Raw genomic sequence first — 72,089 nt, 5'->3', positions numbered from 1 at the left:
TAATTATAAAATTTTGAAGATAAGAGACTTATCATTGAGCAACATGTCATGAATTACAGCTTTGTCATTCTTTCAGGGAGTTTGCAAGGAAAACCCAAACTAGTTAGAATCCTAATTCATCGCAGCTAACTTTAGTTTGTTGGTTGGGAGCTTTGGTTATCAACAAAGAGGTCTTGAGTTCGAGTCTTACATATGTGATGTGTGTGTAAGTTTGTCTTATTTAGCATAAAACTTTGTTTGGGGAAGCTTTCTTAATGTTTTCTAAAGCAGCTTTCTAGTATAAAAATTTTTAGTTCAAAATTTTTTATGTACTGGAAAGCTGATTTAGAAAGCAGTAAAATAGTCATCAAATGAAACCTAAATTTTTATTTTTTTTAACTTATGCCATACATCTTTGTAATCACTTTATTTCATATATAAAAATAATTATAACTTTGGTGTTAGTTGATTAAATTGGAATAGCATACATGATTGATTTCATGAATAACATTGTGCTTAACTAGCCATAGACTCACTCACTTGCTTCATTATTTAATCAACAATTAAGTTCACTTTTGTGGGTTGTTTTTATTTGTAATTTTAAATTGGTAATATGTTTAGCTTTCAATGACATTATTTATGAAAGTTTAAATTACTTTAAGAAAATAAAAAAAAAATCAATTCAACACTCTTTACATGCCATTTAATTATCATTATTAGTACTAAAAAATTATAGTAATGGCGAGGGAGTATAATATATTAGTTATGTATAAAAATCTAGCATACGCAAATAGAAATTATAAAAGATACCACAAATTTTTATCTAAAAAATTCAATATGCAGAAAAAATGGTAGAATCTAGCCCTAATTTCATTAGTTGTTCTTCTACGCAATTAAAGAAGATGGAGTTAAAGAATTGAAAATAATCATCATTTTTCATTGTAAGGATTACAAAAGGTGTAATTGAATATGAAGATGATTATAAAATGTCAATTAATCAATGACAATGTAATAAATGTTGAGTGTCCATAGTCGGATAGTTGATGAGAAATGTTGTGGTTTGATGTCATTAGTTAGGTGGCGGTGATTATGGTTGCTTAAGATCTCCGACGATACGATAGAGTTCTTAAGATATCCCGTCTCTCCAACCTCCAAGTAAAAAAAATGAAGTCTTACTTATAGGTTTTTTTAGAAGTGTATTTTGATAAAATGACCATAAATCAAAAATACTCTATTGAATGGCTCGCATTTATTCCATTGATCATAGATCATTATTCTGCATGTGACTACCTTAAAATTTGTGCTAATTAAGTTGATTTTTTGGGACATACCAATTGTTATAGACTTTGAGAATGTATTTGTTCTAAGACACTTAATCATTTATGTTTGATACATCATCAATATTCGCCTTGATCAAACAAGAATCTTAAGACATATTCAAGTTGAAAACTTCCAAAATTAAATTTGAGACCATCCAAACTCAAATTACAGCAAGCATATAGTCAAATTGAATGTCCGGACAAGATGAACCGAAAAACATCAAATTTGGTCGAATTCGGGCCCAAATCACTAGGTTGAAGCATATTTAAAAGCTCCAAAGTATTAATTGAATGACCAAATGATATTCAAATATAGCATGCTAATATTTGAATCGAGTGACTTGAAGAAATAAATCTAAAAAACCCAAGACGAAACGAATCCAAAATCCCAATATTGCTTAATTCTAACATCAATAAGGAACTAAAACGTTGAATGAACGCTCTATGATCAAAGGAATCAATATGGATAATCTGATGGGACAATTCAATTTTTTCCTGGATCTTCTTCATATTTATGGAGCATATTAATCTCAATATCTATAAATAAACCCTCACTATCAACATAAAGGAGGCATTTGGAGGCTTAGACCCTGAGCTAGATAATTAAGAGAGCTCTGAAACTCAAAGAACCTTAGAGCTTCGCTGTCGGTGTATCCTCGCCGCTTGGCCATCGCTACTGGACATCCACCCAACTATCACCATCGAACCTCCATCATCTGTCAACTACAATCCCTCTAACCTCAATTTCTAGACTACGGTCCCTCCGATTTTCGTCCCCTGACTACGATCCCTCCAACCTTTGTCTCCCGACTACTGTCCCTCTGATCATAGTCTCCATCTAACTATAGTCCCTCCGACCTCCGTCGCTCAACAATAGTCCCTCCAATTTATGTCAATCGACAATTGTCCCCTCGACCTGCCACCTGACCGCAATACATCTGATCTCTGTTGCCCGACTATGATCCTTCCGACCTCTATCACTCGTTGACTAACAACCATTCAACCTTTATCACCTGCTGACTACGGTCACTCCAATCTCTATCACCCGACAAAGGTCCCTTTGACCCAAGCACCCAACTACCGTCCCTTCGGCTTCCGCTGCTTGACTATGATCCCTCCAACCTCTATTACCCAACAACGGTCCCCTCGATCTTAGTGGCTCGACTATGGTCCCTCTAACTTTCATCGCCTATGGTCCCTCTAACCTCAATCACCCGTCCTTTCGATCTCAATCACCCAACTATGATCCCTCTAACCTTCGTTGCCACCCGACTATGGTCCCTTCGACCACAAACACCCGCCGTCTAAGGTCCAATCGATCTCAGCCGCCCAGCAATAGTCCATCCAACCTCTATTAACCAACAATGTTCTCTTTGGCCTCTTTTTCCCTTCGACCCCTATTGCCTGACTATGACTCCTCTGACATCTGTTGCCTAACTACGGTCCATCCGGCCAAAATCGTCCGACCACAAAGATGAACATAACAACGTTCTCTTGAGAGCAATTCTCATGTCATGGGATTCTTTCAACTCCAACAATGTAACATGCTCTACATGATATATATTTACATGTTGTGTCAACACCTTCCCCTGAAGAAGAGCATCCTTCGTAACTAATAACAAAAACTAGCGGAATCATTTTAACTAGGCGATGCTCTGTAGTTTTCCACTTTTCATGATTTCCACGTAAAAAATTTAGTCTCTTATGACTCTTACAGTTCTCTCTCTCTTATATGTATGTGTGATAAATCTTCGTACAAAATTAGAATGTTAAATCATATATCTCTCTACCGCCGTGAATGTTATGACATGTTGAAAATATTATTTTCCTTGTCTAAACATTTTTCTTATTTATTGCCCATTATTCTCAAAATTGTCATTTATAATTTTATATATATCTTATAAAATGAAATGTCATTAAGTTACTCAAGGTGCTGGAGACCTTGGTCGAATTATTCACTCAAGGTTTATTCAACTCTATGCCTCTATGATAATTCCATCTGCCTTCTCCTTCACGGCTAATAATTTCTCTTGCTCTCCATGTCCCCTGTTCTACCCTCTCCTTCTCCCGCCGCCACCTTCCCGCCAGCGGATCATGGCGGCGGCTGATTCCGACTGCGCTTGCACAGACGCAACAATAACCGGCGGCTACCCGAGCCCAATATCCCCACCGTATCCGGAACTGTCGAAGGAGGTGGAGCTCCACCGCGCAATGTCGGCGGAAACTAGGTCCGGGGCATACGCTATTTCCTCAAAAGATATCATCTTTGAGGACGAATGGCTCGTGGTCGTCAACAAACCCTCGGGGATCTATTGCGAAACGCTGCTCTCCTCTCTTTCATCTTGTTCAAGTAAGTGGATTTTTTTCCCCCGATCTGCAATATCCCTTTATTTCCCTCCTTGAAATGCTATTTACGTCCTTAATTCGATGTGGAGGTGTGCTTAAACTTTTAAAGTGTTATGGTGTTGCTTCCGAATTTCCATCTTGCAAATTCTGAAGGCTAGAATTGGTGGAGAGGAATGACCTTTTGTTTGTATTCCTTGAAGAGGGTGATAGATGCGTGAAATCGAGCTTATTCAAACTAAGATTTGTCTGAAAAATATGTAGTGTGTTGGGTTTGAGAAGTATATTACTTTTACTGAAAGCTCGATGATGTAGAAACTCTGATCATCACCATAGACCATCAACATCATAGCATCATCACTCAGCTGGAGTGAATGGAGAGAACAAGCATTCATAAAATTGATCCCAAATAGTGGGTTAGTGCCAATGATGCCGTTGATGTTGATGAAGAAAAGTATAGCTCATTGGTGACTTAATATAGTGCTTTGTGCACTACGACTCTTCTGACCTCTGCCATATAGATTCTTGGTGCACCTAGCGTATGTTCTCAAGATCTCGAGAAATAATTCAATGTGGACGCGAATGCCATTAGGAGACCAAACTAGAATGTGAGTCGGTAACGCGGCTCGGTACTGCTCGGAACCGCTTTGTATCACAGCTCGCGCTCGATATTGTTGACGTGGCTCATTCTGATTGGTCTTGAATGTAGAGCCGCGCTCGGCATCCACACAAAATAATTTCTCCAGGATCTCAGGATTACTAGAGATTTGGTCGAAACAAGAGTCTCTTAACGGTGGAGGTCCAAGGAAGAAGACCGTTTGCGTAACTATGTTGCTATAAATGTGAAAAATATGGGATAGAGAAGCAAGAAGCAGAGCAATAAATTTTGTAACAATGGAAGGAGTGAGAAAAGAGGGCCAACCTGAATAGGCAAGCTGCTACTTTGGCAGGCTTTTTACTATCGACAAGCAATTACAAAGGCAGGGATTCTATTGTTAGGAACTGATCGGTGCTTAACTTTAACATAATGAAATAACACTGTTTGCTGATCTCTATTGCTATAAAAGAAGTGGTCTGTGCTCTAATGATATTCTTATTCTTAAGTATTTTGGTCGACTTTATTAATCTTCATTTTTAATCATTCATTTTTGTTGATGGTTTGATGATGTATTAAATCTATTTTTCGTAAGTCTTTTTAACAATTTATATCCATATTACCTTAGTCTACTTGATTTCATCTACCATTAGATTAAACATTGGCAACTTAATTGATCCATGATAAAATTTATCTTTAAACCTTTATATGATATCAGTAGAAAATCATATCTTATCTGTCAGGAGTTTCTCACCAAAGAGATCTGTCTGCTTGCATTTAGTAGGAGTAATTTGCTAACCTTCTTATACTTTCTTGCAGGAACATCAGCCTTGCAATCAAATCTTCATCTAGCTAACAGATTGGACAGAGATACCAGTGGACTAATGGTTATAACCAAATCAAACAAAGTTGCTGCTAAGTTGGTAAAAGCATTCACTGATCACAAGGTGAAGAAAACATACCTTGCATTTTGTGTTGGAAATGCTCCAGTTTGGGAGAAGATCAAGGTAAGTTCAGGTCATGGAAGGTCCAAATTTGGAGCTTGGCGAGTTTACTCTGCATCAGATGTTGGTAAAGTCCTTCCAGGAGGATCTCTTGTGAAATCCATGGCCACTTCCTTTGAAGTCCTCTCTATAAACAGACAAGGAAAGTTTAGAGGGCCAAACAAGCACAATATGGATGAATTGAAATCTGTAATAGTTCAGGAGAATGGAATTGAGGGCAATGAGACTGATGAAATTTTAGTCAGAGCTTATCCTGAGAGTGGGAGAACTCATCAGATTCGCTTGCATTGCCAGCATCTTGGTTTTTCAATAAGAGGTGATGTGAAGTATGGAGGTGTTCATGAGTGGAAAGGGATGGATTGTGACTTCCATGCTTTGCATGCAGAGAGTCTTTCATTTGAACATCCTATTACTGGTTTGCTTGTCTTTCTTGTTGCCCCTTGTCCTTCATGGGTTAGTGAAGCTTGTTTTACAACATCGGATGGTTATGAATGAGTTTAGCTTTATATGAACTATTTTATACTTGGTTTATGATTTGTTGTCTTTCATTTGTTTCTATTGAGGCTTAAAATGATTTTTAATAAATTATAAGGCAGTTTAATTATTTATAAATTAGTATTTAGATTGTGTTGAATGATGACTTGTTGAAACTGGATGTCATTTCTTGCAAAATCTTCTAAATTATTTTGCAAAACATTCGTAAATATTTTTTGATGTATTTGCACATAGAACAGCTACCAGGTTGACATAATCATGTCTGCAAACCAGAAATTTTTTTTATAAAATTATTATTTAGATTGTGCTGATGGTTGTCTCATCAAAACTGGAGGTGGTATCTTGCAAAATCTTCCATATCGGAAATATTTCTGTGTTTGCACATAGAACAGCTACCTTCAAACCAGAAAAAATTTCATGAAAATTTTAGTTTGATTTCAGAGGTTAAGGTTTCATTTGGGACCGTTTTTTTTTTCTGCTTTTTAAAGCAGCTTTTTAGTGCAAAAAAGAAAATTTTGTGCTAAAAAGTTGATTTGAAAAGCAATAAGAAAGCCGTCGTCCCAAACAAAGCCTAACTCTATGCCATGACATAATTATTGCAGGTGGTTGATATGGAAAGCTAGCTGAAGTGCAAAATTTTTTTATCAATTTGGGCTGCCACACCGGCAGCAGTTGCCATCTTGCTATTAGGCAAAAGATGGAACCCAAGGAGAGACCGTGGTTTTGTTTGGAATAGCTTTCTTATTATTTTTTAAAATAGTTTTTTAGTATAAAATTTTTTAATTCAAATTTTTTTTGTACTAAATAGCTGATTTAGAAAGTAGTAAGAAAATTGTCTCAAACAAAAATTGATTCATTTAGATAGACATGACGGTCCAACTCCATCTATTACTAAAATCTAAGTAGTTGATCTACTTCATTTTCTTATGGTACAACCCTCGTCATCTGATGTTTTTTTTCCGTCAGGTTACCTGATGTAGCTCTACGACAGATAGCCTATAATATATCGCCACATGCTCTTACTCTTTACCTTGCGGCCCGACGACCCGGCTCTGAATGTGTCATGCCCCAAGATCTAACTTGGAAAGAATGTCGATCAACCCAGCCATTTGCCAGAGTCATCTATAGTCTCCAATTAATAACAGTCTAATAAAAAGTCTATAAATTTAAAACATCCATATACAAGTCGATTCATATCTCAAAACATCATATACAATGAGCAATACGTATTGCTCGGTATTGGTCTTCACAGAATGGTATTTTTCTTTTTTGTCGAGCAAAATCGACCAATACCGAGCTACGCAAACTCCCGGGTCCATTTCGGGTCGGGTCGTCGGGCCGCGCGGTAAAGAGTAAGAGTACGTGGCGACATATTATAGGCTACCGGACGTAGAGCTACATCAGGTAACATGACGGATCGATGAACGACAAAAAAAATATAGGATTGATGCTAACAATTCATCACAGAAGAGAAAGACTCATTGAGCCAAAATCAATAACTTGTATAAAAATTAAGATTATAAGACTAATACAACTAAGCTAATTAGAAATAACTCTATTAATTAGATAATTGGAGTATTTAACAATTAGAATATAATAATATACAATTGTAAGGATACATAGAAAAGAGCATATTTTTTATATACATCTGTTGCTATTGTGGTGTTTATGTTATCAATTGGATCATATAGTTTTCAACACAAAATAAGTCATCGAAAGGATCTCCAGTGGCTAACCGAACACAATAGCCAGGATTGAGCTTACATTGATTTACCATTCAATTGTTATGTAATACACAACATAGTTTGAAGATAAGTTAAATTCAGAGAATTAGAGAGGAAAAAGGTTTAATTTTGTTATATAAAATTATTCCTATTTATAGATCTATACAATATGTCTTAATAAATAAATAAATAACCATAGAATCATACATAATTACCTTAATATCATGGGTGTCAATATTTGACCCGATCCGAATCCTCCACGAAAATTTTGGGTTCGGATTAGGGATTTCGACCCGTTTGTAAAATCGGGTAGGATTCAGGTTGACCCGGAAACCCGAAATCAACCCGGTTTGACCCTTTTTAATTAATTTAGGAGGATTTTAAATAATTTTTATGAAAATTGTAAATGATATTTCAAAAATTTATAAACATTGTTTCCCAAATTAAATTAATCTTGATTTATTTAAAATTAATTGAAATAAATCTTACCTTAATTTGATTTAGATTTAAATAAAAAAATTTAAGAAAATATACTCGAAGCGGGTCGGGTTCGGGTTTGAAAAACTGACCCGTTTGCAAAAAAGGGTCAGGTTGAACATGGTCGGGTCAATTTCGTGTTGGACCTGAACCTGACCCATGAACCGATTTTGACAGCCCTACTTAATATAATCCTTCCTAAATTAGCCACCCAAATATGGAAGGAGATCGGCATGATCCTGGGCCTCCCAAAGATTCTTATCCTGCTCGTGGGATCAAGGTTTAATGGACAAATGGGATTTAACATAGATCGACGTGATTTAGATGAGCCTCCCACGGATTTCTATCATGGCCGTGGGATTAAGTGTCAAGAGATGGCTAAGATTTTAACACTCCACCTCAAGCTGGAGAATACATATATGTCATTCCCAGCTTGGTAATTAGGTAAAAAAAGTAGAGTTATCAAGTCCCTTGGTGCACCATAGAGCCCTCCATTTGGTCAAAACTTTGGGAGAAATTAACTTCAAACATTGCAGTGGCAAAGGGTAACAATGAAGGCTATATTAAGCAACGCACCAATAAAGACTGCATTGGTTATAAATACGATAACAACCACAAGAGAAGACCTACAATGAAGGCACGACAGTACGAAAAAACTGTATTTAGGGTTGTGGCAAGCTTCAAGGACATCAAAATAAAAACATCTCTCAAGCGGCTCAACACTTTCCTCACATCTCCTCCCATCTGATCGAGCCAGCCTTCAGCCCAATGCAAATTAGTCGTTTGACTCCACTTGAACACTCATGTTCGATCAATTTGGTATATGCGGACGCAAGGCCTCTGATCCATATAGTCTGATATGAGGAAGGAATATAGATCTCGCACTATTGCTTGTCCTAGCCCTAGACCCGCACAAGAGGGAACCCTTGGCTTTTTCTAGACATATGCAAGAGGAGCCCTCCAACTCGATCTTTCCTCGGTCTTGGATGCACAAAGGAAGCAAAAGGACCAATATTCCTCGTAATTTCAGCAATGAAGGTTGGTGGTGGGAACATTTATTCTTTAGAATTCCAGCAATGAAGGCTAGTGGTGGGAACTTATATTCCTCAAAATTTCAGCAATGAAGGTCACTGGTGAGAACCTGTATTCCTCATAATTTCTATAATGAAGGCTAGTTGTGGGAACTTGTATTCCTCATAATTCTGGCAATGAAAGCCGATGGGGGAAACCTGTATTCCTCATAATTCTAACAATGAATGTCAATGATGAGACAGCAGGAAAGCCGATTAATTATTATTATAAATCCGCAAAATCGAAAGAAAACACGTACTTAAGAGGCTCCCATGTATGTTCGGCTTGGTTAGATCGCATGTACAACAACTCTTCAACTGTTTGTTTCTTGCTCGGTTCATCTCTAGCACAAGAATGAGGGTTGGCCATTCCGGCTCAAGCACACACGCTGCACACCCATGCAATTCCTGGTCGCTCCCTTTCTTGATCATCTTCTTTACTCAGTCTGACCACTAGGTAGGCACACATGAGACGTGTGCCTTCTCTAGCCGCATGCAGAAGACCGAAAGGGGAGGCCTTCTCATTTGCTCAGTTGCTTTGGACGTACATGAATATGAAGCAGAATGCAAGGACCGGCTTGTACTTGATCACACGCAACAGTGAGCACAATCCCGCTCAATAAACTCCCAGGAACACGCGCAGACTCTTTTGGCCACACGCTTCTCTCATCCCATTTGGTCGCATGCATGTGAGAGGGGTTTACGAGACATTAGTCTCTCTTGATCAAACATAGAGACCATGGGGTCTTGTTCGATTCCTCTAAACGAGACGCACTAGAAGTTTGTCTCTCTTGATCAAACAAATAGACTGCGATATGAAACAATCTCTCCTCTCGGTTAGACGTACGCAGGAATAAACAAGCTGGAATATGATACCTTTTGTATCTAAAGTGGGCCTTCCCTTCAGAAAGTTCGACAGTAAAAAAAATTCAGAATTCTGACCAAGGCAATGAAAGCTCTTATATCATGTTAAATTCAGAGAATTGGAGAGAGAAAAAGTTTAATTTTATTATATAAAAGCATCCTTATTTATAGATCTATACAAGATGTCTTAATAAAGAAATAAATAATTACAGAATCATATATAATTGCCTTAATATAATCCTTACAAAATTAGCCACCGAAATATGGAAGGAGATTAGGGTGATCCTGGCGAGCCTCCCACAGATTCTCATCCTGATCGTGCGATCAAGTTTTAATGGATGAATGAGATTTAATAGAGATCGGCGTGATTCAGATGAGCCTCCCACAGATGCCCATCCTGGCTGTGGGTTCAGGTGTCAAGGGACGAGTGGGATTTTAACAATAACAACCTACTATGGAACAGAATTATGTAGCCTAGCCCAACATGAGTAGATTTTATCTGCTTTTTTTCTTTTTCTGGTTCTATTTTTTGTTAAATTAATGAAATAATATGATTATTTTAAAAATTTCACCCCTGCTTAAGGGCAAGTAATACAACTCCTCTATAGTTTATACTTTTTTAGTAATATATCTAATCCTTTGATGTTCATTTCTCTGTGATTTGTTATTTATGTAACAGGGAAAGTTTGATAGCTAACATGAAAAGAGCATAAGTACTTTACTATTTAAGAAATAACTAATTTCATTTTGTAAAGAATTTGATAAATTTGGTTCAGTTAGTATTAGCTTTGATCTGCAAAAGTTATGGTTTTTATTTTGATTTTTGTTCCAGTTAATGTTAAAATAAATCTTTTTTTGCACATTCTCTAATTGTAAATTTTAGTTCCACCATAACTATGCATCTCTCATCAATTGATAAAACCAGTAAAAAAAAATCATGAAATAACAGTTTCAAATATATGTGAAGCTTGAATTTATATGCCTCACTATACTGAAAATTAAAAATTAAAGAAATATACTTGTTATTTATTTTTTAATAGAAATATTCCTGAAAATTCATTTCAGACGAAAATACCTCCAATACAGGGCAAATTATTACGTCCAACACTGGACACCAATCCAAATGCGCCACGTCACCAAAATACACCAGGCCCCGATGCATTTGGGTGATGTGGCGTGTCCGGATTGAATGTCCTGACGTCCGGTTAATAATTCGCCCCAATAAAGGTCTTATATATTGAAGTCTATCATAAATGAGTTTAATTTGAACTCTATTTGAACATTTATTTGAACCTCATCTAAACCAGTTCATGTCTGTCCTGAACATTGGTTTAGCTCACGCAAACGTTACGGTAAGTTCGTGTTGTGCGAACGCTTCTTGTTCATGGAGAAGACGATTTCGTGAAAAGAGCTCGTTGAGGGCAACAATGGGAATGATGGCATATAGAGAAAAAAATTTCATGACTGGAGCTTGAGGAGAGTATCAACCTGAGCAGTGAGGAGTGAAGAAGAAAAGAGTTTCATAACTAGAGCTCACTGAGGGCATCAATGAGAGCAGAGACTTGTGAAGGAGAATAGACATTCAAACCAAGTTCGAACAAATGTTCAAAGTTTTTGTTCAAACTAAGGCTTTGTCTGGGACAGCTTTCTTACTGCTTCTCAAAAGTAATTTTTTAGTATAAAATTTTTAATTTTTAAACTAAAAAGTTTTTTTAAGAAGCAATAAAAAAAATTGTTCCAAACGAAGCCTATGTCTAAACATTTAACGGTTCAAATCAGGTTCAAACAAAAATTCAAACTCAAAACCAATTTAAACCAATTTCATTTGTGGCGGTCTTCAATAAACAATCCACATATAGAAGGGCAATAATTTCACCTAAAATGAACTTTCAGGAAAATTTCTCCAAAAAAAAAAAACTATGGATATATTTCTTCTATTCGAATATTATTAGGATGCAAAGCCAAATCTCTCTTATGCATGTCATTAAAATCCACAATATTCAAGAATATTATTATCTTAAATGTAAAAAGCAGCAATTAAAAAAATGGCTATGTCCCAATTTTCTGCAATTGCAAGCTTCCAAAGCTAACTATATTACAAAACATTACAGAGACATACAATCTTCTCTTCACAGTCATGTATTTGCTAAAAGCTTCACTAGGGTTCTTCCTGAATTCTATTGAAATTAAATCACTACAAAATTTGATAAATACCTAGAAGACGATCTCTTCTTCCTCATTTCCAATGGGCAATGCTCCCCTTTCTGCTGTGTCTCTGAGCATTGCAGCAGTAGAATCATTGATTCCCAAAAGATATTGCAATCTGTCAAGCTTCTCTCTCTTAGGAATGCTCTTCAGATATACACAATATAGGTCGGCAAGCTCCTCAGGTGAAGACCAAGACAAGGGCTCGGAAGCTACTGCAGAGTCGCAGGCTAACATGTCATTCAGTGAAGCAACCTGCAAAATTTTAGGGGAAAAAAAAAGTTCAAGATCTTGAATTTTCTTCTTTTTTATTGAAAAGCTGCTGCAACATAAACAAGCTGAAGTGCTGCACTGGATAGCAATTTAGGCCAATCTATAGAATCTTTAATGAGTAGGATTCATTTGATAATCATTTTGTCGCATATAATTACAAGCTGCTTATAATCGGCCTTGAAACAAAATGAAAAACGTTTTGAAACTATGAAAGCCAAGCATAATACTAAGTTAAGTGTGGTAGAGATGAGGATGCTCAGGTGGATGAGTGGCTTTATCCTTAGAGATAGGATACGAAATGAGCATATACGTGAAAGGTTGGAGTAGCTCCAGTTGAAGATAAAAATAGAGAGAGTCGTCTTAGATGGTTTGGTCACATAAAATGGGGGCCGTCCGATAACCCGGTTAGGAAAGTAGAGGTATTAGATTTGACTTATGTTAAGAAGGGTAGAGGCAGACCTAAAAAGACTTGGTTAGAAAATATTAGAAATGATCTTTCTTTATTAGATTTAAACGAGAATTTGACTTTTAATATGGCACAATGGAGAAAAAGGATTCATGTAGCCGACCCCACGTAGTGAGATAAAGACTTGATGTTGTTGTTGTTGTTGCTGCTGAAACTATGAAAGCCAATGGCAGTTAATTCATAAAAACCCAAAAATTACTCGTTTTGTGTCATTTTCTTCACTGTCCAATCCAAACAGATCTGTTGAGAAAGTGTGGAAAAGTTTTTCCAAGTAAAATGTTCATATAACCTAAAATTGCCTTTGAGAAACTAAGCAAGAGAAAAACTGCACAAAAGAAACCCAGTTTAATAACATAGAAGTATCAACAGGAACAATCCTTTGTCATGGAGAAATAATATAAGAGAATAATTTCATGAATCAAAAAAGCTCATACCACTCCATCTCGATTCCTTTGTCGAAGCAAAGACACAGCCTGAACCAGTGAATTTGATAGCCTATGCTTGGCGATATCCTGAACAACTCCTTTGGCTTTCTCAGCATCTATATTAAGATCAGCTGGGATTTTCAAATAAACTTCCTCCTCATCAAATAGGCCTGTACCAGACGAAAAGATTTCCTCCACTGTTTTCTTGAATAGATTCTCACGCAAGCGCTCTGAGATCATGCTATCTAAATCAACACTAGCTTCTTTCAATTCCCGAACCTGCTGTATTCCAATCCTTCCTTGACTAACAGCTGTCTCAATTGCAGCAGCCATTTTTGTTGTTGTGATGTTCTTAATTACTTTCTGTGCATATTCTGCAGGCAGTCCAACCTGCTTTTGCACCTCATTTAGCTGCTCAATCTTAGATTTAGTCAACTGCCCATCTGCAAGAATCACCTCAGCCTGCTTCATGAATGCCTGTTCAGCCAAATTTCTGTGGACTTCCACTATTTCTTTGCCAGTCAATCCAAGTATTCCACCAAGCTGATTTAATAAGAGATACTCCGAGTTATCCTTCTTTGTGGTGATTTGAGCCCCAAAAGGAACAACAGTCACTTCTCCAGAAAGACAGAAGAGAAGATATGTCCTATAGAGGTCAGTTCTATCCCTTTCTGAGAGGTCATCCTTCAGATTAATTTCTGTTTGGCCTCCCTTTCCAAGCTTTGCTTCAAGGTCTTTGTTGGGCCTCGACTTTCTCAATGTCTGCAGTGACTCCAACTCATCTTCTTCCTCTGTTGGCTTAATCTCCACTTCAATAGGCTCTGCAGTAACGGGCTCTCCTTTAATGTCAGATATTAATTCAGTGACAACCAAGGTATTAAATGCTATCATCTTCTTAAGCTCCTTTGCAGCTTCAATTCGATTGCCAGCCCCTCTTGAGCGTTGCACATAATTTAGAAACACCTTGCGCACCTGCAAAAAGAGGGCACGTCTTTTATGAGAGATGAAGCATGATCGAGCCTTAACTTCATATCCCAGGCTTAAAACTATCATAAAGATTTAGGTTTTGTTTGAGACGGCTTTCTTCCTACTTCTTAAAGCTGTTTTTTAGTACAAAAATTAAAATTTGTATACTAGAAAGCCGCTTTAAGAAGCAGTAAGAAAGCCGTCCCAAACAAAGCCTTACTTAAAAATCTCAAAAATCTCACAAAAGGCATACATAGCATGAAACTCAGCTCATTAAAATTGTTCCGGGTGTCAAAAAATACATACCGCCTTGCTAGCAATAGCTATGGAAGCTTCCTTTGTTAGACGTAAACCCTGAGAAGCTTTTCTCACGGATGCCCTGATGTCAGCATCATAACCATCAACTCCTGATGCAATCGCATCTTTAACAACCTGGGTCATATGATTCAGCATTGTAATTTGTATCCAGGATTTGTGAAATAGAAATTAAGAGTAAATCCAAAATTCATATATTCATGAGAAAAATTCATATTATTGGAAGCGCACAGCTAACAGACGCAAAAAGGTTCATAGTTTTGGGTGGGCTAAGAAAGCAAGTGGAAATTGGAAGCTTGGGTAGAAATGGCTTGCACGCAGGCAGAAGCAGTTCTGCAAACCAGACTAGTTATCAAGGCATTAATGCTTTGATAGGAAACATTTGAAGATCTCAAGTAATTCCTATCAATCTTTAGAAAAACAGCGAAAATCCTCCACAAAAATCCACACAAAACCAAAAAAAAAGTAGAAAATTTGTATTATTTGATGAAATAGAAACGGAAAATAGCAAGACACAGTTGATCCTCAATTCGAGAGAAGGATCGATCTCTTCCAAATCTCTAGACGCCGCTAGAGCCCAAAAGAAAACTAAAATCTAAGAGATCTCCAATTTCAGCCAAATTCAAGATGCCCTAACCCTAGGAAAACAAACTATTTAATGCATGCAAATCAAAAGGAAATCCCTAAACAGTCCCTACATTCAAATTCCCTCCAAAACTCCCTTCAAAAATCCTTCCAAAACTGCTATATTGGCGCTTGCGATGCGATCTGAGTACAGGAGAGGTGGACGCTTCTGCCTCGGTTCAGCCTGATCGGTCCCGTGTGGCCTAGCCGGACCGGTCTAACACCCTTTCATAGAATTCATATTTTGCAACTACGTCTGAAATGAGATTATTATGATTCTGGTAAATGCACAAGACTAGAGCTTGTTGGAGATTGGAACTAGAACTAAGAACTACAATAGCAAGTTAAAGGTCTCATTCAGGCTTAATTACAAACTTTTTTATTCCCAGACCACTAGAATCAAACTAATCCTTCAAATGTAAGAGTATTTTTCAGCAAGCATAAATCGCAATAGATATATCAGAAGTGATTCATATGCTACATGTCATTGATACAAATAAATTAAACATTCATATATATACCTTCTCAAATAAACGGCCACAGATATCAGCATGTGCAGCATCAACAGTTTCTTGAGGAATACAGAGGAGAACTCTAATACGAAGAAGAGAAGAAACTTCCTCCTCACTAAGCTCACCGTCAGCCACAGAATGCTGCAGCTTTTGCCTATAAATTTCTGCAAAGAACATAAGAAAAAGATTATCAATCCATGTTTAGGACAGCTGGGTCTACAGGTTAAAAGGACCATCTACTATGGGGTCTACAGGTTAAAAGGACCATCTACTATGGCCCCAACTGAACTCGCACAAAAACAAATAGATTCACATGTTAAGCCACCTAAGCTTGGCATATATTTGGAACCAATCCATGAATTTTGATTGAGTGGAGTAATCAGTTGGAAAAGCATACCAAATTTGATAGGCAAGATCAGGTATTGAGTAAAACCAGAGTCATCTATACAACAAGAAACTATGCAGACCAATAATAAATCTAATGATTATTGAACTTGTAAGGAAGAATTTTATCAGAAATCAACGAACAATATAAAATAACACCGCATCCAAAGTTTCTAATACTACAGTCATCTTAGTAAGAAAGTGGAGTTCTCATTTATTTTCTTTGTAAGCTGTCGGGACCTGTGAGAAAAACTTAAAAACACCAGCCCATTTACCAGCTAGAATGTCTTTTGAGCATAAAAAGCTTCGGGGCTACAGATGAGCAGCGTTTACAGGAAACCAATTCACCTGATTTGATGGTCCTGATTATGGCTAACAATGGGTCATTTCTCACCATCATCATTCTTGTTCGAGATCATCTTAAGCGCTCAGATTGTATTTGATCACCGTAGATAAAAACATGCATTTCAAAAGCCTTCTGTGAAAGCAGCATGTTGACTAGGCCAAGTCAAGAGGAGGAATCAAATGCAATGCAGCAACAAATTGATAGGAAACTGATGCGGACATCGGCCATAAGATCTGGCGCATCTATCACAGGAGGCGTCGTAAATCGACGGCTCTAATTTAAGTTGTCATTTATGAATTATTTTCTGCATTTTAGTTTCTATTTTATGTTATTTCCTGTTTTACCCTTAGGTTAATTTATTTTAGTGTTGTAGCCTAAGGGGCAATTTTGTAATTTTTTTTATTTTCTCATGTTGTGGCCTATATATAGGGCCTTTAGCTATTGTAATAGGATGGTGAATGAATATGAAAATTTTGTGTTTTTTCACACTTGTGTTCTTCTTGAGAGAGGACAAGAGTGAGATTCCTATGGGAAGGAATCGAAGTTGTCACCAGCTGCAGGATGGGTCCGGGCTAGTGATTTGAGATCCCTTGGAGAGGGAAATTGTATCACCCACCAACCTTGGAGACGGCAGGGTTCGTGGTTTTATTTTATTTTATTTTTTTAATTTTGTTATCTTTTCATCCTCTCCTTGTCAACAACCCCATCCTTCACCCAAGCCACCGGCCACCTCTTCACTATCCCGCCGACCACCTCTTCCCAACCTTCCGGCCACCTCCCTACATCATCCCCTTCTCCTAGGCCGGCCCCACTCCCTTTGATTCCCTTATTTTGTTTCCTAATTTAGGTTGGGATCAATTGGAAATAATTTGAAATTCAAATTCATTCAAATTTGAATTCAAAATGTTTCCTAAATGAGTTCATCTATTTTAGGAAAGTATTTGATTTAGATCTATTTTGAATTTTAAAATCAAGAGGATTTAAATTAAATCTTTCCTAAATCTAAAATCATAAATTAGGAATCCTGATTTGCTCTCATTAAATCTCCTTTTCATCCTTTCATGGCCGGCCCCCTATATGAGTCAATTAGGAGTTATTTCCTAATTGTTTCATAACCTCTTTTCCAAAAAAAAAAGTTACAGATTCAAATTCCAAAGGATTTTCCATTTTTAATTCCCTGGCATTAATTAGATCCCAAGCAGTTACTCACCCATAGCCCCACCCAATATTTCCCTCTCAATTTGTGTCCTAACTCTCATACCAAACTTAGGAAATAATTTGAAATCACTTTAATTCCTCTTGACCAAAATTCACCACACCTGGGTTGAATTAATTTATTGCCTAAGTGATAATTTCACTTTTGGAAATAAATTATTTCTTCCTTTTCTCTCCTCTGCATTGCCGCCCCCACCTCCTTCACACCCGTCTCCCTCTCTCACCCGTCCCCTCTTCTCTCTACCCAAATCCAATCTTTCTCCTGTATTCCCCACACAAGTCCCAAACGTTTTTTTTTTCCCACTGTTTGATATCTCCTAAGCACAAAATCTGAGAGAAATCTCAGATTTTGAAAAGAAAATCTGAGAATTCCCAAATTCTTCCATCTTCCCTAGCAAAACATTTTCGTTCTACATCAGTTTTAAATCTGAAATTTTTTCAGATTTCCTGATAGGAATATTTTCTTAATTTCTTTCCTAATCAACAGGCTTTGATTGGAGGAATTAAGTTCAAATTTTCCCTCCCAAATTCAAAAGAAAATCCTCACAATCCCAAATTTATTTCTTCAAAATCTGAACTATTTCTCTTTCCTTCACATAAAAATAGTTCAGATTTCCCGTTCTACATCAGAAACACTCGAAGATCTCAAGTGAAACCTAACAATCTTGACAAAAATAGCTAGAACGATCAACCAATCCAAAGGAAAAACCATAAAACAATAATTTTTATTGGAATAATCAAACTAACGGAAGGAAAATAACAAGATACAATTGATCTCATATTCGAGAGAATGATCCATCTCTTTCAAATCTCTAGACGCCGCTAGAGCCCAAAAGAAACCTAAGAGATCCCAAATTTTAGCCAAATTCAAGATGTCCTAACCCTAGGAAAACAAACTATTTAATGCATATAAATCAAAAGGAAATCCCTATACGGTCTCTACATTCAAATTTCCCTCCTAACTTCCCCAAAAATCCTTCCTAAATCGCTTCGTTGGCTTTAGCGGCTTGGTCGCGCGTACAGGAAGAGGCAGAACACTTCCGCATGTTCTGCCAGAGCTGGTCCCATGCGGAGCGGTTGGATCGATCTAACAATACTCCCCTCCCAAAGTGCCACCTTGTCCTCAAGGTGGAACGAACGAAACGGCTATTGAAGCACTTTACTAATAGCACTGGACTGAAAAATTGACACTGGGTCGAGCGATCCCTTCTTCTAGCATCTCCCTAATCAATCTCTCGATCTCATCCTCCTAGATTTAGGGATGACAATACAGTTGAATAATGATAAGTGAAACTACTTCAAGATGATAACATGCTCATATCCCCGCGGAGAAGGCAACCCTTGAGGCTGAGAAAGCTCACTTAACTGCTGAATCAATGGTTGTACTGAAAGAGGACTATCCCCCCCCCAATCTATGTAGTTCCATCAAATAACCTTCCCCTACCTCCTGTATGCTCATCACATTGGTTTTAAGTGATATCATGGCTTAAGTGAGCCATGTATCTCCACTGATCACTACCCTCCTTCCATCCACCATAAACTCCATTGTCAATGCTCCCAAGTTGACCTTGGTATCCCCCAAGGTCTATAGTCACTTCATTCTGAGGAGGATATCAGTGCTCCCTAACTCCAATAGGAGAAAATCCTCCATCACCTAAACCCCTTGCATGGTTAACACTACTTCCTTACATAACCCCTAACCGATCTCCACCTTCCCTATACCCATCACCACTTCATAACACCATGTATCCACCAATGTTACCCCCTATTGGTCCACGACTTGGTTGGAGATGAAATTATAGGTAGCCCCACTGTCAATCAACACCACCACCTTCATGTCTGTTATTTCCCCCTTCATCTTCATGGTATGATTCGGAGTGAATCCCATCATTGAATTCAGGGAGATCTCCATCACGTCTAGATGAAGCTTGTCCTCCATCTCTCCCTCCCATACTCTCACCTCCCTCAGTTTCCTCGTCATCACAGACGGTGATAATCTGAAGAGTTCGATCCCTACACTTGTGTCCTGGAGTATACTTCTCATCACATCTGAAGCATAGTCCATTCGCCCTCTTCTCCTGCATCTTCCTCTTCATCAATCTTTTGAAGCCCCCCCCCCCCACTTTCTCCTCCTGTTGGATTCTCCCCTGGGAGTCTCATTAATGTTATCTGATGCAGGTCCCTTGGGTGCTAGAAGAGTGGTCGTCATCTTTTAAGAGTCCCTAAATTGCTGTTCTTGGCTCCCCTCTCATGATCCCTCTAATTTTCCACCAATTGTACTAACTCCATGGCTTCTACCAAGTCACGAGGCCTCAATACTTTTACTGCAACGCTGATCTCTGATTTGAGCCCTTATAGAAAGTTCTCTAATGTCGTCTCCGAGAATCACTCCACTCTACTAGCCAGATGCTCAAACCGCTCTCAGTAATCTGCCACTGATTTGTCCTATACCAACGTAAAGAATTGCTCATATAAGTCTCCTCCCCTGTCGGTTTGGAAGCATTCTAAAAAACATTCCTTGAATTCTCTCCAACTCCGGACGGGTCTCCTATGGTCCCTCCACCGATACCACGATAGTGCCTTCCCCACCAAACATAAGCATGTCTCTATTTGGGGAGAAAAAAGCATAGAGAGAGAGAGTGTGTGTGTGAGTGTGTAGGGTTGTATTGATTTTGTTGGTTTAGAATAGATGTGCATCCAGGCTGGGTGGAGCTCGATCGAACCAGCTAGAGTTGCATGCAGAGGAAAGCAGGAGAAGCTCAATGTAGTAGAGAGTGGTGGTCATGCATGTGCGAGCAGGGTGAGCTAGGTGCAAGGTGGAGCTTGGAGGAGGGTGCTCAGGTCTACATAATGAATGGTTAGGGGGTCTCATTAGCAATAGTCGTAGTAGATGGGCCGGTAGGCTGGTTTCACCAGCGGGTCAAGCTACTATTGAGGGTGGCTGAGGGTGACTGAAGAGCTGTGGGAGGAGAAGAGGTGTAGATGTGCGGCTTGCTCTCAACAGGGAGGTGCAGTAGGATGGGTTAAAGTCGAGTTCAGTGCAGGTGTTGTGCGAACAAGAGAGGTTTGTGTTTGTATGAGTGGGGTGCGGAGGTGCAGTTGGAGAGGTTGGAGGGAAGCAATGTGGAGCGGCAGCTAGGAAGGTCGAATCAAGTTGATGGGAGGTTGGAACAAGACCAAGTATTTTGAGAGTTAGGCAAGAACACCGTGCAGGTCAATAGGTAAAGGTTTTGTGGTTGGAAACAAGTGAGTGGAAAAGTGGAAAGAACGGGCTGGCGAGGGTTTGAGGGTTGTTGTAGATCGAGTGCACATGCAAGGGAAGGGGCGAACGTATGGGAGTGTCAAGTTTAAAGGCGAGGCGTGCATTAGTAGTATGTGTGAGGGTATTTTTCTTCGGTTTATTTTATTGTCTTTTTAGCTAGACTTGGGATGAGACGAGATAGAATGCCGAATTCGCAGGAGCGGTGATTGGTAAGGGATAAGGGAAGGGGATTTAGTCAAGATTTTAAATTATATATAATTCATATATATTTTAAATTATACATATATATAATTATAGAATTTATTATTAGTAATTTTATTCATACAACATAATATATATATATATATATAAACAAATCAAATCCTTGCACAATTTTTTGTGATTTGTGCATCTCAATTTTCATACCGTCCCCTCGCACACGAGAAAATTTTGAGTTTTCAACTTGTGTGACTATCTATGCTAAATGGGGGTGTCAATTCAAGATGATGTCAATGTTCCAAAAGCAACAACAGTTTGTTTCATGAATGGGAGACATTTGGTTGATGTCAAGCAATGTTGCATCCATAATATATCATTTCCAATCGTGGTCGCTCAAATCATGTGTGAGACTGCGAGTTGTTCTCCTACAATATATTTAACCTTTTGGATACAACAATGCAACCCGTTTCCCCATCTGGCAAAGTTTGGATGATTTGGGCGGCATCGTGCTCTCTACCGCCATACGTGTCAGAGTTCTTCTCAAGAAACAAGTTCAAGAAGAAATAATGCATCTACTCAATCCTTAATAAAGTGGATAGGGCCTATGGACAAAATGCACAAAAGTGATGCAAGAACTGCACCCAAGCACCTTGACAATGATTTAATCCAGTCTAAGCCAGAGGTAGAAATTGTGTGAGTGTTTAAACATGAACCAACGCAAGTTTTATACGTTATTGCTTCACCTCAGCCACATCAAAATATGCCACAAGATAACAAAAAAGAGTAATTTACTGCCCTCTTATGAAAAAATGTTAAGATCAAGTTTGTGTTGCATCCAACCACTTAAATATGCGAATGGGAGATTCTGGCAGACACTCTCGATTATGAATAGCTTTCACAACTTGGGCATCTACTTCACCAACACCTCCATCTCACGCATGCGTTGGTGTCTGTCTTAGGGATTTCAAAGTACAACCCGAAAGAAGCATGAATCACTTCCACCTCCACCATCATGGTAGAGAAGCCATAATCTTAGATGATATAAAGAGCTCACCTTTTTTTAAGGATGAAATTTGAATGCTTAGTGATGTAGAAAATTGTACTCCCTAGCAGGCATCCACATGGATCTTAATCTTCATCTCTATTTTCTGTTCTTTTCCTCTTTTTTTTTTCCATTAGTTTCTATAACACATTAACATTGGTCTGTCTTGAGAAACTTTAGAATTTTTTTTACGAGACTTTCGGGTACATTTAGTCGGAAGAATACGATTTCTTGTGCCCCAAACGGGTAACACTTTTATGGATTTTAGTTAGTGGACTGATTCCCCACTTTTCTCTAGTGGATGTAAGATATGAGGGAACCACATAAAAATTGAAATTATTTTGTGAATGATATCTAGAAAATTTTACTTTTTTAAAATTGACACTAATCTTAGTCAATATTTTGATATCTATCTATCATTTGTCCTGACAAATTAGTATCAATGTCAATAGTTCAACTAGGGCTCATGAGATGTACAAAATTGGTTCTTCGCATAATTCATTTAGTTAAGTGACATGGTTAATAGTTATTAGCATCATTATTTTAGTTTTTTTCTCTCTTTTTCTTCTTCTTCTTTTTTTGTTTCATAGCCTTTTCTTTTTTAGTAATTACTTGTTTTCTTTTTTGCTTGTGGATTTCTTATAAATATCTAAGACTTATTTGGGGAGTTTCTTTTTTCTTTTCTTGTGAATTTGTTTCAGCTTATTATCCTGAGAATAGGATAGATTTCCTAGTTTTAGTCGTGGAAGGTACAAGGAAATCATCGTGGAGTCCAAGAGTTTGTCAAAATTGATTGCCAAGATCTCCTATCTCTCCCTCGTGGTTGTCCCTTCCCTTTTGAGGTAGAATTTCCCTGCGGCTATGTGGCTTCAAGCTGTTTCTTGAGAAAGCAGAGCATGGCCTACAGTGTTGGACTGAATTCCAACAGGAAGGTACAGGTTCCATTGGGTGCCATTCTACATTTGCCATCTGTCGCGGGTTCAATCCAACAGTTTCGCTGGCCGCGTCTTGAACAAACAAGGCTTGGCCTGCAATTTAGGACAGAATTCCAACAGGCCGCTTGACTGAAAATTTTCCTTTGCAAACTTCCTTGGGTCCTCCAGCAGCTTCTCCTAGCCACAGAGAAAATAGTTGTAATCCCAGCGATCATCCATACCAGGTCCTCTGTTCTCATTGTCAATTCCAGTGGTTTTCATTTCTGTAAACAGCAAACTACCTTGAGGCTTTCTTGTTATGTCTTGCAGGTGAGGTTTCTTAAAAAAAGAAAACATTCTTAAGATCAACCCTTGAATCTTAATGATCCCTATTGTAACCTATCAGCAGTTTTGCTGTGGAAACCTGACCGACATGTTCAGATGGCTGTAGCAGGGGTAAATCATCCTTCCCATTTCCGATCAGGACCTACACTAATTAAGGGCTGCAGCTGATTTGTGGGAATATTGTTAGATTTCTTTTGTTTTTTTGCACACAATAGTGAGTCGGTATATTGTTAAGAGTCTTCCTTTGTGTTTTAATTATTCCGTTATTTTAAGTTGGAGTTGTTGGTGATTACATCACAACCGAGCTGAGATGTTCTTCCTTTTGTATTTCAAATTTTGTAAAAGTGGTGATAGTTAAAGAAATTTGTCCAACGTTGTCAGATCCTTTTAGTTCGGTGTTATTAAAAACTTTGATAGTTGGCAACAAAAGCATGGAATTATGTAACTACATCTAATTTTTGAGGGGGAGCCATTGTGGAGTGAGCTTTCTAGTGCATCTCTTGTGTATATCACTCAGCTAGGATCTTTGGAGATCTTTGAGTTAAAAAAACGGGATTGATGTGGAAACCTCCCGCAGGGGAAGATTTTTAAATACACAAACACACCCATATTGGATATAGTGTTAGTTGTTGACATGTAAAACAGCCGTACACGACATTGAGCTTATACACTTCATTTATGTGATGCATTTGAACTATATATACCTGTAAAATAATTAAGGTGTTGATCCCCAAATATTGGATCAAAAGTGACAAAGAATCAACAATAGAAACTAATAAATGACACAAAAAGGATTATGGAAGTCTGAAAACCCAGAACAATGCGCAGATAGAACAAGTAACTAGTAGCAAAATAAGTTCTTACCAGACTGGCATCACTGTGCCAGAAATATGCAAGGGTGATGGGAAAGAGAAATATGAGAAATAACATCAGTTTCTTGCACCAAAACGGAGCTTATGTGAACAAAGTTGCATACAAAACTTCATTATAAATTTTAATTTTGCATTAAAACTTAGATAAATAATTTGAATGTCTCATTAATTCATCCACAAGGCATACAATGAAGAACTGGTAATAAGTTGAATTTGTGTAAGAAGTGTGTAGATATGTGATTTTCAGTACTATTCATTGAGCTGAAGGCAGAAAGCAGAGCAGAAGTTGTTATGAAAATATCGCAGGTACCTTCATGTATCTCGCTAGCCTTTTGGGGATCAAAATGAAGTTCTTCACAAAGATTTTGAAGAAAGGCCGCTTTGCTTGAAGCTGCTTCCAAATCACCACTAGAAACAGCTTGAGATAGCCGCTTACGATAGACCTTAACAGTGATATCAAGCAATATTGCATCTGCTTCACGATTTCCTAAACCAAATATGTTCTTCAATTGGTTCAAAGCCACAAGCTGCAAAAACATCAACATGAATTAAGAAAGTCAATAATTAAATGGTTAAAATGAATGAAACTTAAAAGCCGTAGCTACACAAAAGGTATGTACGAAATCAACCGTGAAAAAGAGTGCTGGGTGTTCCACCATCCCACATATTTTTGTTTTTCTCATTTATCTTTTAAATTCCCTATTGCTATCATTTCTCCTCCATAGACTCAGAATACACATACAGTTTACTAAGATTACATAAAAGAGATAGCAATAACCTAACCAAGGGCAATCACTCAACCTGATACCAACTGTAACGAAAATGCCAAACTCTATTTGCATATAGCACTAAAGTACATAAAAAACAAACAAAATATCACTGCTGATGACTTGACTCACTATAACTTTATGAATGCTAGAAAAAAAAATCTTAAAAATGATGGCACGCCAATGATTAGTGTGCCTTCCTGTAAGCATTCTATTAAACACACACATCAAACTTCAAAATGCATATCAGCCAGAAGGAAAGCATTTCTAGGGTTGCTACGTTTGACGATGTTACAGGACCTCACAACATGGCTTCTGACATGATTGAACTGGTTTGAAAAGATTGGAACAAGCAAACTGAAACAAAGATGAAGGAATTCATCATCGTCCTCCTATTTAGGCCCAGAAGTCTGGAGTTATTTTCTGTTTTCATTCTGTCCTCCTATTTGCCCATTATGCCACCACGATTAATTGGATGCTATATAAATGCTGGATTTCACGAAGTGATGGTGGCCACCAAATAATGTCAAATAAAAATAAAGATTAAATTCCAAAATGATCCCTCAACTATTCACATGTGACCAATTTAATCCTATAGTATCACAATTCATAAATTTAGTCCCTCAGCTATATAAAATTGATCTGAAATGGTCTATCAAGTAGAAATTGTGATGTAAAATTAATCCAAATTTAAACCCTCGACAGTGCAAAATTCATCCAATTTAATTTTTGAGAGATTATTTTGAATCAATTTAGCATAATTGATAGAATAAATTGGAAAAATGTGATACTTTGAGCCTAAATTAGCCACATGTGAATGGTCAGAGAACATTTTGATATTTAACCCATAAAAAGAATGATGAAAGATTGCCAAATGGCCACAATTGCAACTCATCGTTCAAATGTAGAACAAGGATTAAAGGTTACAGCAAAATATGAAAGTCCCTGATAATAACAGTTCTTAAGCACCTATAAAAATTGAGTCCTGAGCTAAATGATAATGCTTTCAGCTGTTGATAATAAAATAACATCGAATTTGATCCATTTTTACATGGTTCGGTATTTTCAAACAACTGCACACCATAAAAAACAGAATTATTCACAATGCAGCATACTTGTGCTTATAAGTTTGACTTGTTCAGTATGTGTTTGTATTACATATTTTTATCAGCTTATAAAGTTCATTAATGGAAAACAAACACATCATCACAGAATTTATATAAACAAATAAATTGTAATGCAAAACACATAATAGATTTATATATTACCTTCTGTTCCTCAAGGCGTCCATTTGGAAAACATTCAGAAGCATATGCTCTAAAAAGCAATTTCAGATCATCAATTTTTCTGTCACTGTCAAATTCTCCACCTGGCGGTGCAGTTTTACATGCAAGCAAAACGCAGAGATAAGAAATGGCCAACCATCAATGGAAACGGCGCTCAACAATGCTGCAAATGGATGACTTACCTAATAAGGAAATTGGACCAACGCCAGGGACAAATCTACTAGACTCAGGATGTTTACTAAAGCGTGAAAGTAAATCATTTAACGCCAAAACCTTTTCAATCTCTTCCACAACTTGAGTGGTTCTTCTGCAATGACATTTAAAAAAAAGGTCAAATATATTTTTTGGGGAATTGTAAGCGATAAATTGCAAAGTAAATGGCTATAACCCATGACCTTAGAGATACAACCATCTCCTTCAACCAATGGGTCACGAGTACTTTCACAAAAAGTCAATTTTATATTAATAAAAATTGTAAAACATCCATGACCACTGAGCATCACATTATGCTTTAGCACAATAACAAAAGGAGGACATGAATTTGATGCTTTATAGATCATTATGGCCTGACCCCACATAGTGGGATAAAAGGCTTGTTGTTGTTGTCATAGTCTATATCATTATAGCAAAAGCTGGAGGTATTTGGTTGAAAGTATGCTTGATAAAAAATTAAATGGGAGGAGTGGCAGATACTCACCGAAATCTCATCAGTTTTTTTTTTTTTGCTTTAATCAATGTAGAAGCTATACAGGATTTGAAGACCTGTACTGAAAGCACCACTGCGCCTACAACTTCAATTCCTGTGGCATAATAATGCAAGGCCTCTATGATGCACGTGAGAAATTTTTTAATAAGCTTCATGATTCAATGCTATCCTCTGTCTTCATTTTGCTTCAGTTCTTCCATTAGCAGTATAGTTTCTGTTTCTTTGGTTCGTAGATTGCTCGAAATCAGCAATCTTCAATAACTTCAACATATGTTTGAAAAACGCCTCTTTTTTCTATGATCTAAACCAAATCAATTCTCTTGATAATCAATCATATGTCATATGAAGAACATCATTCTGCTCTCAACCTTTCGTTAATTGGATTAGCATAAATCATATTTATAAAAAATATTTTTAGAATAGAAATGAATTAGTTGTCTGATATTGATATGATTTTCTAAGTTTGTGTTCTATTGCCTCTCCAACAACTACTTTGAATGTATAGATTTGATTTCCCTATACTTACACAAATTTTCTAAAATATTGATACCAAAATATTTCTTCTCTAAACATCCATTTAGTCATCAAAATTCCACTAAAAAGATTGGTTAGATAACTCCAAAAAATTTAATATGTATCTCATTATTGACATCCTTAAAGTTCCACAAGTACAATATTGTATATAGCAACAACTTCAGCTCAATTGACTTTATATATAGCCCCAAGAGATTGTCCAAGTTGGCATACTAAAAAATGGCCACCCATGTAAAAGTTTGCTCCAAGTTGTTCAAAAGGCCAAAAAATCAACCTACATGGACTTAAATTGAACCTAGAGGCATATAACTACGCATGCTCAGTGTAACAACTCCACACTCAATAGCAATGATCCATGGGTCACGACTATAAAGCATGATCATGCCAGCAAGATTCCATGACCTTAACAAGACTTGCCAAACGTCTTGGCATGCATGAGGGTTCTCAACACAATAATAGCTTATTGGTGTTATTGGCCTCTCGTAAACACCTATACGCACGCACATATATGTATATAATTTTTGGATTAAATAAATTCTCCTGAAGTTCTATTCATGTTACTATTACATGATTTAATTCATTGCAAATATATTTACTAGGGGGTTGTTTGATTGCCTACAAAATGGGTGTAAAGTATTCCAAATGTAGGGATTTGAGTATATTAGTGTTTTGTTTGAAGTAAAACAAATGTAGTATCACATTTTGGTACATTTAGACTTCACCCTCTAGTTCTTTTTTTGGCGTATTTGGAATTCCTCGGAGTAACTTCCAAATACACTGGAAATTCATTGCAATTGCCACCACCTGACTGCATGACTACCTCCGCCAACCACCACTACGGCCACTACTACCCGACAGCCTGCCGCCGTCATTCAGTCACACCGCTGCCAATGTAGGCCATCAACCAGTTTTAGTAGAAATTGTTGTTAGAGTTTTTGTATATATTTTCCTATAAAAATCCTGACTTTGAGTGTTGTTGTGCGAGAAATTCCACTAAAAATGACTAAATTTGTGAAAAAGAACATAGTGCAACGGCGCTATCTTATTAAGCGTTGCAACGCTCCATGCACCACTCAAGCACCGCAGCGCCAGTCCAGAGCACCACAGCTCCTATGTTCCCAGAATTTTTCCTATTTAATTCAACACCCCAACATCATGTCACCAAGTGTCGTGGCGCCAAAATCGAGTGCTACATCAAATATACTCTTGGAAAAATTTAAACATTATTTAGCACCCCAGCACCTACGAGCTCTGCAGTGCCAATTTAAATACATGTCACAACACCAGGGCAGGCTGGCAACGCTGCAATGCCAAATCGCCACGACGCCACTGCAGATAAGTTGGAACGGTTCCTTAGTGAAATGTTGTGTTGGGTCAAACCAGCGCCATAGCAGAGACATGCAAGCAGCACTGTAGCGCCAACTTTACTAGCACTATGGAGCAAGTGACAGTTTATGTACTTAGTATAAATATATATTTTTTGTCGAATTTGTTAGGATTGGCCATTTGTGATGTAGGGGGGGGTCAATTCTTCTTGTTCCTTCTTGTCTATGGGCTGCTTGTTGTTTTCATTTTGGAGATATTGCTGCTCTCGGGTGGGCCTTGGTTGCTTGGTGTTGAGCTCAAAAAGTTGGATTTCACTTGGTGTTAGTTCATAAATGTTTGAGCTGAAGTTTAGCTCAATGATTGGGGAATAAATGCACTTCCTAGCTCATTAAATCAAAATGGTATGCTATTATTTCAAGCTCATTATTGTGGAGTGGACTTGTGTCTCTTCCCTTCCCTTTGTCTTTTCGGTTTCTGTTGGTTGTTGCTGTTCCCATGGCCTCCCTCTCGGTTTTCCCCTCCTGGCTATTTTTCCTGTGAAATGCTGCTTTGTCTCCTGTACTGGCCCTTCGGGTCCCTTGCTGGCTGGGCTTCCCGTGGCTGCTGGTGGGGTTTTCCGTGGTTTGTTTCCCTGTTTTCTGTGCAGAAATTCTTCTGGCTATTATGTGTCTTTTGGCCTTTCATTTCCCCAATTCTAATTGGATTTGGTTGGAAGTGCTATGGCTATTTATCTACCTTCTTTTGCCTATAAAATAGAGTTGTTTTTGGGATGAAAATGGTGGTTGAAATTATGAGCAAAGACTCTACAAAAATCTGAGGGTTTCTTCTCTTGGAAAAGCTTGAGAGCTTGTTTGATGTAGGCAAGGGGGGTCAAAATAAGTTGAGTTAACATTTTTGTAAGTTCTACTAGAGTCAGCTCATTAATGAGCCTCTTCTTATTATTCAGCTCATAATTTGTGTATTTATTACCAAAATTAGATTCATTCCCCCTCCTTTACTCCCCTCTCTAAAGACTCTTTGGTTTCCCCACTCATGTCTCTTCCCCTTCTTGAGTCTCTTTGATTTCTTCCATAGAATTAAGACCTTGGGCTGCTTGCTGTTTTTGGTTTCTGCTGGCTGTTGCTGTTCTTGTGGTCCTCCCTCTCAGTTTTACCCCTCCTGGTTATTTTCCCGTGAAGCTCTGCTTTGTTTCCTGTGCTTGGTTCTTCGGGTCCCTTGCTGGCTGGGTTTCCCATGAATTCTGGCTGGGTTTTCCGTGGCTTCTCTATTTTCTGTGCAAAATTTCTGTTGTCCCATTGGCTTCTTTAACTGGTTCCTTGGAGGGTTTTTATCTGCTGTATTGGATGTATCTTGGTCTTCCATATTCCCTAATATAGTGGATATTTAGCTTCTTTCTTTTCTTATAAATAGGAGATGTTTTGTATGATAAAAGAGGATGTGAAGATGCAATTTTTGGAAGCCAAAACCTGCGGGTTTGTTGTTTGGAAAAGCTTGCGAGCTTTGCCCAACTTCTCTTCTTCTTCCTTCTAGGAAAGCTTGCGAGCTTCTCCTCCTTCGTCTCGGCTCCTTACCTCTTTCTTCTATCTGCAAGTGCCACCCCACCTGTATCCTTCTTCTCAAGGCAAAGCAAGTTTAGGTGTTTAAGGTGTCTTTATGTCAAACGTTTGTAAGCGTTGTTTGTAAGTCCTTTTATAATATAAAAGTTGTATTTTGTCAAGTTTTTTAGTATTTTATGTTTTTTTATATCCTATGAAGTTTAGCTTTTGCTCGCAAAAATTTGAAAAAAATTTGGGGCCCTTCCCAAATTTTTGCTTGCATCAATTTTTTCTTGAACACAACAATAAGTAAGAGTATGTGGAGTGTGTGGAGAGGGAGAGCTTACAGGAGAACGAACCAAAGTGTGAATTGTGTTTATAATACATAAAAGTGCTCCAAGTGACATCCCACACAACTCTTCAATTGTATCTTATTGTTATTGTATCAATGAATATTGCTTTTTGTATTTTCAATTCCATGGCTAGCTAAATTCTTTGTTTTGGACTTGTGATGCGTGAAAAAACATAGTTTACCCATGTAGACTCTAGTTTCTTGCAAAGTTTAAGCATTTTTTCAATTGCTCCCTATAAAGACCCGTATCAATGAATAAGGCTTTTTGTATTTTTAATTCATAAGCAATACAACCTTAAAACATTAAATTTTATCCTTTTATTTGAAGAGCCACTAACAAAATTTCTCAAATACTGAACATTTGTAAAGATCATAAATTACCTATTTTCAATGTTATGTCGTCTTCTATAGACGAACTATTCCCTTTCTGTCATTTCTAAATATCTGAAGACTTACCTGAAACATTTATTTAATGGAATGAGTTTACAAAGTAAACTCAGTAGGTAATTATTGACAATTATAAAACAATAAAAATAGATATATCGATATAATACATACAACTTTTTATTTTACTATCAATCGATACACATATATCTTTTATGCATTAACATAAGTCCTTTTTTTGGTATTCATTCATAACTATCCATTTCTATTTTAACATTTCTTTTAATAGGTTTGACATTCAATTCCTTAGTATATCCATTTCCCCATTTATATTTATAGGAGCACCATCTAAATGTAGCAATTGAGGTACAACCATTTCCATTTCATTTCATTTTCTTTTTCCTTTTCCTTTTCTATTTTAACGTGCACGGGTACGTTGCTTCCCCAGCTAGTACCATACATGACATGAGTAGGATAAATATAGTGACATGAGTAGACAGTACTAAGGTAATTCTACTTATTGATTTAGAGAAATCAAAGGCAAATAGAAGTTATTTTCAACTTAGTCACACATATTTTTACAAATCATATTTTATAAAATATAACTTAAATTTTTTAAATTAAAATAAATTTATTATTTTTTTTATTAAAGTAATGTTTAATAAATTTAAAAAAAAAATTATATTTACTTGAAAATTACATTAAATAAATATTTTATTAAAAAAATGACCAAAATACCCTTAAATTTAACACCATTAAATCCAACATTATATGTTAAGAAAAAAAATGTCCCATTTTTAAGAGTTAATTATATAGCCAAAAAATTTTGGGGACGAGCAAATCCCACATTTGTTCCATGAAATTATGAGACTATTTGAATTTATAAGATTTAAGGGCTTCCACTAACTCTATGTTCCAACTTCTTTCACAAACTCCTGCAAATATCAATCGCTATCTTGATTTCTTGCCACAGCAAAGCGGATGTTGTGATTTCATCAAATCTTTGTCATTAAAGCCTTGAGAGTTTATGGCTTTGAGATTTTGGATAGTGGAAAAAAGGGTGAACTTACAGAAACTGAGAAAGTTAGACGGCGAAGTATTTAAGTTATGAATTGGGATTGATTTATAATTAGAATGTATCATTTATTTTAATAATTTTTTAAAATTTCTTAAATATTAATAATAGTGATTAACATCTTATTTAGTAGATTAAGCATACTAAAAATACTATTAATGACGTGAAATTAAATGTTCTTCATATCAAATTTTTACTTAAACATTCTCAAAAAAGAAAAAATAAATAAAAAATACATACTAGAACTATTTAACATATTTACGATATGCATATAATTAATATATGATAAATCAATGCATATTAATAAAACAAATGTGCGATTGATAATTAATCCTAAAATATTTTTAATATTAAATTATAATATATTATTTTTAAATAAGTAATTAAACATATTATATCAAAACCAATTCTAAATATATAATATATAATGTATCATCGAGCATAATATTAGCCTTTTAAAAGGATACAAGTTGAACAAAAAATAAATTTTGTTTGTTAATATAAATAAATGAGTTGGCCTGTGTCCAACTTGGTTCATTTAGCCTTTGAGTTTATAAGGATTCAAACTTTGTTTAATTACTAACTTGAATGAAATTAAACGAGAACTAATTGAGTTGAGTTCAAGTTGTTTAACAAGTGCATTGGTTCACTTACAGTCTCCAAACATCTCATAGCTCCCTGCTAGTCAACTAGCTCACTTAATTCAATCAACCACAATTAGTACATATGCTTCTCGACTCCCAATCATACTTGTTAATGGCGAATGGCGCACCATGGCGCAAAGGTCCATTTGGAGCCATGGCGCATAGCGCACGGCGCGGCACGCGCTATTTTGAACATGGCGCAAGTTATATAAAAATTATAAAATAATTATAAGCATGAATATGAAATATTATTAAAAATGAAAGACAATCTATCATAATAATAAAATACAACCATAACATATATAAGTTCGACTAAGTAACATTCAAATATCTCATAATTCAAATACTACAATCTTTTTCTTAAAAGATCAAATAAGAATTTAATCTACTCTTCTTGAGAATCATCATCATCAGCAAATGTTAAAAAAGCTTCATTATCTTCTTTAACATTGTCTCCTACTTCATAATCCTATAAGAACTGAATCTGACATTTTATGATCACCTAAACCCAAACAAATTTAGATAAAAGAAACATAATATTGTCCAAGAAACATAATATGGGGGCTGCCGAGGGTCCAAGGGGGCGCTGCCCCCTGGCGGGGTTCGACTGAGCTGTACCTAGTTGTACTGGAAATTAGGGAGCGGTACCGAGCGTGTACCTAGTTGTACTGAGCTGTACCGAGTGGTACAAATCATGTAACTAGCGGTACCGAGTGGTACAAAGCATGTAACTAGCGGTACCGAGCATGTACCGAGTGGTACAAAGCATGTAACTAGCGGTACCGAGCGGTATCATGCCTGTACTTAGCAATACCGAGCGTGTACCTAGTTGTACCGAGCTGTATAGAGCATGTAACTAGCGGTACCGAGCGGTATAAAAAATATTCATAAGTATACCAAAATTTAAAAACAATTTGCGCCGTGCGCAATGCGTCATGGCTCACATGTGGCGCAAATAGCGCGCTATTTTAAACACATGCGCCTCGCCATGAACATGGCGCCGTAGGTGCGCCGCGCGGCCATGGCGCGCGCTATTTTGCGCCATTGACAGCTATGCTCCCAATTAGCCTCTTTTGATCCAATGTTAGCAGCCTTGCCCATTGCCTAGCAATCTCACCATTCAACTTGCTTGTTATCCGTCAATAACCATTATAAAACATGTTGGACAACCATCCCTAGTTGCATGCAACATATTATATCAACAACCATCATCACTCATATGCAACAACGCTTAGTCAACATATAACGCCCCCTCTATAAAAGTTTGGCAACCATGAGCCACTTCTAAATATTTGTCTTATACACTCCAACAATCCTCAGCATCGTCCTCCACTACCAATCATGCACAACCGCAAAACATTAGACCTACCTGCCTATAGAACCCCAAAATGCGACACATAGTAACCCCCTCCCTAACCCCCCCCCCCCCCCCCACCCCCCCCCCCAACAGCTTAGCACATGCCTCGCATCACCTGGATTGTCCAACTCTTACAATCAACTATGAGGATGCTCATTACATAGCTGGGATCTATAAATAGGCCTTATGCAAGCAGCTAGAAGAGTTCTCGATCAAGCAATTTGTTAAAATTGAACCCTTATAATCTTCTTCTCTATTGTATTCCTTTTCTGCTGAGGAGAAGTCCAAACTTTTGTAACTTATTTCATTATAGTAGAATCACCTCCTACATTTTCACATGATGAATATAGATTATACAATTGAACTTTGTGCAAAAGTCTTTTAAGATGTCATGACCCTCCCTCTCTTAATCAATCCCCTTTTTCTCAGTATTATATCTCATCTATTCCCTTGATGAGATGTATCTCAGCTTAACAACTCCACATCTATTTTCAAGAAAAAAAATTCTCCCTATCACACATCACATATCAACCGTCTCAAGAGAAATCCACTTATACATCTTTCGGTGTCCTCGTTGAAACCATCAAACTTGAAGGAAAATAGACCTCACCACGACAAACAATGTCGATTGGCAACTGAAATGATGGGTTGACTTTCACACAAGGGATAAACCAATCTATGTCACAATGGTTATTCAACAACCTATCCACCAAAATTGACTTATTGATATGATCTTTAGTACCAACTTATCCCACTTCTCTCATCACTCTTATTAGATCATACACTCTAGTCATTCCCTCCATTTCCAACTCTGCCTAATTGGCCTTTCTTTTCACTGATGCAGTGATAAGAGGATGCAACAGGAAGGAAACCCTAGCAATACTTCATATCATATCCTCGCAATGTTGTTTCCTAATTCACCTTTGCAATCTTTGTAGAGATTCCATAGGAGTTAATTCATCATAAGCTCAAACCTCTAACGCTCGGCCAAAGGAGACAACCAACCCATTGAGCACTTCTCAGAGTTTGATGCAATGATCATCATGACCACCCCTAACTCCACTCCTTATACAGTCCTCATGAAGACCCTCAAAAACTTAGCATGTTGGTGGTTACCCGCATACTCTCTAGCAAAATTTATATATTAAATGAGCTACAACAGTAGTTTTTTGTCTTCTTAGAGACCATTGAAGACCGTCTCATCCCTGAGGGACAAAAATGTGAAATTCACTCGAGCAAACAACAAGGTCACCTACTACAATTGCTTAGTTTCCAAGTTGGCTCCCACCTTGAGGCTCAGGGAGAAAATGTTCAATACGCCATAACAAAGAAGATTCTAGAGAATATGGTCGCATATTCTAAGGGTGTCGAGTATATCTACACTAAGGAAGTCCTAGCACTCCCCTCATTATTTTTAACTCCTATGCAGCTTGCTCATGTGAAGCCGAAGTTGTTGGCTTTTTGTCAACTAAGGTCAGTAAACAAGTGATGAGGACATTAGAATTGCTATACAGACTGATGAAATATGTATGAGAATAAGAATTGCTTTGGAATTTAATAATAATTTGAAAAGTTTTGCCAATTATAAATCTTATGTTTCACCAAGTTAAACTCAAGAATTTTCAATTAGAAGTTGTGTAATAGCATTCGATTACAAAGTAGATTAGAATGATGCTTGAAAATAACAACAAGAATAAAGTAAAGCTAAGGCAATGAATAATAGAAATCCAAGGTTTAATAATTAGAAATTTTCACCTTGAGTTCCCTCACTCTCGCTCATGAAAGTAGTGTCTTAGCGGAGGTAGAATATCAACAAAACCCTAGTGATGCCACTAAGAGACAAGAGATGCCTACAATATTGCTCGCCGGAGAAGTGGTCGGAGTAGAAGAGGTAGGTGGACGCCCAATGAGTCGCTAATGTCCGGTCGGGAGATGTTCTTCAATGGATGGTACCAAGGTGATGATGGGAACTACGAAGATTTAAGCCCAATGGAGAACACAAAAGAAAGAAGGACACGACTCAATCCAACACTTAGAAGCAAATCACCAAAAAACACATGAAACAAACAAACTACTTCTAACTTCAAAAAATAAAAATAAAAATACCTTCAGAACAAACAATAAGTAGTTAGTCACCTCACATGTAACGATAATTAGGTAAATATAGTGCTCAAGGACATGCAAACCAGTGGTCCACTATAGCAACTTTGTTCCAACGTCCGCCACAACTCCTCCGGCAAATACCAACAAAAACTGACCAACCAACACCACTCTCACTTTTAGAAGAAGGATGCAATGGGGTGGAAACTTGTGGAGAGAAGAAAGGGATAGAAGACTTGGAAGAAGAAATAAGTAGTTCTCAAGCTCTTCGCCTCTAAAAAAAAACTCTTCCAGCAGCTCGAAACCCCGCCTTAAATAGGAAAGAAAAAAGGAAGCCAACGGCCAGCCACAGCCGCCCACACAACCAACCAAAAAAAGGAAAAGAAAGGCAGCATTTAAGGCACGGAATCCGAACCACCACAGTCCACAGCCAGCAAAAATCAGAAAAGCCAGGAAACAGCAACAGGATCTGAACAACAAGGAAGGAACGGCCAAAAACCGAACATCCACCAATAAATGGGACACGGCACACAAAAAAAACCAACAACAAAGCCAAAAAGACAGCTCCCACAAATCAGCCCCCAACCTTCAAACATCAAACAACTAAAGCATAATGGGCCAAGCCCATCAAGATGAAAAACAACCCACAAATAAATACCCAAGGAAGCTAGCAAACCAAAGGTGGACATGCCCCAAGAGCACCGAAACCTTCACATGATCATGGTTGCCTTCCATCATTGGGTAAAAAAACAAACAAAATTAACTCAAAATTATAGTAACATAAAATAAAAGTATCTTAAAACATGAGCATGAAGTATTGAATGCATAAGGTGAAGAGGATGCAATCCACGTTCGTCAACCTCAAAATTTAGATCAAAGAAAAGAGATCAAAGAATATCTGTTCGTCCATGGATATCATACACGAATCCATGAAGTGTTCAGGGTCAACCATACATGGAGGTGAAACCGACTTGCAAAGTTTACTCCTTGACGATGTTTGAATCGGTGGATGAGAGAAACCAAGAGAGGATTGGAAGGGTGAGGGTTTCGGCTAGGGTTAGGGTGGTTGTTCCTTGGACTTAGTGGAGAGAAGTGGAGGGGAATAACTTTAGAAAAATATGAAATTTAATTCCAGATTTTCAAAGGAGATAGGGATTAATTTTGAAGTTAAAAATTATCCCAAAATTGGGTTAGGAGGGGGTGGCGGCTAGGGAGGAGTTATGGGGGGAATTTAATTAGAGATTGGGGTTAAATTGGAGAGATAAAAAACCAAGGGAGGGGGCGGCCATATGAAAGGGAGAGGAGATGTTTAGGTTCAATGTATGTGGGGGTCATATACATTAATTAGATCTTGGAATTAAATCTGAATTTAATTTCAGACTTAATGTAATTAGGGAGGCTTCCTAATTAAGGAATATCAAAAAGTAAAGCATTTAAAATTTTTCAAAATAGAAATGATTTCAAATAAATACACTTTCCAAATTGATATGAGTTATTTTAGGAAGGTAAATAAGGGGGATTTGAATTTTAAAATTCAAAATTCATGAAGGATTTGGAGGGGTAGCCAGCGGCAGGGGGCCAAGGGGAGGCCGGCGGCTATAGGGTTTGGAGGGGTGGTCGGCAGCTAGAGGAGACAAAGGGAGGCTGGCGGTTATGGGGTGGGGGGGGGGGGAAGGCTCGGTTAGGGAAGAAAAGAAGGGGAGGAAGGGGGAGAACAAGCCGGCGGGTTATGGGGAAAGGGGAGGGCAAAGAAAGGGAGAAAAGGAATAAAATTGGATACAAACCACGTGTCTTGGACTCTTCCGAAGACTGACGTGTATTATAATCATCCTCACCTAGGGTTCTCTTTCTTCTCTCAAAGTTCACAACATTAAAGAAGACAAAAGCTAGAAATTTTTATTCATCAAATCATTCCTCATACAATGGAAAAGACCTCTATATATAGGCCTTAATAATAAAAGAAAACTAAAGACTCAAATGCCCTCGGGGCTACAATAAGAACTCACTACCCGTAGGGTAAAATAGGAAAAGCTGAAATGAAAAAATAAATAAATAAACAATACATAAAATATATCAAAAGTAGAGACTATGAATCGTAGCCGTCGATCTACGATTCTTCCGATGATATACATGTAGAAATCTCTGGCTGATGACCTCATCATTCAGCAAGAGATTCTGGCGCATTTATCAGAGGAAGCATCGGAGATCGACGGCCACAATCAGGAGTCTTTATTTTTGATGCATTTTATGTATTGTTTATTTGTATATTTCAATTTTTCTTATTTTACCCCTATGGGTAGTTAGTTTGCTATTGTAGCCCTATGGGCATTCTAGTCTTTTTCTTTTGGTCATGTTGAGGCCTATATATAAGGCCCCTTCTATTGTATTTGGATGATGATTAGATTAATAAAATTTTGATCTTTTGTCTTCTTCATTGTAGTGAGCTTTGAGAGAAAAAAGTGAACCCTAGGTGAGGGCGATTACAATACCCATCAATCTTTGGAAGATTCCGAGACTTGCAGCCTATCCTTTACCTCCTCCCTTACATCCGGTCACCTTCCCATCCTCCCTACACTTGCTGGTTCCCCTCTTCAAAACCCCCACCTGACGGCTCCACCACATCCCCCTTCCCTCTTCAAACCGAAAGGCCTTCTCCTTGCCTCCGCCCCCACTACTCCACGCCGTCGGCCTCCCAAGGCTTTAAAGCCGCCAGCCAACTACCCCTACAAGCGTTGATTTCAATTTCAAATTCCCTCCTAATTAGTTTCCTAATTTATCCTCATGTTGAATTGGAAAGTTCCTAATTTGAATTCAAATTAATTTGAACATCAAATCTCTTTCCTAAATCAAGAGATCTAATTTAGGAAACCCCCTTAATTAAATCAAATCTGAAATTAAATTTTAGATTTGATTTCAATTATTGATTAAAGTCAATGACCCACATACATTGAACCTAGACACTCCCTCCTATCGTCATATGGCCGGCCCCTCCCCTTCCCTTTCTCTCTCAAATTAATTCCTAATCCCCATTAAATCCCCCCATAATTCCCTCCTAAGCCACCGACCCCTATAGCCCAATTTGGGATGGTTTGGAATTCAAATTAATCCTTTTCCCTCTCTTAGAAAAATCTGAAATTAAATAGATTTTTCTAATTCCTCCCTTCCACTTACCTAGGCCTAAACCCTAGCCATCCCCTTCCCTTTCCCTCTCTACCCGAAATCCCCAAACCGTCGGTCCCTTATCTCCTTTCCTCTTCTCTCAACCCGCCGTCCCCCCTCCCAGGATCCCAAGGAAGGAGTCTCCCATATTCATGGATGGTCTATCCTGAAGTTGACCATGAATTCGCGTACAATTCCTAAGGACAAGTTGATATCCTTCAATCATCATTCTTCGACCCCCACTAGGAGTTTGAAGATTCCGTCGAAGACTACGTCAACCATATATTATTTCAGTTAGCCGAGACTATCGACAAACAACGACCATCCGGACAGTGGCAACTCGTCGGACGTCCACCTGCACCTCCTTCTCCGGCTACTTTCCCGTGGATCAAGATCGACGGTGTCCTAACTCTCTTGGTGGTGTCGTTTGGATTGTTGAAAGTCTCCCTCCGCTAAGCCAGTCACCAAGTGTGAGTGAGAAAGGAGACTCTAGGTGAACACTCTAAATATTAACCTGTGGATTCCTATCACAACACATTTAGTTTTATTGTAATTTTCTGATAATATTTTAAGTTGTTCTATTCTCCTAAAATTGTGACTGCATACCAAAGCAAAATGACAATTGAGAATTCTTAAAATTAATTATCACGACTCATTAATCTTAAAGTAGCAAGCTTTGTAATAAATTTTATTATTTTTCGATAATTCATGTTAGTATCACATCAACAATACTCATTAAAACTATCTAAACATGGGCCATTATGGCAACCATTTATGAAGGGACTGTCGCAATGACAGCTGCCATCATAATACCCATTAAAAGTACAACCACCTTGATTAATACAATGAATGCAACTTCGACGTAGTTGGGCCTTAGCATCGACACCCATTGCACAATGATTTTAGAATAATGATTATTTCAAGTGGCCCACCATGAACATCACACTCGCCAACAATCATGACAGAAAGAAGTTTGATCTATGTCATGATGACCATGGTCATGAGATAAATGTGTCACAATCTGATGGCCATCATTGGAAAGCTCATCAATGAACCACACTTGAAAGAAATTATCATAGTTTTCCCTCCTATTTCTACTAACAAACAAACCTAGTCACCCAGTGAACCAAGCCAATTAACCATTAGAGTCTCACATACCGATTCTAGAAATGTGTACATCATTAGAAGATCGACTTCATTATTTGTGGAGTCGTCCCTAAGGCCGCCAATCAAATGAGCCTTGGATGCCTCAACAACCATGACGTAAATGGCACTCTTACCCCCTTCACCTCCTACACATTTTACATATGATCTTTCGATTACCTATAATGACTAACACATAATTGTGGTCATTAAAGTCATAACCAATCATTAGGAGTTCTATGAATCCTCATCAGCATGGTTTCAACTTTCAACATCATATTCCACCAATTGGTCAAGAAGCTTGGCCTCAACCCCACAAAATTTTGAGCCTCAAATGGCTTGGTCAGCTTCACTTGCAAATGTGTGCATCCCCCAATAACTAATCACCTAAAAGAATACCCAAGAGATTATAAATGAAGTCACCGAACGAACTTTAACTTCCCTTTACAAGGCCATCATTACCACATCTAGTTGATTGTCTCCATTGATAAATACACTATCAAGTTTCCCTTTACCAAGATTGGCATGGCCTGCAGCAACCTGGCAATATCATATATATTCTACTCACCATTTTTAGTAAAACCTAGTGCCTTCATCCACTAAGTAAAGGATTAGCTCAAAACAAGACCGAAGAGTTAGTCAAGAAAATAATTTCTACCCTGAATAACTTAGAAGTTAGAACTTAATTTGTACATCACCCCTCACTGTGAAAGTGACATAAATGATACTCTGAAGGATCTTAAAGCTAAGCAGTTGCCTCCTCTATAGATAGTCCCATAGGAGGTTGAAGCCACCCTTGCAAAGGTGATTATCATCTTGGTGACAAACAAAGTTAATTTTATGATGAGTGGAAATATCCTTTAAAATCCCTAGTCAAGTCATGAATTCTTCAATTTAGCATTCCTAGCCTGTAGTTACTCGACCTCCACCTCATGCCAGTTGACGATCTGCGTCGGCTCTCTATCTTTGCCTTTGTGACGATGTACTTTTTGGCTCACTCCAACATGATTGCATATGGCTTTCAAATCTTCCCCCAATTTCTTAGACATATAATGATAATCTTCCATTGGGCCTCCAATTTTAGAAGTTGATAAGCCTAATCTTTCAAGCTTCAACAGCTAGCAATTCCTCAATATTAAGCTACTGGTAAAAAGGGCCACCTAAATGAGGAAACGACAGTTGAGGTCGATCGCTCTCCTCAGCTCTTCCACTATCGAACATACCAAAGTATGTCAATGGGCATTCTTGAAATTTCTTGGCATTGATGTGATCTCATTTCTATCCTTGAGTTTATCTGATGTAAGTTTTGTAAAAATGTTGAGATTTCACCATGTCAACTTAATATAGCTAATATTCTAAGAGCCTATAATACATATCAAGTCTAACTACTTATTCGATAATCTATATCATCAGCAAGTCTAATGCTTTTCAAAGCATGCATAATGCTCCAAGTTCACAAGGGTCGTTCCATAGCATATGTCATAGAGTTGTCGAGCCATACATTCTTACATTGACAGTTTTGGACCAAGAGCTAAGAGAGCAGCCAAACAAATTTTATTACACAATTGTGATTTGTACACAAAGATAACCTATGAAGAAAGTAACACGTCATATCTCTGGCATTGCTTTGCAAAATACGCTCTAATAATCAAAATGAAGAACAAAATATATTAAGCTCATAATTCATAGTATGTTAGGAAACAATATTTAATATGACTCCACAATGCCAACCCCCAAATAGTTGGTATAAGGTTAATGATGATGATGATTTGATAAGACGCATCCAAAGTCAGTCATAAAAATCCTTGGTGGTTCATTTTGTTAGGAGCTACACATCCTACTTATAGTTTTCTTAGCACTGGTTGTGTGACCCAGTTGCATTGTCCTTACCTCCAAATGAGATACCTGGGGTTCAACTCCATTAAATATACAAAAAAATTCATGTCATAGCTTTCTTTGAAATATTCAAACCATGATATTTTCAACCTAACCCTCTTCCATCCTGGCCTGTTTGCCTCAGGTGATTGCTCTTTCTCCTTATTCATCTACTCATACTAACTATTGCTCCATAGATACAGCCCCCACAATTTAATAGCATCATACGTCATCTTATAAAAATAAGCGGATTTTTTTTCTTTTTTTTTGTGTGTGTGTGTTGGGGGGGGGGGGTTTTAAATAAAAAAGTATGAACATATGGAGTAGGCAATCGTAGGGACTTCATGAAAACAATTGTACTGTTATGGCCCATCGGCCAGTAAAGAACGCTATGTTGAAGCCTACCTATAAATCCAGCAGTCCAATCAACAGCATGATGGTGAACCAAAAGAATATCCATGGCATCGCATACCAATCTAAATATATATATATATATAAAAGCATAGCAAATCTTAGTAGATAGTAACAGTGACATTCTTTCACTTTGTCTATGTCAATTTCAAAATCAAATCAATCCAATTATTAATATCATACATTTTATAAACAAATAAATGTTATGGAAGTTGAAAATAAATACAGAATCTCATAATAGTCTGAATAATAACTTTATATTTTAAATTTTAATATACCATAATCGGTATTTATCGGATTTACAAATGACTTGTAAATTTGGACAAATTAATTATGGTTAGTATTCGTTGTTTTTTTTTTTTCCTTTTGTTTTAAAATTGTCTATGTTGGTTCAAGCCCGGATAAAAAAGTTGATAGAAAGTTTGTCAAAATTAATTTAGGCCCCACCCCCTTAGAAAAAATTTTTTGGCTCTGCCACTGCTTATAAAGATGAACATCGGATTAACATTCTTTGTTCAACTACACGCTAATATATTTACTCCATATGAAGTTATGAACTATAGTAATATAATATATACATTCAGCACAACTTACAAAATAATTTCTATGGCATACATAAATCAATCAAGAGTGTCTCTACAGCTACAAAACTCAACTTTGTTTACCCCCTTTCCTGCCTTCTACAACCCATTAATTTGCGTGAGTATGCCCACGGTAGTAAGGTACTCAAACAAAATAAAATATTATATGAGTAACATAAAATAAGCTTATAGCATTAAGATTAGTTCATGCTAGCGTTGAGGAAATAGGCAAAAAGGAATTTTCACTGGTTAAGAACAGGTAACAAATTAATGCCAATAAAGAATAAGCCAGAGCTTTAGAAGTTGAACCGAAATATAATAAAGTTTGTTGATCTAAAGAAACAAGTTTGCATCGTTAACATTGTAAAAGAAGATTTCGTCATGACAATAAACTGAATTGAAAGATCAGCATTGGTTTAAGAGAACACAAGGCATACCCCGCTTGCATTCGAGACTTCAGGAGATCAACTGCAGTGGAGATGTTTTCCTCTGCTAGTTTTCTGGTGTGCTCTCTGAACATGTCAGCGGCAATCTGCAAAGAACATGATTGTACACTGTCAATTTATTTAACTTATGTATCAATATCAAGATTTTGGAATACTTGTGGGAACTAAATCAAATGATTCATCATTTCTCAAAATATATAATCACCGATCACATGCCTGCCATAGTATTTTTGAATTCTCCTTTTATTTAGGCTTAAATTTTTTGTTAAAAAAAAGCTTTAAAAGGCAATAAGAAAGCCATCCCAAACGAAACCTTAAATTATCATCATGTTCTAACCCTTAATTCTAATACTCAAGCAATTTGGCACCAGGCTTCATCATTCCTTTAAGAGATACTAAAAAATACTTTAAATTTTGGTTGCACGTTATCATTTTCTTTGTGTGGGGAAGTAGTAAAATGGATACCTCATCAGAAAGACGGTATAAGAGCTGCGAAGACCTTAAATCAATAAGTTGTGTCTCGCCAATATCTAAAGAACAAAACAATAAAAAAAGGATTGGTCTGCCATGAGCACCGAATGATATCAAAACCGACAGTAAAAAACTGAAAATTAAGTTTAATTCAAATAATGAATCATCAATAGAGAAAAATTAGGCTGATCATAAAGAAAACACAATATGAATTCATAAGCATCTCCCATATTAGCAACAGATCAAGAAAAATAAGCATACCTAACCATACAAAGGAATACAAAATTTACCATGACATTCAATATCACAGTATCAATGTGAGATGGGGTTCTCAAATTGTATGCTCAACAAAAAAGGGGAAAAATGTCGTGTACGGATGACAACGTAAAGTGCTCTTGGCCTTGGAAAAAAAGTTGAATTGTCTAACATTACATTATATTGATCAAAATAGTTGTGACTGCATCACATAGACCAACATTCAGCGGCATGGAATAATATTTAATTGACCTTAGGCTTTCATGAAACTAAAATGGGCGTCACGTTCATATGAAATGCTAACATACTAATGTTGACCTCTAACTGTCGGAGAACCCGACCGACTCCACCTCAGCCACGATCGGACCCAATCGAACAACTACCCACGTCGTTCCCACGATCGCACAACCGTTGCTCCTCACGACTCAAAATAGGAAACTCACCCTCATTTGCTCTCACGCTCTCAGAATCGCGCACACAGAGACTCACGCACACAGAGAAGAAGGAACAATTTCGGGACTTACCTCCTCCAGGCGACATCTCTCCCGATCTCGATCTCGAATTCAGTCGAAGACTCTTTAGCCTCCGTCGAACAAGATCAGAGGTCATTTGGTTAGAATTTGAAGTGTTTGAAAAATCCTTAAAAAGGCTTTTAGGGTGGAGCCTTTAGCCTTGGATTTTGGTTTATTTCTAAGATCTAGGTAGATCCTAAGGTCTAGATTGATCTAGGTTCTAGGTATATCCTAAGTTCTAGAGTCTAGAAGGATCTTAGGACCTAGAATGGATCCTAAGGTCGAAATTCTAGGAGGATCCTAGAGTTTGGATTGGTTTGGAGATTAAATTCATTTAGGGTCAGGATTGGTCCAAGTGACCTCGTACAAAAATGAGGTCAACAACATAGGATATCACTTTATTAGGGACTATGTTACCAAAGGAGATATTGAGTTACACCATGTGGCAACTGAGAATCAACTGGCTGACATCTTTACTAAACCACTAATATTTGACACATTCAGTATCTTAAGGACCATATTGGGTGTGATTGACATAAATGCATGAACTTGATGCTTTCTAAACTCTAAATTTTATATCTGTTATTTGTTGTTGTTTTATGTTCTTTTTTTGTTTTTAGTTTTTAAGTGTTAATTTTTATTTGCTACTATTTTCCATGTTTTTGTTTCTGATATTTCAGATTTTCTTTTAGTTTTTCTTTTAATCACTGCTGAAATGATATTTTATGCCTTATATTTATTTTTAAAAATTTATAGTCAATGATTGACATCCCTAAATTAGTTAAAGGGAGAAACACCGTGATACTTTCCCTTCCTCCAACTCCTTTTAGCAGTGTAATTTTTCTTTTCTAAACAAAAGTGTATCTCAAATTAATAACTGGATTTTGCAATTAAGATCTTTTTTACCTTGTTATAGTAATCTATCTTATATAAATAATGTTCAAAGTCATTAAATTACTTTCAAGCTTTTTGTTGTTGCATTTATCATATGAATTTGTTATATAGTGAGTTTTTCTTCTCTAATATTTGGAATATAGTCTCATAATTGAGAGTATTTAAAAGTTTTGAAAGAGAGCTAGCTTGCAAAAATAATAAGAGGCATAAAATGAGCCCAAAAAAGAAAATAAAATTGAAAAGATGTGCAATGATCGCCAAAAAAATTAAAAGATAAAGTGTATAAAAAATGAAAAGATGCGTAAAGTGAGCCAACAAATTGATAAGAGGCCCAAAATGAGCCCACAAGAAAGTAAGTTTACTTTCTCTTTCAAACTTTTAAAGCTTACAATAATTCATGTGTCACTTAATATTTTCAAGGACTTGATTTCAAAATTCATGACTATTACAAATTACTTTGCTATATTATTCTACAATATATTTTTTTGAAACCAAGTTTTGAACGGATCACTTTTTCTTATCCAATTAATTTTTCTGAGTTAGATCTTTATTTTTAAAAGATGGTTTGCCCTATAAGAAGTCTGAGCTAGGGTAAACATGATCAATTGTTCTACCATTTTTCATATTTCAATGAAGTTAACTCATTTTCTTACAAATTTTTAGTTCAATCACATGGACATTTTATTATATTCATGCTTTGATAAAAAAACAAAAAAAAAACTTTGTTTTTCATTTTTTTATAATTTTTATTAGTTTTTGTTATTTTAAAATTGTTTACTAGTTTTTTATGTTTTGGGGCACTTTCTGATCACCTCCCACCATCATCAAAATTTTAATTTTTTGGTCACATCATCCTGGATGATATTCCTATCATCTTGGACGATATCTCCAATCTACCCTTCATCTTTCATCTAACGGCTGATCTTACCTAATCATTTGAGAATGTCCTCAATGATATCCATCATCCTGGATGATCTGATCGAATTCTACTTCAATTATTTGTGATTTTCCTAGATGATTCACCTGTTCGTCTTGGACGATCCATGTGGCCAAAAAAGTTACACGTTTTAAATTCGGCCAGTACGATTAATTATTATCGATCGTCATGGACGATCCACCTAATCGTCCTGGACAATCTACTTTTTTAATGGTCATCTGGCATGACTCCTCGGGATGATCTCTTGTGTCTAATCATTTTGGATGATGTCTAATCATCTTGGACGATATAACTACCTTTTTTACCAATCATCCTAGACGTCATAAATTCTTCTGATTATCCTAGACGATTCTACGATCTTCCTACACGATATGGCCGACTCTTTATAAACAGTTAACTTCATCAATTTTATCCACCCTAAAAAACTTCACTTCTTCATTCCTCTCACTCAAGCTCTAATTTTTTTGTCAATGGTGGGTGGAAAATGATTTAGAATGGTGACCGGCAGTTCTTCGAGGGCTATTATCAACCCTCATTTCACTGAGGCGGCTAACCAAGCTGCCTATCTTCACTATAAGACTGTCGAGATTACACTATCTAGGATCATCAACCCTCGTACGCTCACTTACCTTGTCCTTTATCTTTTTTCTCACACTTCCCTCACCTTCATTCTTACACTTGCCTTCCTTTTCAATTCTAAACTTATTTATGAATTTTTTGTAAGCCTTAGGATCAACTCCCGCTACACTGCCCTTCAGTCTTATGTAAACAAATGACCTATAGAAATTATCTATCAGGATTGCCACAAACTCCTTCAACTGTCCACTACTAGAGACAAGATTCACTTCTTATCGTCAGATCATGATTACGACTGGGCTCCTGTCAATCACCTTCTGAGGAACACTCATGTCTCATATCATGATGCGGCGACTAGCACCTTAGTCAAAGATGCAAGGATAATCCAACATGTACTTCGCACCTCAGTAATCCCTAAGGCTAGTGATCGTGACCCATCACCCCTCTTCTTTTAATCATCACCTTCTATATCATGGCCCATATAGAGTTTAATATTGCTGATCTTCTTTTTCGATACATTGAGCATCTAACTAGTATTAGGGATCCAGGGAACAAAAAAAGCCTAACCTTATCTTTGGACACATCATAGCCTATGTCCTGGAAATAAAATACAATCTTCAATATCATGCCCCACCTAATTTTTAGCCTACCTTCTACATCAACAGTTCCTTACACGTTCTTCACAGTACTCGTCTCCACCCAGAGCACGAGGAGGCTGAGGGAGCTGAGGAGGAAATTGCTTCTACACCTATTCCTACACCTACTCTAATCCGCTAGCACTCACAGTTGGATCAGCTAGTGGAGCGGTTCGACCAGTGGGAGGCTAGATTTGACTCTTATATTGCTGCACAGGAGCAGCAGCATATGGAGGATGTCGCTAGATTTGATTTATACGTGGCACACTAGCAGCAGCAGCACGATCAATATATGGCCTTATTTGGGTAAAAGCTCACTATTATTTTTAATTTCTTTCAGCCACTCCCACCACCTCCTTCTAATGATCAGGGCCCTTCGTACTTGTAGATTATCTTTCTTGTGATGTTTTTAGGTTCTATTTTGTATTTTATGTTTTGTATTTTTTTTTATTTTCCTCCTCCTTTTTGTGATGTATTTCATTTGTTAGTGTTTGTGTTGTTTCATTATTTCATTACTATGGTTTAGTGTTTATACCATCTGCTTGATTTCATTAAAATTTGCATTGCTTGGTTCACACTATTTTCCTATACGTTAAGTTTCAATTAACTGCTTAAGTTGAATTTCCTACCAAATGTTTTCCATCATCAAAAAGGGGTGGATTATTGAAAATCTAGATTCAAGAATTATAATTTTGATGATGGAAAACATTTTTTACATTTCTATTTTTTCTACTATTGTCATATCTACTAACGTTTCTAGTCCACAAGGTTAATTACGAATCAAGACAGCTCAAGATTGAGTAGATTAAGACTAAGTCAGTCTCTAAGTGTACTTTAAGTGTTTTTACATTTTCTTGAGTCAAATGTAATTGTGTGGATCTTGATGCTGAGTAATCTTGCACACACACACACTCATAAGGAAAATTCTATCTATTTTAGAGCTTTCTATTTTTAATCATATCATCCAGGACGATCCAAAATCATCTTGGATGATTAGTTAAAAAAAAGAAACCCTAATTAAGGCATCCTTATTATGACAGTCGAATTAATCAAATCATCCTGGATGATATTCACATCATCCTAGATGATATTCACATCGTCCTGGATGATACGCTCAAATTAGAAAGAATCAATCGCCAACCCTTTAGGCATGTTATTACTTTTGGACATCGTGCAGGACATTGTCCTGGATGATGCATTACAATTATGCCTAAATTAGCCTGATGATTAAGCAAAGCAATTAAGGTTTGATTGATTAATCATATCATCCTGGATGATCGCAGGATCATCTGGGTCAATCAGTTAAGTAAACCTTAGTTTCTTCTTGAATCGTCCAGGACTAATAGAATGATATGTTGGATGATATTTATTGATTTGAACTAATCATATAGGATGATCTAATAATTGGTCTGGATGACTAGTTATTTTTTCATTGTCTAACATATAAAGTCTGGCCGAATAGAGCAATGGTCTTGATGATATTCGATATTTTAAACTAATCGTACAGGATGATGTCCCATCATCCTGGATAATCAGAATAAATATATATTCTAATCATCCAGTCTCCCCCAGATTATCTGTTATGTATCTAATTTCAAGGAATAGAATTTTGATGATAGCAAACACTTATGTTTCTCTATGACTACCTTGCCTACTAACGTTTTTCAGGTACACAAGATTAAGACTGTAATTTGAACCAGCTCAAGATTGGGTAGACAAGGTCTGAGTCAGTTTGTGCTTTTTTTCCTTTTCTTGTGTCTATTATAAACAATATGGTTCCTGATGCTAAGTAACCTTGCACACACACAATTGGAGAAATTTTTTCTATCTGATTTAGAGTTTTCTATTTTTGCTCACATCATTCGGGATGATTCAAAAATCTTTTTGGACAATCAATTTAAAAAAAAAACCCTAATTAGGGTATCCTTGTTAAGGTAGTCGCATTAAGCTCATCGTCCTGGATGATATTTGTATCAGTCGAGATGATAGGCTAAAATTAGAAAGAATTAGCCGATGGATCTATTTAGGTATTTTTTTATTTTTGGACATCATCCTAGACGATGCAACACAATTATGTCTAAATTATTATGGTAATTAAGGAAAGCATTTAAGGAATGATTGACTCGATCATATCATTCTGGACGATCACAGGATCAACCGGGCTTTCAAAAAACCTTAGTAGTTCCTAGATGATCAACATCGGCCACCTTTTATTCAGGGCGATACACTAGACAATTTTCATGGATTTGAACTATTCATCCGAGATGATTGTGAGATCATCCTGGATAATCAATCTATTTTCCATAATCCAGACATCCATTCAGTGCGATTGTCTGGATGATATTCACTTATTTGTACTAATCGTACATGATGAATTTATATCATCCTGGATGTTGTGAACAAATACCTTCTTATCATCCCAAATTGTCCTAACTGATTGATCTTAATTTGCACTGATCGTCTAGGTTGATATTTTTATTGTCCTGGATGATAAAGTCGATTAGTTGCAATTAATGAGCTATTCTAAAGCTCTTCTATTTAAGAGCACTTATTCTACCGATTAGAACATCTTTTGTTACTGTATTGACCTAAGAGAGCATAGAAAAGAGGGAGAGAGAGGGAGAGAGAGAGGATCTTGTGAGGAGGAGTTTGTGAGGGGTTTCACAAAGGTTGCTCCAAACATTGATCCATGTTGTCTTCTCCGATCATAGTCCCTTGTCCTTGGAGGGTTGAGAGAGGTTCACTTTAGCAATCAATCAAGGTTCTCTGCCTGGTTTAGGAGAAAGTAAAAGGAGTTGGGTTCTCTGCCTCACCGATATAGGTGGAAATGAGATTTTGTAAAGGCTTCTCCACCTTACTGTGGGAGCAAAAGAAGAGACACTAATCAATTGACTATCGCATGTGGATGCTTATCAAAGAATGTTATTCACCACCATCTCGTGAAATTCATGGCATTAAAACTGAACTTCCTTTTTCTGAATGGATTTTTGATAAAAGATATTTAGTACAACTTAATGCAAAGTGTTTAAACTATTTTTTATGTTCTTTAAAATCTGAAGATTACATGCGTGTTTCAACTTCTACTACTGGTAAAGAGATTTGAGATAGATTTTGTATTACTTATGAAGGAACAAATGAAGTTAAGCAATCTCGATTAAATATTTTATTGTATGATTACAAACTTTTTCATATGAAACCTTCTAAATAAATTTCTGAAATATACACAAGGTTTACTCAAATTATTACATCTTTGCATGCTTTCGGATGAGAACTCACTAACTATGAAAAAGTGAATAAAATTTTAAGATGCTTGCCTTCTTCTTTTGATGCTATGATCACTGCAATTTTTGAATCTAAAGATTTAAATACTTATTCTGTTGATAATTTACTTAGATCACTCATTGCTTATGAGCATGGGGTGAATCAAAGAAATTATGATGCAGGTGAGAAAAAGAAGAAGAAAACTGTGGCACTAAAAGCCAACACAATGGACACTGATTCTTACAGATCTGAAAACAATTATGTTGCCTTCATCACTAGGTAATTTAAAAGCTTTTTAAGGAAGAACAACAAGTATCATCAGAAGTGGAAAAGAGGTAAAAATAGCAAAAGTTATAAAAGTTTTTCTGATGTTGTTTGCTTTGAATGCAGGAAGCCTGGACATGTTAAAACTAATTGTCCTACACTTAAGGAGAACCCAAGAAAGAAAAAGGGTGAGGAAAAACCCAAATATAAAAAGGATAAGAAGCAGTACCAAAAAACTTTGTAGGCGGATTCTACATCTGACTCATCTGAAATTGAAGCTGAAGAGGAGATAACAAATTTGTGCTTAATGGGTGACCATCTTGATCAATCTGATCAAGAAGAGGTATGTGAACTAACTTATGATCAATTACTTGAAATTTGTGAGAAAATTTATGCATCATATAAGAAACTTAAGAAAAAAATATGCTAGTTTAAAATTGGAGTTTTTGAATTTATAAAAAGAGCATGAAAATTTAAGCAAAGATCACACTCTACTTTATAGAAATCACATGTCTTTACTTGATGAATTTGATGAGTTAAATAAAACGAATTTTGATTTTATTGTTGAACATGATTCTTTGAAAGCTTCTTATACCTTGCTTGAATCTGATTTGAAAACTTATATTGAAGAATCTGAGCAAAAAGAGCACTATTTAAATGTTGATAATGCTATTTTAGAAAGTGATAACTTGAGGTTTAAAGCTAAATTGAATACACTTGAGAGAAATTGGAATACATCAATACCTGATCTAAAGTAAAAATCTAGGAAGAGACATTATATCCTAAACAGATTAATAAATCATTTTCATGGAGTTAGATGTTTCTCATGTGGCATGCTAGGACATATTTAACACTTGCACTGTTCACCATAGTACACATTGGATATGGAGACCAAAATTTGCATGATTCACATCATAACACACATCCATTGTATTCTTCTTTTCATAAGAAGGGACCCAAACTTGTTTGGGTTCCTAAATCTAACATTTGATTTTTGTAGGTGTGCTCTCACCAAAGACCTCGTAAGAGCATATAGTAATTAGACAGTGGAGGCTCGCAGCTCATAATTGCTTAAACTTGCTGCTTAATAAATTTTGAATTGCTTGTTTACTCTCTGTTGATTGTTGTTATTTTTTATTTTAGTTTATTATGTTTGTTATTATTTTTTTAATTGTTACATCTCTGATGTTTTTGGTTTTCCTTTGAAATAATATTTTGCCTTGTTTTTGGTTTTTGGAAATTTGTAGTTAATGTCTAAACATCCCTAAATCAGTTAAAGAAGAAACACATTGATTGTTTCCCTCCCTCTAACCTCTTTTAGTGGGTTAATTTTTTTTAAAACAAAAGTCCATCTCAAATTAACAACTAGACTTTGCAATTAAGATCTTTTCTTTCTTGCTACAGTAATCTACCTTATAAATATAATGGTCCAAAGTCATTATATTACTTTTAAGTTCTTTGAAATCTTGTTGTGGCATTTATCATATAAATTTGATTACGCTTTGTGGTTTGTTCTTCCCTTTATTAGAGAGTGAGTTTTTCTTCTTTAATATTTAGAAGATATACTCACAATTGAGAATATTTAAGAGTTTTGAAAAGGAATATAGCTTTCAAAAAATATATAAAAAATGGCTAATGATGCCATAACAAAAGATGTGCAATGATCACCAAAAATTAAAAAATATACAAAGTATATTAAAAATCAAAAGTTACGCAAAGTGCACCAATCAAATTAACAAAAAGCATAAAATAAGCCCACAAAAAAAATCTTCCTTCTCTTTCAAAACCTTTAAATCTTAAAAGAATTCATGTGTCACTTGATATTTTCAAAGGCTTGAATTCAAATTTCATGATTGTAATAAATTACTTTGGTATATTATTCTATAAGATATTTTTTTGGAATCAAGTTTTGAATAGATTTTTTTTCTTATCCATTTGTTTGTTCTAAATTAGGTCTCTTATTTTCAAAAGATAATTTTTCCCTGAGAGAAGTCTGAGCTAGGGTTAGCAGGATCAGACAATCTACCATTTTCAAAATTTGATGATGTTAACTCATTGGTCTTATAAGTCCTTAAATTCAATCACTTGGAGATTTTATCATATTCATGCCTTGATTTTTAAAACCAAAAAATTAAAAATTAAAAATTATAAAATTACTTTTTGTTTTCATTTTATTTTTTATCTCTTTTTTCTGTCTTTTTGTTTTACTTTCTCTTTTACTTGTGTTGTTAAGTTTTTAGGACCTGTGATCATCTCCATCCATAATTTGATTTTAAAACCATTTTGTCACATCATCTCGGATAATATTTATATCGTCCTGGATGATCGGTTCAACTCACTTTGAAATTCCATCTAAATGGATGATATGACTCTTCTTCTTCTAATCGTCCTGGATAATGCTCTATCATCCTGGATAATTTGATCGTCTTCTGCTTCAATCATTTGTAATCATCCTGGACGATTCTCTTCATCCTGGATGATGTTTTTAATCTTTGCTCAATATATGGAAAATCAGCCCGTATGATCCACCTATTCATCATAGACGATACACGTGGCAATACGTTTTAACTCTTTAATTTTTGCTGAAACGATCAATTACTGGTGATCATCCCGGATGATCCACATGTTTATCCTGGGCGATACATGTGGAAATGTTTTAAAAGATATTAAATTTGGCCAGTATGATCCATTATTATTCATCGTCCTAGATGATCCACCTAATCGGCCAGGATGATCTACTTTTTAACAGTCATCCGACTTGACTCCTATAGATGATCGCCTGTGTCTTATCATCTCGGATGATATCTGATTGTCCAGGATGACTTTGCCGCTTTTCTGGCCAATCGGCCTTAACTCAATTATTGGACCTGATCATCCCGGACGATTCTACGTTCGTCCTGGACGATCCGATCATTTCTTTATAAACCAAGCCATTCCAAGCATTTTTCTCATGCTCTCTTCTTCCCTCAATCTTGCACTCCATGGCAGGAGGAAAGAGATCTCACCATCCTTCTAGGAGATCCTCAAGGACGACTCTTGACCCTCGCTTCACCGAGGCAACCGACCAGACTGCCTATTTGAGGTACAAAATAGCTGAAATCACTGTATCCTGGACCGTCAACCCTCAAATTTTATCCTATCCTGTCCTAGATTTATTTGCGCACACCTCCTTGACTTTCCTTTTCACTCTATCTATCCCTTTCAACTGCGAGCTTCTTTTTGAATTTTTTGCTAGCCTCCTCATAAATTCTTCTTTCACTTCACTCGAATCCTATGTGAATCAACATCCCGTCGAAATCACATATCAGAACTGTGATGAGCTTTTGCAACTTTCCACCACAGGGGATAAACTCCACACCATGTGTTCTAACCTTGACTACGACTGGGCTCTGGCCAACTACTTTCTTCGAAACACCAATGCTCACTTTCATGTTGGAGAGTCTATTACCTTACTCAAAGATGCTAGGACTATCTAACATGTCCTTCACACTTTCATTATTCCAAAAGCTGGTGATCGCGTTCATATCATTCCACTTCTTTCGATCACCACTTTTTACATTTTAGCCCATCGTGAATTTATTGCCATTGATTTGATATTTTGCTATATTGAGCAAGTGATTACTACTAGAGATCTAGAACTTAAGAGGAAGCTTAGCCTTACCCTAGGATATATCATTGCATATGTCTTAGAAACAAAATATAACCTCCAATATCCTGCTCCACCAAACTTTCAACATGCTTTCTACTCCAACAACTCCTTCCACGTTCTTCACAGTACTTGTCTCCATCTAGGGCATGAGGAAGCTGAGGGAGCTGAGGAGGAGGAGGCTCCCACTCCTATTCCTGTACCTGCTCCGCTCCACCAGCACTCTCAGTTGGATCAGCTAGTTAAGCGATTTCACTAGTGGGAGACACATTTTGAGACTTACATTGTTGTACACGAGTAGCAACATGCTAAGGACTTATCCCGCTTTGACTCCTACGTGGCACACCAGCAGTGCTAGCACGACAAGGACATAGCCTGGTTTGGAGAGCAGTTTGCCACCCTTTCCAGTTACTTTCGCCTGCCACCACCACCACCACCTCCTTCAGATGATCAAGGGTCGTCTTTCTATTAGTTTTTATTTTATGTTGTAGTTTGTTTCTTTTTTTTAGTCTCTACTTTATTTCTATTTTTACTTACCTCCTCCTTTTTGTGATGTCAAAAGGGAGAGTAGTTAGTTGTAATGTTTGCTTTGTATTTTGATTGTATTATTGGATAGTTGAACTGCGTTTGTTTCTTCTCATTATTTCCATTAAACTATTTTTGAACTACTTTAATTATTTTTGTATTTTCCATTATCAAAAAGGGGGAGATTGTTTCTTATCTGATTTCAAGGAATAGAATTTTGATGCTAGCAAACACTTCTGTTTCTCTACGACTGCCTTGCCTACTAACATTTTAGGTTCATAAGATCAAGATTACAATTTGAGCCAGCTCAAGATTGGGTAGATTAGGTCAGGGTCAGTTTGTAAATTTTTTTCTTTTCTTGAGTCTATTATAAACAATGTGGTTCTTGATGCTAAGAAACCTTACACACACACATTTGGGGGGAATTTTTTCTATCTGATTTAGAGTTTTTTTATTTTTTCTCACATCATCCGGGATGATTTAAAAATCATCCTAGATGATCAGTTTAAAATAAAAACCCTAAATCAGATATTAATATCATCCTTGTTAAGGCAGCCGTCATTAAGCTCATTGTCCTAAACGATATTAATATTGACTGGGATGATAGGCTCAAATTAAAAAGAATCAGCCGCTAGATCTATTTAGGTATTTTTTATTTTTGGACATCGTCCAGGACATGGTCCTGGATGATGCAACATAATTATGCCTAAATTAATCTGGTAATTAAAGAAAGTAATTAAGGATTGATTGACTTGATCATATCATCCTGGATGATCGCAGGATCGCTAGGACGATCCGTTCAAAAACCTTAGTTATTCCTGGACGATCAACATCGGCCACGTTCTATTCAGGGTGATACTTTAGATGATTTTCACGAATTTGAACTGATTGTACGGGATGATCGTGATATCATCCTGGACGATCAAGCTACTTTTCCATCATCAAAACATCCATTTAGTATGATTGTCTGGAATATATTCACCAATTTATACTAATTATAAAGGACAAATTTATATCGTCCTGGACGATGTGAAAAAAAAAACTTCTGATCGTCCCCAATTCTCCTGGTTGATTGAGCTTAATTTGTACTGATCGTCTAGGATGATATTTATATCGTCCTGGATGATAAAGTCAGTTAGTTGCAATTAATGAGCTATTTTGAAGCTCTTCTAATTAGGAGCACTTGTTCTACCCATTAGATTGCTCTAAGAATTGATCCATATTGTCTTCTTTGATCATAGTCCCTTATCCCTTGAGGGTTGAGAGAGGTTCACTTCAGCAATTAATCAAGGTTCTCTGCCTGCTTCAGGAGGAAGCAAAAGGAGTTGGGTTCTCTGCCTCACCGGTGTCGGTGGAAAGGAGGTTTTGTAAAGGCTTTTTCACCTTTTTGTGGGAGCAAAAGGAGAGACACTGATTTTAGTGCAATACCCGGAGGACCCCTCCAGGGTGTGGATGTAGGTCGAGTTGACCGAACCACTATAACATTCTATGTTCTTTGCTATTATTTTTTTTGCATTTAATTTTCATACCTTAAATTTCTTTGTGGTAAATTTTGGTTTGGTTTTAATTTGTGTTTTTTATTGAATGATTTTTTAAAATACAAATTCACCCCCCCCCCTGGTTAACCTTGGGCTAGTTCATGAGGGCTTAACATCCCTAATGAACTTTCATCGTCTTGGCTGATTGAGTTGAATTTGTACTGATCATACAGGATGATTTGTCAATTGTACTGGATGACTTTTGTCGATTAATTGCAATTTATGGAAAATTTGAAGCTCTTATATATAATATCTCTTGATTACTCAAGATGAGATCTTTTGCTACTATCCTGACCTAAGAGAGCTAAGATGAGAGGGAGAGCTTGGGAGAGAGATGAAAGTTTGAGATACCACTAAAAAGTACGAGATGCACTAAGAAAGGGGGTAAATTAGATGTTTAAAAACTTCTTTAATGAAAGAAATTCTTTTTATAACTTTACATTGAAGAGAATTTCATTCACAATAAAAAAATAGAATATAAATTTCTCCCATATAGTTAATCGAAATGAAAATAAATGTGAAAATAATAAAGGAAAAAACACACTAGATTTATAGTGGTTCGGTTAAAACTTGACCTACGTGCACTCCCCAGAGGCACCCTCTGAGTATTGCACTAAACCTTTAGTGGCTCTCCTTTATCACCCACAGTTAAGCAGAGAAGCCCTTACAAAAAATCACTTCCACCTCCCCGGTGCGGCTGAGGAGTCAGGTCCTTTGACAGCAAAGAGATTTTCTTCTTCTACAAACTTCCTTCAAGACAAATCTTGAATCCGATGGTACTGAGGTGCAAGCATATAGGAGAAACTATGTGAAATCCCCTCCACACTCCCTTGAAATCAACTCCATGGATCTTCTCCCTCACTCAAACTCCACCCTTTCCTCTCTCCCTTTCAAGTTCTCTCTTCAAGTTTTCTCCAGAAAAATCTAGCTTCAATGAATGCCAAAGACTCTTACAAAGTCTTATGAGAATGCCTAAATAAAGGGCTTTAAAAAACCCTAAAAACTCATTTCAACCATCAAAGATCATATAATACGATCACAATAACATCAAGTATAATGTGCAGAATTTAACCTGTTAGTACTATATGATCACCAGTTAGTACTGTACGAACATTTCAGTTTGTCTATTCGTATTGTATGATGTCCAGCTAATAATGTATAACAGTTCAATAAAAAAGTAGTACGATCACCAGTTAGTACTGTATGAACCGTTCAATTTGCTTGTTCGTACTGTACAATGTCCAGTTAGTATTGTACGAACCGTTCAATAAAAATGCAGTTTGTCCATGACAAAGCATGGGATGGCCAAAATCATCGATGTTGATCGTATAGTACGATCAAAATATCAAAATTAAACTGTTTTGATTGATTAATCATAGGATTAAATTAGGTAATATTTTAAATATCGTACAATACGATCATGATCATACAATACAATTAGAACAACTTTCAAATTAAATTTTTTTCCTAATTTAATAGACAACGGGATTTCTAATTATAACAGATTGTCTAGTACAATGTGATGATTGTACTGCACAATTAGTTATATTTTAAAAATATTTTCTTTAATGAAAAAATATTTTGATTAATTTCTGTTACATCAGATCATACAAAATGATTCAGATCGTACTATACGATGTACATAAAAATTAGAATATTTAAAATCATTTTTGCTCGCCTTGTATATGTGCACCATCACCATCTAATATATATCATTATAAAAATTGACTCAAGAAATAAAAATTATAAACTCATTTAATATAATCAATCCTACACAATCTTGAGTTTTGAATCTTCAAAGAATGATGCATGGTGTACCTAAAATATTAGTCAACACACAAATAAATATGTACTAAAAATACTAGAAGAAATAAAATATTAATAAATATTATTTATTATTATCAAAATCATAAACTTAGAAGCCCGATTTACAACAATCTTCCCCTTTTAGATGATAGCAAATAATATTGTTTGAATTTGCAAATTAAAAATATTTTCTCCTGAACTCCCCCTCATTAAAAGAATTACATTAAAAAATAGGGGAAATTTTTTTTAACTAAATAACAGAAAAAAATAAAATATAAATACAAACAACTACAATATATTCTCCCCTTTGACATTATCAAAAAGAAGAGATAAAATAACACATAAAAATAACAACATAATAAAGAAACAAAAATATAAAATTATGCTTAAAATATAATAAAAAATAAAATATAATAAAAATTAAATACATAAAATAGATAAACAAACACACAAAAACATATAAACACTACACACAAATAAACCTTAACATGCTAATACCTCATCGTCTTGCTCTTGTTCTAATGATTCAGAAGTTAGGTCTGCCTAGGAGATTTTTTGCTTTTTATTTTTTACCCATATTATAATCAATTTATTTTTACTCTTTCTTTTATATGAAGAGTTTTTAAGTTGGGGCATTCAAACTTCAAAAATCCAGGTTTCCAACTCCTAAAGCAAATAACATTATTGGAAATCTTAGTATTTTTATTATTTTTACCTTTGTTCCACTTTTGTTGATGCTTTTGCTTGTGCTTTAGTAGGCTTTCCAATTTTCTTGATAAGTCATTACTTTCATCATCTGTTAAGCCACTTTTCTCTGTATCTTTAATTTTTAGCACTATCATTTTACCTGCATACAAAAGTCTTTGACTCAAACTTTGCTCATAGGTAATGGCTGAGCAATTCAAATTATCAATAGAATATTCATTCAAATTTTTTGTTTCATAAATATCAACAACTTTGGCATCAAACTTATCAAATAGATAACGTAGAATTTTATTGACTTTTTCAAAGTTTGAAAATTCTTTACCTAAAGCATGTAATAATATCACAATTTGAATAAACCTAGTGTACATATCTAAAATTGTCTCATAAGATTTCATACAAAATAGTTCATAATCATGCATTAAAATATTCAACCTGAATTGCTTGATTTTATTAGTGCCTTCGTATATAGTGTGTAGTTTATCCCAAATTTCCTTGCCAGTAGTACAAGTGGATTGAATAACCTTCCACAATATTATGATTATAAAAATTAGCCATTTATCAAAATTTAAAAGTTTTTAAAATTAATTTTATGAATCCCGCTCTGATACCAATTGAAAGTTTGAGATACCACTAAAAAGCATGAGATGCGCTAAGAAGGGGGTGAATTAGATGTTTAAAAACTTATTTAATGAAAAGATATATCTTTTTATTACTTTATATGAAAGCAAATTTTATTCACAATAAAAAATAGATTATCAATTTGACCCATGCAGTTAATCGCAATGAAAATAAATATGAAAATAATAAAGTAAATAACACACCAGATTTATAGTGATTCGGTCAAAACTTGACCTACGTCCACTCCTTGGAGGCACCCTCTGAGTATTGCACTAAACCTTTAGTGACTCTCATTTAGCCCCCACATCTATGCGGAGAAGCCCTTACAAAAAATCACTTTCACTTCTCCGGTGCGGCCAGGAGTTGGATCCTTTGACACCAAATAGATCTTCCTCTTCCCAAAACTTCCTTCAAGAAGAACCTTGAATCTGATGGTACTGAGGTGCAAGCTTACCGGAGCAACCATGTGAAATTCCCTCCACACTCCCTTGAAACTCCATCCAAGAATCTTCTCCCTCTCTCAAACTCCACCCTTTTCTCTCTCCCTTTCATGTTCTCTCTTTAAGTTTTCTCCAGAAAAATAAAGCTTCAATGGATGTCAAAGACTCTTACAAAGTCTTATGAGAATTCTTAAATAGAGGGCTTCAAAAAACCCTAAAAAACTTATTTCAGCTATCAAAGATCGTATAGTACGATCGTAATATCATCTAGTACGATGTGCAAAATTTAACATGTTAGTATGGTATTATCACCAGTTAGTACTGTACGAATAATTCAGTTTGCCTGTTCGTACTATACGATGTCCTGTTAGTATTATATGAATAATTCAATAAAAATATTGTACGATCACCAGTTAGTATTATACTAACAATTTAATTTGCTTGTTCGTACTATACGATGTCTAGTTAGTACTAGATGAACGGTTCAATAAAAATATAATTAATCCATGACAAAGCATGGGACGACCAAAATCATCTCTGTTGATTGTACAGTATGAACTAGTTCGTATAGTACGATCAAAATATCAAAATTAAGCCTTTTTTATTTATTAATCATATGATTAAATTAGGCAATATTTTAAACATTATACAATACGATCATGTTCGTATAGTATAATTAAAACAACTTTCAAACTCAATTTTTTGTCTAATTTAATGGACAGCAAGCTTTCTAATTATAACAGATTGTCTAGTATGAAGTGGAGATTGTACTGTACGATTAGTTATATTTTAAAAATAATTTTTTAGGAAAGTGAAATATTTTAAGTGATTTATGTTACATCAGGTCGTATATTACGATCCATATCATACTGTATGATGTATAAAAAAATTAAAATATTTAAAATTATTTTTCCCCTATATATGTATACTGTCACCAATCTAATATACATCATTACAAGACTTGACTCAAGAAATGAAAATTACTGACCCATTTAATATAATCAATTCTACATAATCTTGAGTCTTAAATCTTCAAAGAACGATGCATGGTGTACCTGAAATATTAGTCAACACACAAATAAATATGCACTACAAACACTATAAGAAATAAAAGATTAATCACTATTATTTGTTATCATCAATTTTTTCATGAAAATAAATTAGTTTAATTAATTTTGTTTACATCATATCATATAGTATGATCCAAATCATACAGTATGGTGTATAAAAAATTTAAATTATATAAAATCATTTTTGCTCCCCCTGTATATGTGCACGATCACAAATCTAACATACATTATTATAAGACTTTACTCAAGAAATAAAAATTACGAACTCGTTTAATATAATTAATTATATACAATCTTTAGTCTTGAACTTCAAAGAATAATGGATGGTGTACCTGAAATATTAGTCAACACATAAATAAATATGCACTATAAACACTAGAAGAAATAAAAGATTAATCAATATTATTTGTTATCACCAAAATCATAAACTCGAAAACCCGAGTTGTAATAAGAGAGAGAGGATCTTGTGAGGGGGAGTTTGTGAAAGTTTCACAAAGGTTGTTCCAAATAAGGATCTGAGTCGTCTTCTCCAGTTATTGTCCCTAGTTCCTTGGAGGTTCTAGAGAGGTGTACTTCAATGACTGATCAAGGTTCTCTTCCTTCTTTAGGAGGAAGTGAAAGGAGTCGGGTTCTCTTCCTACTTCAGGAGGAAGTGAAAGGAGTTGAGTTTTTTATCTCACTGGGGTCGGTGGAAAGGAGTTTTGTAAAGACTTTTTTGCCTTACTATGGGAGCAAAAGGAGAGTAACTGAGTTTAGTGCAATACCTAGAGGAAAGGCTCTAGGGAGTGGATGTAGATCAAGTTGATTGAACCACTATAAAATCTCGTATGCTTTTCTTATTTAATTTCCGCATTTAATTTCAGTAATTTAATTTATTTTCTGGTGAATGATTATTTGGTTTAGATCGTGAATTTTGCTTTAGAATTTTTTCCAAATCATACAGTATGGTGTATAAAAAATTTAAATTATATAAAATCTCCCCCCCCTCTCGTTTGGCCTTGGATGAGTTCATAAGGGCTTAACATCCCTAATGAACTTCCATGAATGATCTTTAACTGACATGTCATACTTAATTTCTATATTAGAAAAATCTCTTTTTAAATATATATGTTGTTTGTTATGCTTCATTTATGAATCATGCATTTATTCTGAAATTGAAAATAACTCTTCATAATACATCTCATATACCTCTTCCTGATCAGAGTTAACTACTGTTTCATTTTCCATTAAGTATAAATTAGTTACCTCCTCCTCAAATTCCTATTCAGATAAATTTAAGTCTAAGTCTGCCCAGAAGATTTATGTGTCCTCAGCTTGCCCCTTTAAGTATTTTCTTCTACTCACCCAAAGGTTTAGACAATCAGGCCATATATGTCTAAGTTTCTTTCATTCAAAACACACTATGTCAAATGAAACTTTTTAAGGTTTACCTATTTTACCTTTTCCCTTCTCAAAGTAAAGCTTTTATTTTTTATTTAATAAATTTTTGAACTTCCTCGTCATTAGGACAATGTCATCATTTTTATCTATTCCAAAGTTGTTGTTGTCAGAGTCACTAGTCTTAGTTCTATGGTATTATATTTTCATTTATCACTTGCATTCAAAAGTCTTTTACTCATATTTTTCTCATAATTAATTAGATACCCAAGAAGATTATCAATAGAGTAAACATTTAAATCCTTAGATTCATAGATGGCAGAAACTTTAGCATCAATGCTATCTTTTCTATCCCAAATTTTTTGCCATTTGTATATAAATAAATAAACATATAATCCTCAGGCTTTAAAGAGTAGAAAAAATACTTTAAGCATTTTGCATTGAGTTGAGCAAAACCTCTATCCTTAAAAATCCATTCATTAAAAGGAATTTTTTTTCCTTGATACCATTTACAATGCTAGATGGAGCAATAAATCTTATTTTTATCATATGCCACATGCGATAGTTAATATATTACAAGTAAATACATATGAATTTTCCAAAAGTTAAAAGGAATATTATCAAATCATGGTGGATGAGTAATTAAGTATCCCTCAATAGTATTATGATTACCAATAAAATTAACCATTGGATCTACTTAAGATTTTTAAACAAATAATTTCAGAAAACCCTCTGTAATATTAATTGAAAGTTTAATATGAGGTTGTTAAACCTAATTGAATAATGATAGCACACCAAGAGGGGTTTAACTGGGTATTTTAAATTTTTTTTCAAGAAACAACAATGATAATTTTAAAATGAATTTTCTCAAGAGGAAGCAAATAATAAAATGATAAGAAATTTTACTTTTAAACTGCTAGAAAATGAATGAAAAAATATTTGTTTTCTTGTTCATTTTCATTTTTTTTTTCTTTTAATTTTTTCTTGCTCACAAATTAAAAAAATCAATCTAAAACAATCATAATAATTTCAACCTAGATTTACAAGAATGTAACATGAAAAAAATAAAAAAAAAATGTAGAAAATAAATTGCTATATATAATGGTATGAGCACACCAAATATTTTATAGTGGTTTGGTCAAAATATGACCTACGTCCACTCCTCAGAGTCTTTCTCTCTTGGTTATGCACTAACTTTTTAGTGACTCTCCTTTTTCTCCCATAACAAGGTGGAGAGGGTCTTTCAAAATCACTTCCACCATTCCATAATGTGGCGGAGCAACAAACCAATCCAGTGCAACTGAACTGAATCCCTCCAACCTAATGCAGTGGATTATCCATAACCTTTGATGCCATATGCATATTCTCGGAGTTTACTTCAAGTAAAGGAAATAATCTTGCAAGAAGAAGGTGAATATTCATGGAGCAACCGTGTGTAGAACCCTTCTCAAGCACTCTCATAATTTCACAAGGTTCTTCTCTCTCAAAACTTGATCTCACTCTCCCAAGAACAAAGCTATCACTTCAAAACCTAACTTATAGAAAAGCTCCCATAGAAAAGTTATCCAAAGACCCTCTTAAATGAGTTAAGAGATGTTTAGACACAAGGCTCTAAAAACAAAATTTTTTATTCAGTAGTCTTTATTTGTAATGTATGATTTATGGATCGTATAGTATAATTAGTTCAAAAATCCCTATCAATCATGTACGATGAACGAACCCCAGTACGATCAGTTAAAAAATCTTAAACTGGTCATACCATATGAATAATTAATCATACAGTACGATAAGTATAATTACTTAAGTTCATCCATGACAACCTCTAGGATGATAAAAAATCATCTATATTGATCGCATATTATGACTATGATTGTACTATGTGAATAGTTCAATCCAATCAAGGTTCATTCAGGATGATACCTAGATTGATAAAAAAATCATCTTTAACGATTGTCCAGTATGATTAAGATCATATAATATGATTAGAATCATTAGTTATTTAGGGTTGTGTGGGTTGGCTATGTTTTTCTGCTTTGTTTATCATTGGGCTTATGTTGGTTGGTTTTCCGAGTTACCTACTTTTATGCACTTTAGTTTTCTGTTGTTTAGTGCGGATGGGGTTTTAGTTTTTGAGTTTTCTGTTGTTTAGTCTTGAGTCTTGATCATTTATTGATGTATGGTGTATGATATATTTGAAATATTAGATCACATAAGAGAAATATGTAATAATAATATTTGGAAAATAAAGAAAAATCCACGAATGCTTGTTATCATAAAAAGTAAAAGCTTGGGATCCTGATTAGAACACTTATCCTTACCTTTCCTTTTAATTTTAAAATGCTATTTAAATTTTTAACAAGCCTAATACTCAATATTAAAAGAATAATGATGCAATCTTAAGTCTGTAGGCGCATAGTTAAAATTACTTATCAAGACTTCGATGAAATCTTACACCTTTCTACCACAGGCATAATACCATATAGTATAGCTCTAGGGGAGATTATTACTAGACCTAAGTAAATCTTGCCATTAGGAATGCACCTATTAATTAGCACATTCCTTTAGTAAATTCTCTTACCCAAAATGCATGTATCATTCAGCATGTCCTTAAAACTTTTATTTTACTAATGGCCAAATATAGGATAAATATCACTCCTTTGTAGTTTATAGTTATTTCATTATGTCTAGTACATAATTCAATATAATTGATATGATTATTAGTTACATTGATAATCTGACATCTAATAGAAAATTGGGACTCTGGCGTAAGAAGAATTTAACTTTAGGACATATTATTGCCTATGTCTTAGATATAAAATATCAGCTCATGTCACCAATTGACTTCTTTCCTTTATACTACACGGATAGTTCCTTCCACTTTCTTTTTAGTGACAAATTCCATAGGGCACAACCCGTAGAGGAGTAGGCTTTTGATGAGGCATAGGGAAACCTTTTAGCCCAAGCTCACTAGCCATAGTCTTATGATGGCCTTATATATCTCTTTATCAATTGAAGATATGCCTCAAGACTCACATACTGAACTATACCATTAGTTGGGATCATATATAATTTTAGTTAGAGTAATAGTAGCAGTAGTATGAGGCCAATTGTGCATGGTTTAGTGAGTATTTTCTTCACTTCACTATTACATTCAGTCACCTCCACCACCATCTGATCAGGGACCCTCCTATGAGTAGCTGGGTTATGTGCTCTATTGTTAATATATTCCTTATAGTTTATTTATATTTTTATGCATTTTTCTTTTGAAGTGTTGTTTAGTCCATAGTTCTCCTTTTTTGGTGATGTCAAAAGGAATAGTAAGATTTTATTGGTTTGTACTGGTTATTTTTGTTGCTTAATGTTTTCTTTTTGTTTACTATATTATTATTAATTATTATGATTATGTTTTGATATTTTAATAAAATAAAATAAAATAAATTTTTTTGGAATCACCTTAATTTTTAAAAGAAAGAGTATATACTTTTTATTTTCTTGAATCAATAAATATAAGAAGGTGCATGTTAACTTAGCAACCATGTCATAGACACCTCGGGAATGAGATTAAATGCTTTAAAGTTTTTAAAGATTATACTCGATGATCTGGATCGTATTGTATGATATATGTAATAAATAATTAAATAAAAATGTTTAATAAATTAAGTATTAAATTGAAATAAAACATAATTAATCCTACTATATGATAACCTAGTCGTGCAGGACAATCATGTATTTTAAGAAAATCTGTAATTAATTAAATTAGGCAATAATTTGAATTTAAAATCTAATCCTATTCATATTATATAAACCTAATCATAATATATGATCATTTAAAATATTACCCAAATTAATTATGTGATTAATCAATCAATCTGGCTTAGTTATGATTTAAAATATACTAGACAATCCATAGAGATGATTTTTTTTTGTCCAGGAGTTCATCTTGGACAAATTACTATTAGATTGTACTAATTATACAGTATGTCCCTATGTTTATTTTGTACAACTCTAAGTTCATACTAGATGATAAAAGAATTAAACTTATTATATAGAACACTATCCAACATACAGTACTACCAGGTATAGATAAACTAATCGTATTGTATGATCTATAATTGTACTATATGAATAGAAATGGATAAATTAAAATTTAAGATTTTCTTGAAGCCCATTATTTAAACACCTAAAAGATTATCATTGTATCAAGGGATCTGACTACTCCACCACACCAAGGAAGGTAAAAGGAATTCAGCTACTTTACTGCACTGGGGAAGATGAAAGAGATTCGACTACACTGTATCGGGGAAAGGTGGAAGTGATTCTTTTGAGTGCATCTCTACCTTACTATCCGGGCAAAATGAGGGTCACTAAAAAGTTTTAGTGTAATACCCAGAGAGAAGGAATATGGGGAGTTGACGTAGGTCAATTTGAACCACTAAAAAAATTCTAATGTGCTCATTTTTTATTTCTATATTTTATTTTCTTGCAAATTTACATTCTTACAAATCTATATTAAGTAATAATATTTTTTGTGATATAAAATTTCTAAGATTATTTTGATTCTAGCTTTTGTTAGAAAAGAAAAAGAAATAAAAATTTGAAAGGAAAAAAGAATAAAAAAATAATTGCTTTTCCTATAAATCAAAAATAAATAAAAAATGCAATTATTTATTATTCTCTTTCAAATTACAAATTTGAGTTTGAATTTAAGTTATGAATTTGATTTAATTGTTTTAAAAGGGGATTTTTGAAAAAAAAAAATTTAAATACCAATTCACCCCCTCCCCCCTCTCAATGTGACTTTATAATTCAAGTAGTTTAATAACCATAAAATTAAACTTCCTCATTTTCCCTAACCATCATTGTTTATGTCTACTTAGTTAGAGAAGGTAGTCAACTCAACATAATCGAAGGATATCTTTGATAGCCATGGGTTGCTTCATACAAGTGTACCTTATAGACTTGGGGTGAATTTTTACTTAAGGGGATATATTAGAGTCCACCTTAGCTAATAAAGGGCTTTGTGTTGTATCAATTATACCCTATTTATTCATTCTTCAAGGATTTAGAGCCATTGTGGAAACTATAAGCTCTAGCCACGATCATAATTTAGTGGTATCATTTGATAGAAAAATACCAGGTTAGAGGGCCCTATTCATAACCAAAAGCCTTTGTTTCCATTTGGCAGTGATATAATTGATTAAAGGATATGTGTCACATCCTTATTGGTAAGAGATGATTTAAGAATGAATTTTAATGATATTCTTAGCTGAACATTCACTCCTTATGAGATGAATTAATATACTATTATAAAGGATGGATGGATTTTTTACTTTAAGTATTTAGGTGTTTAGTTTTAGTTCAAAACTTAGATTTTGATAGGTATCAAACTTTATATTTTTATTAGGATTTGAACCCCCTAATTATAAACTTTTCCTTTTGAGGGCATATGAAATTTAAATAAACCCTTGTCATTAAGATTTACATTCAACACGACCTTCATTAGGGTGACTTTATTATTACTTTAAATATATTAATATTTTGTATTAGAGTTTAAGTATTTTGAAAGGTAGGGTCTCCTTGGGTTAAGATTTTTTGTTAACACGGCCATCATCGGGATGACTTTATAATAACTTTAAATATATTATTTTACATTGGGGTTTGAGTACTTTTAAAGATAGGGTCCCATTCAATTGAGATTTTTTTGTCAACACAGCCATTATCAAGATAACTTTATTATAAGTTTAAATATATTTGTATTTTTATTGGGGTTTAAGTACTTTAATTTGAAAGGTAGGATATATAATAGCCCTTATTTTAACCTAGGTAAATAATTTTTTTATTCATTATAAGTCCAAATTACAAACTATCTTCTCCATAGTATTTTTATTATAATATTTTGCCTAAATAGAGAATTGAAAAAAAAAAATAAGAAAGAAAAGTGAGGAAAGATCAGAAAGGAGAACCTAGTTTTGGATGAAGCATAGTAATTTTTGTTAGACGAGTTTCTTAGGAGATTTGTTTGTCTCGTTGTAAAGAACCTTTAACTTATTTTTAATTTCAAAGATTTTGTATTTTTAATATTTTTCTGATTAAATTTTTATTTTTGTTATCGAAAAGAAAGAATAATATTATATTGGTAAAACTTTTATTATGTAACTTTTATATGTTATAGAGATTGATAGTATAAAAAGTTTTGAGTATTTATTTGAGATTTTTCACCACATGATTTTGAAAAATATAGTGATTTTTAAGTAATTAGAAATTTATTTTGATTTCTAAAAAGAGTGATTTAGTTCACCAAAGCTTCAGAATGTTATTTTATGCAATATTTGATAATTTGGTTAAATTTTTAAAATAAAAAATTTTACTCAATATAATTTTTGTTGTTTACTATTAGGACATTTTAACATTTTTTTAATTAAACTCAATTATATTTTATTTACTATAATGCATTAGAAATAAATGTGAATATATAATTGAGATTATAATTATAGTACTATGATAATGATATGTATATAAAAGACAAGAAAAGACTAGTTTACCTATTTGTTAGAGACTAATTGACTCGTACATGATGTTGGGTCGAAAGGATTTTCTTTAAATATTATAGTTGTTATTCTCTATTGATTCACATGATACACTGATTAAGAGTTATAAGGAGAAGATTACTGTGCTGACGAGTAAAGAGGGACAATTCTATTTACTGAGCTAATAGTTTACTAACACTGTTACAATACTGAAAAACACTGTGAAAGCCATAATACTTATTTAGTATGCCTACTGAAATGAATGTTATTGAGGTATTATTAATATTACTATATATTTATTATTAACATTATTATTGATTTATTAATATAAAAAATGATATATTCATTGAGCACGTGATATACAAGATTTATTGAGCATATGATTAAGAAATTAATTTAATACTAATATAGAATAATCAGATTGCATTATACATTCCTATATGATTTAACTATATTGATTTGATTTCAATAGTCTTTACTGATGTTTGGATTTGATGCTTTATTCGATTTCTATATTGATTGGTATTATGGATATGACAATTATTTTATAGATTTGACACTCATACTTATTTATTGCTTTACTAGCTTCTATATTGTAATGTTTTACAATTTATATATTATTCTACTGCTGCTTATTAATTTTACTATTTTTACATTGATTCAATAATCATATGAATGTTACAGCTATAATTTGATCCCTCATAAGCATATTGCTCATTTATCATGCTTTGAATTCAATTATAAGTTTTGGTGATCTACTGGAATTTTTAGCTCATTATATGTGGTTAAATGATTTCAGGTCAGAAAAGAGGACCAAGAGTGTGAGGCTGTTCAGTATTCCTTCAGGTTTAAGTTCTTTTTGTTTTATTTATTCTTTTGTATTCACGATAAGATATATATTTATAAAATGATTGTATAGATCATGAGTATTATATATAATTTTTAGGAATGAATATGTATGAGTATATTAATGTTTTAAATTATAAAATCTATTTTATTATTTATTATTGATAGATTGAATTAAATAGCTCTAGTTATTATTTAATAGAAGATAAATGAATAATTCTTTCAAATTAGATTATGGGGCATCACAATTAGTATTAAAGCATAATTGTTGTAAGAATTAATTGTTACCAGAGCTATAGGATTTGATTGAAAGTTGGGTAGAATGGGTAATTTAAGGTGTATTATTTTGTATAAATAGTTTCAAGTGTGTATTATTCAAATCATACTAAATTATGCAAATGAAAAATTGAATGGATCATCCATAGTCAAATATACCAAATGAGCAACATAGTTTAGCTCCAGTTTCATCAAAAAGTATGATGTAGTTGGCTATTGTTATAATTCAGGTAATGGGGGATGCACAGAGTAAATTAGGTGGCAGTAAAGAAGAAGAGGGAGACAAGAATTTACAGACATTCCATAAGTTGAACCCTATGTTGTTCAAAGAATTTATAGGACCTCAGGCAGCAAAAAATTGGTTACTAAGGATAGAGAAAAATTTTGACAGCAAGTAGTGTCTAAAGAGATGAAAGGTAGCATTAGTTGTATTCTTATTTGAAGGAGAAATATCGGCATGGTGGATTGGATATTAGAAAGAGAAATTTTAATAAAAGACTAATGCCGAGATCACTTGGGACAAGTTTACTTTAGTATTCAAGATATAGTTTGTACCTCCATCAGCTTGATGATAGATGCTTGATGATAGATGTAGGAAGCTTTCATTAAGTTGGAGCAAGGATATAAGATAATGAGTAGTATGAGGCTGAGTTTATTGTTCTTACTAGGTATGCTCCTCATTTGTTCTCTGCTACTGAAGAAAAGTGTTACAGGTTTCTACAAGGGTTGAATAGGGAGCTCTGATATCTACTAGTACCTTTACGAATTCAAGTGTTTTCTGAGTTGGTAGAGAGAGCTAGACTAATAGAGATTGATTTAGAAGCACCATCTTCTAGATATGAGATGGTATCCAAATATGAAGTTAGCATGAGGAGTATAGATGAACCAAGTAGAGAAACAGAGTGACAAGAAAAGTAGGTATAGTGATTAGAGGGGATCTATATAAGCAGCATCTTCTGGAAGCTGCGGCGAGTGTATTTATTATGGTCAACAAT

At 35.2% G+C, this 72,089-nt stretch overlaps 2 protein-coding genes across 2 annotated transcripts; one reads left to right on the top strand and one right to left on the bottom strand.

Annotated features, from left to right (window-relative positions):
* Window positions 1-3,299: 3,299 nt before the first annotated feature.
* On the top strand, window positions 3,300-5,848 carry LOC110115534 (RNA pseudouridine synthase 1). The gene is made up of 2 exons (XM_020848797.2): window positions 3,300-3,648; window positions 5,056-5,848. Exons 1-2 carry the CDS (start codon window positions 3,393-3,395, stop codon window positions 5,733-5,735), a joined length of 936 nt encoding a protein of 311 aa, XP_020704456.2. The 5' UTR covers window positions 3,300-3,392; the 3' UTR covers window positions 5,736-5,848.
* A 6,021-nt stretch (window positions 5,849-11,869) lies between these two features.
* On the bottom strand, window positions 11,870-45,181 carry LOC110115524 (protein TIC110, chloroplastic-like). The gene is made up of 10 exons (XM_028695492.1): window positions 45,009-45,181; window positions 44,381-44,558; window positions 43,907-44,001; window positions 26,470-26,594; window positions 26,270-26,370; window positions 24,545-24,761; window positions 15,666-15,820; window positions 14,512-14,637; window positions 13,249-14,211; window positions 11,870-12,330 (listed from the first exon to the last, which is right to left on the bottom strand). The coding sequence occupies exons 1-10, from the start codon at window positions 45,179-45,181 to the stop codon at window positions 12,085-12,087; spliced, it is 2,379 nt and encodes a 792-aa protein (XP_028551325.1). The 3' UTR covers window positions 11,870-12,084.
* Between the last annotated feature and the right edge of the window lie 26,908 nt (window positions 45,182-72,089).

Source organism: Dendrobium catenatum, unplaced genomic scaffold (assembly GCF_001605985.2).
Source record: "Dendrobium catenatum unplaced genomic scaffold, ASM160598v2 fragScaff_scaffold_651, whole genome shotgun sequence".
Taxonomy (NCBI): Eukaryota; Viridiplantae; Streptophyta; class Magnoliopsida; order Asparagales; family Orchidaceae; genus Dendrobium; species Dendrobium catenatum.
The sequence above is the reverse complement of the archived record's forward strand: the minus strand, read 5'-3'. Positions and strand labels throughout refer to the sequence as shown.

What these genes read in the sequence shown, in the direction of transcription:
- LOC110115534 (XM_020848797.2), top strand. Translation starts at nt 3,393, where the DNA reads ATGGCGGCGGCTGATTCCGACTGCGCTTGCACAGACGCAACAATAACC. An exon ending in CTCTCTTTCATCTTGTTCAA is followed by an intron (nt 3,649 to 5,055) that starts GTAAGTGGATTT and finishes ACTTTCTTGCAG; the next exon opens with GAACATCAGCCTTGCAATCA.
- LOC110115524 (XM_028695492.1), bottom strand. Translation starts at nt 45,181, where the DNA reads ATGTCGCCTGGAGGAGGTAAGTCCCGAAATTGTTCCTTCTTCTCTGTG. An exon ending in TGGTCCAATTTCCTTATTAG is followed by an intron (nt 26,371 to 26,469) that starts GTAAGTCATCCA and finishes CTGCACCGCCAG; the next exon opens with GTGGAGAATTTGACAGTGAC. An exon ending in TAGCTATTGCTAGCAAGGCG is followed by an intron (nt 14,212 to 14,511) that starts GTATGTATTTTT and finishes CTCTTTTTGCAG; the next exon opens with GTGCGCAAGGTGTTTCTAAA.